General features: G+C 42.1%; 3 protein-coding genes across 8 annotated transcripts in view; 1 reads left to right on the top strand and 2 right to left on the bottom strand.

The window, feature by feature from the left end:
• The window catches only part of NKTR (natural killer cell triggering receptor), a 55,595-nt gene extending 43,601 nt beyond the window's left edge, over positions 1-11,994 (bottom strand). For 2 of the 3 annotated variants that reach the window (XM_053600666.1, XM_053600667.1), the window contains exons 1-2: positions 11,858-11,994; positions 11,595-11,675 (exon numbers count right to left, since the gene is read on the bottom strand). In XM_053600666.1, coding sequence (XP_053456641.1) covers positions 11,595-11,652 — 58 coding nt within the window. In that variant the 5' untranslated portion in view covers positions 11,653-11,675; positions 11,858-11,994. Of the gene's footprint in view, positions 1-3,820; positions 3,870-11,594; positions 11,676-11,857 lie in introns of those variants that run through there. The other variant, XM_053600668.1, reaches the window with a different exon arrangement.
• A 12,611-nt stretch (positions 11,995-24,605) lies between these two features.
• SS18L2 (SS18 like 2) lies at positions 24,606-29,486 on the bottom strand. Its single transcript, XM_053600678.1, has 3 exons — positions 29,318-29,486; positions 29,000-29,076; positions 24,606-25,149 (listed from the first exon to the last, which is right to left on the bottom strand). Exons 1-3 carry the CDS (start codon positions 29,384-29,386, stop codon positions 25,062-25,064), a joined length of 234 nt encoding a protein of 77 aa, XP_053456653.1. The 5' UTR covers positions 29,387-29,486; the 3' UTR covers positions 24,606-25,061.
• Positions 29,487-34,909: 5,423 nt separating this feature from the next.
• SEC22C (SEC22 homolog C, vesicle trafficking protein) lies at positions 34,910-67,721 on the top strand. 4 transcript variants are annotated; one of them, XM_053600673.1, is made up of 8 exons: positions 35,218-35,320; positions 37,121-37,167; positions 42,970-43,178; positions 57,630-57,793; positions 60,478-60,657; positions 63,127-63,245; positions 65,494-65,559; positions 67,170-67,721. In XM_053600673.1, exons 3-8 carry the CDS (start codon positions 42,997-42,999, stop codon positions 67,368-67,370), a joined length of 912 nt encoding a protein of 303 aa, XP_053456648.1. In that variant the 5' UTR covers positions 35,218-35,320; positions 37,121-37,167; positions 42,970-42,996; the 3' UTR covers positions 67,371-67,721. The 4 variants fall into 4 exon arrangements, with proteins under 4 accessions (XP_053456651.1, XP_053456649.1, XP_053456648.1 ...); XM_053600675.1 differs by having other exon boundaries at positions 35,229-35,320; positions 37,124-37,167; XM_053600676.1 differs by lacking the exons at positions 35,218-35,320; positions 37,121-37,167 and adding an exon at positions 34,910-35,001.
• The last annotated feature ends 3,331 nt before the right edge of the window (positions 67,722-71,052 follow it).

Below are 71,052 nucleotides of genomic sequence, written 5' to 3'. Positions count from 1 at the left end.
CCCTGGAATCATGAGACAACTGACCAATCCAGAAGCGCCCCCTTTGCTTCAAGCTGTGCACGCCCACCCGCTGCGTGGGACCATAAAAACCCCCTACTCCAGAGCCCGGGCTCCTGGCTTGGATCCTGTTGTAATGGAGACCCCAGGAGTCCAAGTTCGAACTTGCAATAAAACGGCTTTTTTGCAAAAGGCTTTTTTGCTTTTGCATCGGACTCGGCTGCCTGGTGGTCTTTGTGGGGGATTTCAAGATCTGGGCACAACAGCTGAGGCAAGAGAATCACTAAGCTCAAGAGTTGGAGGTTGCTGTGAGCTGTGACGCCATAGCACTGTATTGAGGGCAATAAAGTGAGACTCTATTCTAAAAAAAAGAAAAGAAAAAAAAAGACAACTACTGGCTCTGCTTTTATCATTTATTTTCAAACCCTGCATTTCCACTATTTAATAAAATTCACATAAAACCAAATTGGAGCCCTTGCTGCTTCCCTCCAACAAAATCTCTATCCTATCTCTACATTGTTTTTTTTTTTTTTTTGACACAGAGTCTCAAGCTGTCACCCTGGGTAGAGTGCCTTGGCATCACAGTTCACAGCAACCTCCAATTCCTGGGCTCAAGTGAGTCTCCTGCCTCCGCCTTCCAAGAAGCTGGGACTACAGGCGCCCGCCACAATGCCCGGATATTTTTTGGTTGCTGCCGTCATTGTTGTTTGGCCGGCCCGGATTGGATTCGAACCACCAGTTCAGGTGTATGTGACTGGCACCTTAGCTGCCTGAACCACAGGCTCTGAGCCTCTACATGAGTTTTTAAGACTGTTCAATTTCACCCTTTCCCTCTTAACAACCTTCAACTGGACTCTCAGGCAGAAATACGTCTACAACCCTAAGTCCACAGAAAGTAGTCATGTAAGAACTGACCATCATCTAAATACCCCAAGTCTGTGAATCTATAGATAAGGTAACAATTCTGACCAAAGGAAGGGGGGACTGAAAGGATAACACTGTTAGTAAACCATGGAACGAATACACACACACACACACACACACACACACCACTGCATACAATGCCCTTTGTTTGCTTAATCACCAGCAGCTTGTTTTAAGAACTTATTTCATAGCTTAAAAAGTACTGAGCAAGATAAGGGGCAGGTAGCCCTCCTCCACATCCGCCAGACCACATTCAGAGAAGATGAATGAGGCCAGCCTAGCAAAGGAAGAAAACACAATTGCCCCCATTATCATTTTCCAACAGTAACTATTCTACCCTCTAGAACACCAGTAAGAGACCAAGCCACTTATTCCTGGGCTGGCATGCCTTCTTTCTTTGCTCCCCTGAGAAGTAAACTTCTTCCTTCAAAATATACACTAATCTTTGCATCAAGAATTCTTTGACGGAGAGTATGAGCTCCCCTCCCTAACAATTACATAAGCTTAATTTACGTTTAATAGTAAACACTGCCAAATTAAGAATCAGGCTTTAGTCCAGCCACCTTATACTAAAGGTAGAAAAAGAGAAAAATTATTTACTATATAGAGGGTGCAAAAAAAAGGAAGGAAAAAACTATTACATTTGTAATACTCAAGTTAAATTTGACTTCTGCAATTACAAGAGATGCTCAACATGACTTGCATTCTTCTTTTGTTATGGGTATATACGGAATATTACAGTTTTAATATTTTTCATTCTTAAAATATGTATAATTTTTTTTGTACCCCCTGCATTTCACTTGGTGTCTTAGTGTTAGAGAAGCTAAGAGAAAAGAAGGTGCTAAGAAGTGAACCTTCTTCTCTCAAATTCTTCATAAAAAATCCATACGCCACATATATATTTGCCTTCAAGACTATATAGTGAAGTCTGGTACTATTATTGGTATTCTACAGACCAAATTCCTAAGAAAAGAAAAAAAAAATTCTCTTTTGTTTGCAGAAACCTGAAGCAAATGTGAAATGGAGGGAAAGGAATTTTATAAATTACTTTTTAGGGCAAATGACAAAAATGAATGTAGATGGTAGATTAAGTATTGCATCAATGTAAATTTATTAAGTTGATAATTGCATTGAGGTTATGTAAGAGAACATCTCTATTCTTAAGAAATATACGGCCAAGTATTTAGGGATAAAGAACCATGATAACGTAGGTTAACTGAAAGTCAAATGGTTCAGAAAAAGATATTTGTCTACAGAGACAATGAGAATAAAGCAAATGCATAAAATGTTAAAAGATGAATCTGGGTAAAGGATAGATGGGCATTTTTTTTCCTATTTTTATTTTTCAACTTCTTACAAATATGAAATTATATCTAGACAAAAACCTAAAAAGTCTGCAGATAAAGCCCAACATTTGAGTTTTGCAAAATCATTTGTCTACAAGAGCAATTCTCATGCTTTTGGTCTCAGGACCTTTATGCTTAAGAATTATTGAGCACTCAAAAGGGTTTCTCACATTGGTTATATTTCCTGCTATTTACCATATTAATATATTTTCAAAATAACAGCAATAAACTCATTACATGTTAACACAGTTATTTTTAATTTATATTTTCAAACTGAATAAAAAATTTAGTTAGATGAGTGGGATTATTTTAATTTTGCAAAATCTCACTAATGTCTGACTTAATAGAAGACAGATTTTCCTATCTGCTTCTGCACTGGATCACAGAGAAGAGGGAGCAAAAGAAAATAACCTTATAAAATTATATATGAACTCTTGGGCTCATCCATGAACTACGTGTGTGTGGATGTGACCCTAAACAGCAGAAAGTAGGTAGGAATTTGCAGGCTGAACTTAACTGGGCTTACTGCCTACTACAGTAAGATCAACAACAAAAGTGGACGTTCTCCACATGATTTAAACTAGACCCAAGGTAATATAACATAATATTAAAAATTTCAGGATACTATGTAACATTTATCAACATATAAACAACTAAGAAAATCTCAAATCTCATAAGGAAAGACAATTAAAGATCATAACATGAAATGGCACAGGTGTTGAAATTATCAGACAAAGCTATTATAGTCATACTCCATGATGTAAGGGTAAACACTCTTTTATATTTTTTCTTAAGGGATATAGTCTCACTTTATCACCCTTGGTAGAGTGCCATGGCATCACAGTTCACAGCCACCTCCAACTCCTGGGCTCAGGCAATTCTTTTGCCTCAGCCTCCCGAGTAGCTAGGACTAGAGGCTCCCACCACAATGTCCAGTTATTTTTGTTGCTGTTATTACAGCTGTCGTCGTTTTAGCTAGCCCTGGCCAGGTTGGAACCTACCAGCCTGGGTGTATGTGGCCAGCACTATAACCACTGCGCTACAGGCACCAAGGCCAAAAAGAAATTTTAAAATAGAAAAATATAATAATCAATGCTTTAAAAGTTACTGGATGGGATCAATAGCAGAATGAAAATGACAGGAAAAATATCAGCAAACTTGAAGACCAATGAACAGAAATTATCGTTTGCTCGCAAATGTTTATAGCAGCTAATTCACAGTAGTAAAGACAACCCAAGTGCCCATGAACACATGAATGGATTCATGAACCATGACATATGTATACCATGGAATACTAGTTAGACGTAAAAAAACACACTGTACTTACCTAGAGGATTTGGAGAACATTCTGCTAAGTATCTCAAGAATGGAAAATGAATACTATTCAAGTTGAAAACAGTAGATTAACTACTATAGGCCCACATGAGAGAAAAACACAATAAAATACAGGAAGGTGGGGAGGAAGTCTGACTAATTCCCATCTAACAGGTACAATGTATGGGATATATGGCATAATTCCTCAGTGAAGGACTCAACTACAACTTGAACTTTACCTTACAAATGCAAACAATGCAATCCAATCGTATGTACTCTCATATTAATCTGAAATTTAAAAAAAAAAGAAAAACATTTTTTAAAAACCCAGAAAGTGGTGGGAGAACTGGATAACCTCATGTAAAAGACTGGAATGGGACCCACACATTTCACCACTTACGAAAATTGACTCAAATGGATAAGAGAATTAAATCTAAGACATAAAATGATAAAAATCCTAGAAGAAAATATGGGAAAAACTCTTGAGGATTTAGGAGTAGGGACACGTTTTAAGAAGACGACTTCGGTGGCAATCACAACAACAACAAAAATAAACAAATGAGACTTAATTAAGCTGAAAAGCTTCTGCACAGCTAAGACCACAACAAACAAAGGAAATAGACAACTTCAGAATGGGAAAAGATATTTGCATGTTATGAATCTGACAAAAGGTTGATAACTACAATCTATAGAGAACTCAAATTAACAACAAAAAGGAGCAAATAATCCCATCTATCACTGGGCAATGGGCAAGAGACATGAACAGAATTTTTTCTGAGGAAGACAGACAAATGGCTAACAAACATACGGAAAAATGTTCACCATCCCTAATCATTAGAGAAATGCAAATCAAAACCACCCTGAGGCTTGGCACCTGTAGCTCAGTGGCTAGAGGCCAGCCACATACACGGGAGCTGGTGGGTTCAAACCCAGTCTGGGCTTGCCAAACAACAATGACAACTACAACCAAAAAATAGCCGGGCGTTGTGGCAGGGACCTGTACTCCCAGCTACTTGGGAGGCTGATGCAAGAGAATTGCTTCAGCCCAAGAGTTTGAGGTTGCTGTGAGCTATGACACCAAGGCACTACACCAAGGGTGACATAGTGAGACTCTGCCTCAAAAAAACAAACAAAAAAAAAAACGACCCTGAGATATCACCTAACCCCAGTGAGAATAGCCCACATCAAAGTCCCAAAGTTGCAGATGCTGGCACAGATGTGGAGAGAAGGGAACACTTTTACACTGTTGGTGGGATTGCAAACTAATAAAACTTCTTTGGAAAGAAATTTGGAGAATCCTCAAAGAACTCAAATTAGACCTCCCATTTGATTCTGCAATCCCATTACTAAGCATCTGCCCAGAAGGAAAAAAAAAAAATCACTTTATCATAAGGATATTTGCAGTAGATTGTTTATCGCAGCTCAATTTACAATTGCCAAGATGTGGAAACAACCTAAATGCTCATCAACCCAGGAATGGATTAATGATCTGTGGTATATGTATACCATGGAATACTATTCAGCCATAAAAAAGATGGAGACTACATTTTTTTCTATTAACCTGGATAGAGTTGAAACACATTCTTCTTAGTAAAATATCACACGAATGGAAAAGTATCCAATGTACTCAATACTAATATGAAGGCAGCAATCTAATACATGCCTACATAAGAGAAAAACTCTATTCAATTCACGTTGGGGTCAGGAGGAACGAGGGAGAAGGATGGTGTGCTCCTCTTAATGGGAACAATGTAAGGGCATATGCATACCTCCTGGTGCGGAGACACAACTACACAGGGTCCCTACCTAACAAAAGCCAACATTGTAACCTAGCTGTCTGTACCCTCACATTAATCTGAAATGAAAATTAAAAATAAATAAATGGGGCGGCACCTGTGGCTCAGTGGATAGGGCACCGGCCCCATATACTGAGGGTGGTGGGTTCAAACCCAGCCCTGGCCAAACTGCAACAAAAAAATAGCCAGATGTTGTGGCGGGAGCCTGTAGTCCCAGCTACTCAGGAGGCTGAGGCAAGAGAATCACCCTGAGCCTAGGAGTTGGAGGTAGCATGAGCTGTGATGCCGCAGTATCTTACTGAGGGCGACAAAGTGAGACTCTGTCTCTAAAAAAAATAATAATAATAAATAAATAAGCCCAGAAATTATGTCTGAAAAACAGAAAAAAAGATTTAAAGAAAATAATAAACAGAGCCTCAAAGACCTGGGGGGCAATACCAAAAGGTTTAATACTCATGTCACAAGTTCCAGAAGGACAGGAAAAATAAATGTTGGGCAGAAAACATCACATACACAGATTCAAGAAAATCAACAAACCTCACAGAGAAGAAACATGAAGAAATATATACCCAGACACATCACAATCAAACTGCTGAAAACTAAAGATAAAGCAAAAATTTTAAAACCAGACAGACAAGAACAACACATTACACATGGAGGAACAATTCAAATGACTATGGATTTCTTACAGGCCACAAGGCAGTGGAAGTGTAACGTTTTTCAAGTGCTAAAAGTAAATAACTGTGAACCTACCATAGAATTCTGTATCTAGTGAAAATATCCTTCAAGAATGAAGGCAAAATAAAATTCTCAGTTGAAGAAAAACTAAGAGAATTTGCTACCAGAAGATCTTTCCTAAAAGAAATGCTAAAGCAAATTCTCCAAATGTAAGGGAAATGATACCAGGAGAATGTGGAACTTCCTGAATGAATAGCAAGAGAAATGGTAAATATGTGGGTAAATACAATATTTTTGTCCTGTTAAGTTCTTTAAAGCATGTGTGACATTTGAAAGCAAGTTTTCAATGTCGGTAGATGCAATACATATAACAAATAGAATATAAGATAGAGGTAAAGAGATTTACTTGGTGGGATGGTGTCTAAATTTCATTTGAAGTAGTAAAAAATTTAATTAATTTGTTTTTGGAGACAGTCTCACTATGTCACCCTCCGTAGAGTGCAGTGGTATCACAGCTCACAGCAACCTCAAACTCTTTTTGGGCTTAAGTGATTCTCTTGCCTCAGCCTCCCAAGTAGCTGGGACTATAGGCGCTCACCACAATGCCTGGCTATTTTTTGGTTGTAGTTGTCATTGTTGTATGGCAGGCCCGGGCTGGATTCCAACCTGCCAGCTCCAATGTATTTGGCTGGTGCCCTAACCACTGAGCTAACCACAGGCACTAAGCCGTAAAATATTAATTTTAAATACATTGTGAAGCCGAGAATGTGTATTATAATCTATACAGCAACCACTAAACAAAAACCTTACAGACATCATCAAAAACGCAATAGAAAAATTAAAAAGAACATTAAAAAATATTCAAATAATCCAAAAGAGGGTAGGAAAGGGAAACAAAAACAAACAGTAAACAGGAGGAGTTCAAGACCTTCTATGGACAATGTCGGGAGATGCCAATTGTACAAAAAAAAAAAAAAAAAAATTAGCCAGGTGTAACAGCACACTTTTACAGTCCCAGCTACTCAGGACGATGACGCAGGCTGGGCTGAGGCTTGTGCCCAGGAGTTTGAAGGTGCAGTGAGCTACAACCATGTCACCGCACTCCAGCCTGGGCAACAGAGTAGGAGCCTGTCTCCAAACCAAAACGAAAACCAAAACAAAAAGAAATAATGAAGAGGGCGGCACCTGTGGCTCAGTCAGTAAGGCGCTGGCCCAATATACCGAGGGTGGCGGGTTCAAACCCAGCCCCGGCCAAACTGCAACCAAAAAATAGCCGGGCGTTGTGGCGGGCGCCTGTAGTCCCAGCTACTCGGGAGGCTGAGGCAAGAGAATCGCTTAAGCCCAGGAGTTGGAGGTTGCTGTGAGCTGTGTGAGGCCACGGCGCTCTACCGAGGGCCGTAAAGTGAGACTCTGCCTCTACAAAAAAAAAAAAAAAAAAGAAATAATGAAGAATAGAAATCAATCAAACTAAACTGAAAACATCAAAACAATAAGAAAACAAATTCAATGAGACTAAAATCTGATAAAGAAAATACTGATAAACTCCAGCCAGACTGAACAAGAAAAAAAAGACAAAAAGCATCAATTATCAGTATTAAGAATGAAAGAGGAGATACCACTATAGACCCCACAAATATTAAATTAAGGGACTATGGCAAACAACTCTATACATATAAATTCAACAACTTAGATAAAACGCACCGATTTCTTAAAAGCCACTACCAAAAATCACTCAAGAAGAAACAATGTGAATACTCTTATATCTATTAAAGAAATCAGTCTTAAATGCCTAAAAACTGGCTCGGCGCCTGTAGCTTAGGACCTAGGGTGCCAGCCACGTACACTGGAGCTGGTGGGTTACAATCCAACCCAGGCCTGCCAAACAACGACAACTACAACCAAAAAGTAGCTGGGCATTGTGTCGGGTGCCTGTAGCCCCAGCTACCTAGGAGGCTGAGACAAGAGACTCGCTTAACCCTAAGAGTTTTAGGTTGCTGTGAGCTGTGACACCATGGCAGGCTACCAAGGGTGACATAGTGAGACTCTGTCTCAAAAAAAAAAAAAAAAAAAAGAAAAGATGCTTAAGAATAATTTATGAGGAGCAGTCCTGGAATTACTTCACATAGAAAGCATCTCATTGGATTCACAGAGAAAAATGCATACAATCTAAAGATTTCTCTTTTAATTTATACCTGCATTCATTTGATGGCTTTATAATTCATAAATTCAGTTAACTTTTTTGCTATAAAATGTACACACTGCTTGTTTTTTTTTTGAGACAGAGTCTTACTTTGTTGCCCTAGGTTGAGTACCTATGGCATCATAGCTCATAGCAGCCTTGAATTGCTGGGCTCAAGCAATTCTCTTATCTCAGCCTCCCAAGTAGCTGGAACTTTTAGAGATGGGGTCTCACTCTGGCTCAGGCTGGTCTGGAACCTGTGAGCTCAGGCAATCCACCAGCCTCAGCCTCCGAGAGTGTTAGGATTATGGGCACAAGCCACTATGCCCCGCCAAAATGTACACATTTCTATCTAACCTTTGCAGAAGGTGGCTAAGCAAGACCTTGTCTCACAAAAAAAAATTTTTTAAAGTTGTGTAAAACTTCCCAACTATCTGCTACTCAGTTAAAATACTAAAAAATGCTAGAAAGGGTGGTGCCTGTGGCTCAGCGGGTAGGGCACTGGCCCCAGGCCTGCCAAACGACGACAGGGTGGTGGGTTCAAACCCAGGCGTTGTGGCGGGAGCCTGTAGTCCCAGCTATTCAGAAGGCTGAGGCAAGAGAATCACCTACGTCCAGGAGCTGGAGGTGACTGTGAACTGTATAACACCACGACACTCTACAGAGGGCAGTAAAGTGAGACTCTGTCTCTACAAAAAAAAAAAAAAAAAGGTGCTAGAAAAGTATTATATATGAGATTAAACCATATGAAATTGATAATTGTCAATTGGTTCAACTTAACAATAATGCAGGAAAAGCACTAGTCACTTCTATCAGAATGAATTATCTCCTAAGTTGAGAAATGAAATTCACTCAACATTTACCAAACATATTCTGGAGATTTTTCACAACACAGGTTATTTGCAAATCTGGCATTTCAACATATACTAGGGAAGGAATACTAAACATGGCTCCAGCTGGGTGTGGTGGCTCACACCTGTAATCCCAGCACTCTGGGAGGTCAAGACAGGTGGATCACCTGAGCTCAGGAGCAAGAGCACCAGCCAGAGCAAGAGCAAGAGCAAGACCAAGTCTCTATTGAAAAAAAAAAAAAAAATTGAAAGAACTAGCTGGGCATTATGGGGGGGGGGGGGGGTGCCTGTAGTCCCAACTACTTGAGAGGCTGAGGCAAGAGAATCGCTTAAGCCCAGGAGTTTGAGGTTGCTGTGAGGTATAACAGCACAGCACTCTACTGAGTGTGACAAAGTAACACTCTGTGCCAAAATAAACAAGTAAATTTTAAAAATAAACATGGCTACAGAACTTGTTTTACTCCTACTTTTCAGGAGTCTGCTATTTTTAATTCATAATTTTTAAAAAAGTTGTTATCTGAAGTGTGGATTCACTAAAGAATAAGGATTAAGATCTATCAAAGTTCGAAACATTAAAGAGAGAAGATGTCAAGAAAATTTCTGAGTTCATCTCATTCCTTTGCTCAAAACCTCTTAAATATCTTCCAGTCTCATTGAGTCAAAGTCCTACTGGTCACTCCCTACCACTCTCTTCTCTCCTCTACTCCAGCACACTGGGCTCCTTGCTATTCTTCAAACACACAAGTACAATCCTCTCTCACTTAACCATGAAAAGATGTTCTGAGAAATGTTTCTAGGCTATGGCCATTGCTCCTAAGCTACAAACCTGTACAGCATGTTTCTGTACTGAATACATCAGGCAGTTGTTAACACAATGGTAAGTATCTGTGTATCTAAATTATTAAAAAGGTACAGAAAAAATATAGCACTGTAATTTTGAGACCAAGTGGTAGACCTCAGACTACCCCTGATGGCCTGTGTTAACTGTTTCCATCAAGAATCCTCTTTGAAAATAAGGCTCACCTCCTCATCTTCAGGTTATCTGCTTAAATGTCATCTCAAAATGGCCTTGTCTGACCAACTTAATAAAATAGTACTCCTCCCCACAAGCCACTGTATTTTTTTTCCTTGTTTATTGTCTGTCCCAATAGACAATAAACTATAAAAGGAAGAGAAGCCTTTGTTTTATTCACAGCTATATCTCCACAGCCTAGAACAGTAGCAGGCTCTCATAAGAATCTGCACAAGGGGCTCGGTGCCTGTCGCTCAAGCAGCTAAGGCGCCAGCCACATACACCTGAGCTGGCGGGTTCGAATCCAGCCCCAGCCCGCCAAACAGCAACAGCTACAACCAAAAAATAGCTGGGCATTGTGGCGGGCACCTGTGGTCCCAGCTACTTGGGAGGCAGAGGCAGGAGAATCGCTTGAGCCCAGGAGTTGGAGGTTGCTGTGAGCTGTGATGCCACAGCACTCTACCCAGGGCGACAGCTTGAGGCTCTGTCTCAAAAAAAAAAGAAATCTGCACAACAGGATGTTGCACAAAGACAGGATACATGCCTCCAAATAAAACTTCTGTCAGATTAAAAAAAAAAAAAAAAACAGGCTAAGAAAACCGGTTGGAACTCTGCACATTCTGCTATGAGAAGAAATCAACTATTCTTCGTAACAAAATATTTCATTTGCGAAAAAACAGGTTAATGTATAGTTGGCTATGCTAAATCAAAACATTAATGCTAAGTGCATTCGTGCTGCAAGTCTGCTGGTACAGGACAGACTGCTTTATCGCACAAGACGTTCACTAACCCATTTTCCCAAGAACCAAGAAATTCTTGCTAGCTCGGCTCCTATAGTTCAGCGGCTAGGGCGCCAACCATATGCAACCGGGCTGGCGGGTTCGAAGCCGGCCCCGGCCTGCCAAACAACAATGACAACTACAACCAAAATAGCCAGGCGTTGTGGCGGGCACCTGTAGTCCCACAGGCAAGAGAATCAATTAAGCCCAAGAGTTGGAGGTTGCTGTGAGCTGTGACGCCACAGCACTCTACCGAGAGCGACACAGTGAGACTGTCTCAAAAAATAAATAAATAAAAGAAATTCTCACTAAAGATTCTTAAGAGAAAACAGAGGCGGAGTTAACCATTAATGACATATAATTATTGGGAAATAGACGAGTCCAAAACTTCCCAGGAAACACCAATGTTTGCCCCCTAAAGACAAAGGGAAAGAAAAACTAAAAGAATTGTACCCCCTTTTCTTAGCGCCAGGTTGGGTATGACGGCTCCGTCTGGAGGTGCAAGGGGGCGTTTGGAGTTTGGAAGAGGCTCGGACTCCGAGTAGAGTGGGGCGGGGGGTCACTCTCCTCTAAATTGATTTTCTTTCAGGAGCAAAGGAAAAGTTGACTGCGTCTATCGGCTCCCCAAAAGCCTTGGGGGAGGGCTGACGAAGGTAGACCCCTCCTCTCTGTCAAGGCTAACCCCGATCCCAGCCGCGCTCCCCAGTCTCCAGCTCACCCGGCTCTCGGTTGATCTCGATGTCGAAATGGCACTGCGGCCTGTCCTGCGCCCCCATCGCGACCGAGGTGGCAGCAAAAGCTGGGGGAGAGGGGGAGAAAAGCAATTAGGTCCGAGAGCAGGGCGGGGCTGAGGCGAATTCCGCGCCACCTTTGCCTGGTGCTGGCCTGCCGCCACAGCGCAGGAGGCCGAGCCAGGAACCCCTCCCGCCCAGAGCCTCCGGATTCCCACACGGCGCGCACACATGCGGGCGAGCTGTTCACCTGGCTGGCTTCCTGCCTGAGCGGCTGCGGGTGAGCACAAGAGAAGGCACTACCACCACAGCCAGAGCCCAACGCCACTAACGGAACGCCACCTCCTCCCCCAGGCACGGCCTCCCAGTGCCACGCTAAACCCCGCGACAGTCAGCACAAATACCGCGAGAGCACAGTCTAGAAGGGGGTGGTTAACGGAAGGCGGCAGCAGCAGCGGGCGTGCGCACACTTGGACGTGCCTGACTGCTCTCGAGGAGCCTCCAGCTGGCGCTCCTGTACCAGCAAGGTTTTTTTTGCCCTGCCCTCTGGAGTCAGTCGCCCAATCTGGGAGCCCTGGATGCGCCTGCGCTCTTTACTCCATCTAATCCTGCCGAGCTGTGCGCGAAAGCGTTTCAGGACATCGCGAGACTTTGCTTGTTTCCGAGCGTTGTGGACGCGATCTGCCCCTTGGGTATTTGAGGTTTAGTCAGCCTAAGTGGCCGTTTGAACTTTTTTTTTCGCGGAAGTGGTTGACCCTGTCTTACTATGAGCCGGATTGTCTTACTTTGGGACTTTAAAGGCCTTTTATGCTGAGGCGTGCGTTCGTTTTCGCTTTGGTGCAACGTTTTTGGTCTGTCCATGTTCTGACGGGCCATTCATTCTTTTGTGAAGTTTCAGTTCAGGTTTTTTTGCCCACTTCAGAAAACGGTTCTTCATGTGTAGACTTCTAGATACAAACGTTTTGCTACATGTATGATAACGAATATTATCTCTTAGTCTGGGCTTTGTCTTTTCTTTGTTTTGACTGTATCTTCTGCAAAGCAATTTTTTGACTTTTTTTTTGGAGACAGTTTCATTATGTCGCCCTGGGTAGAGTGCTGTGGCCTTATAGCTCACAGCAACCTCAAGCTCTTGGGCTCAAGCGATTCTCCTGCCTCAGCCTCCCAAGTAGTTGGGACTACAGGCTCCCGCTACAACGCCTGGCTACTTTTTGTTGCAGTTGTCATTGTGGTTTAGCACTCCCGGGCCGGGTTCGAACGCGCCAGCCTCAGTGTCTGTGGCTGGCACTGTAACCACAGGCGCCGGGCGCCGAGGATGCAAAGCCATTTTTTTTGGAGGGGTGGGCAATTAAGTTGATCAGTTTATTTGTTTTATGGTATGTGATTTTTCTATGCTAAGAAATCTGGGCTGACCCCAAGTTCGTGAAGATTTTCTCCTACGTTCTTACATGTAAGTTATAAAACTATAAAGTTTTACCTTTTTCATGTAAGTCTGTGATCTGTTAGAATTGACTTTGACCTATGGTACCAGGTAAGAATTGCAGTTCACATTTCTCTTTAAGAATATACAGTAGTTCCATCACCATGTGTTGAAAAAACTTTTATCCATTGATTTACTTTGGCTTTGTGACCATTAGTGGGTGGGTCTATTTCTGGAATCTTGTTCCATTGATCTGTATATCTTTATGTCAGTGCCACTCTTCTTTTAAATTATTTTTTTAATTGTGGTAAAATATACATTACATAGAACTTGCCATTTTAATCATTTTTAAGTGAATAGTTAAGTGTCATTAAGTACATTCACAGTATTGTGGAACTATCACTACCATCCGTCTACAGAATACTTGTCATGTTGCAAAAGATGTACCCAATTTATTGTACCACCTTAAATAGTAAGTCCCAATTCCTCTCTAGCCCAGTTCTTGGCAACCGGGCTTCTACTTTCTGTCAGTATTAATGTGACTATTCTAAGTACCTCATATACTGAATCATGGTTATTTGTCTTTTGTGACTGGCCGATTTCACGTAGCATAATGTCTTCAAATTTCATGCATGTTGTAGCGTTGTCTGAATTTAGTTCCTTTTTTGAGTCTGAATAATATTTCATTAATATTATACATTTTGTTTATCCATTAATCTATCAGTAGACACTTGGATTCCTTCTACCTTTTAGCTATTGTGAATAGTATTATTATGAACATGGGTGTAAAAGATCTCTGAGACCACACTTCCAATTTTTTTTTTGGATATATACCTAGAATTGGAATCCCTAGATTATAAACTAATTACATTTTTAGTTTTTTCAGGAACCACTATACTGTTTTCTATAGTGGCTGCATAATTTTATATTTCCATCAGCAGTACACAAAGGTTCTAATTTCTTCACACCTCCACCAACATTTGTTATTTTTTGAGGGTTTTTTTTTTATTAATAATGACCATCCTAATGGATGTGAAGTGGCACACTGTTCTAACTACAGTAACTTTATAGTAAATTTAAAAATCAGGTTTACTTATTTCTACACCTATGCCACCTACATAAATTGCAGTCAGACCTTTCCATACCATCACAATAATGCACGCCCTGTCAGAGTTACTTCCCTGAGAGTCCAGTGTCTCTTTCAGAATGAAATAAATAAGATGAAATAACTTCTGTTTAAGATCCTGCCATGCTCAAAGTTTCTTTTACTCTGTCCTGTGAGTTGAAATTATATTTTGGACGATTTTCAGGTAAAGTATGCCATTTGGTCTGTGGGTAAGGTGTAGAAACTGCTGGGACAAGGAGGCCTAGGACTATCGTCCACTGGAAGGACTGAAACCCTCTCTGTTATCCTGAAGAGTGGTAGAAAATTGGTATCTATGGAGTTTATAGACTCAGGCTTAATGGCCAATGATTTCCATGAAAAACCCTAGACAAATTTTTAAGAAATGACTGGGTAAGCTTAGTCTTTTAGAATGGGATAAGACCAGCAGTTGAAACTTCAGAGGCTAGAACGCTGACAAATTAATCAGGAATGCTACTGGGGAAACAGATGAAATAGATACTTTTTAGAAAATAGAAATGACCAAAATTAACTCGAAAGAAATAGGAGACTTGAATAAACCAGTAACCACTGAAGAAAGTGAATTAGTAATCCTAAATCTCCCTCTAAACAACTGTGAAAGATATTTTAAGACAACCAAATATTAAATTTGGTAATAGTCTAGATACTAGATGAGACCAAGGAGATATAATTCATTTTCTTAGATGTGATAATAAAATTTGGTTATGTAAGAAAATGTCATTGGTTTTTTAGAGATGCATACTGATATATGATGAAAACACATGATATCTTGGATTTGCCTCAGAATATTTCATAAAAGAAAAATAAAATAAATTTTAAAGTAGGTATAGAGTGAAATAATTCTTGTTAGCAAAACTCTTGTTAATTGTTGCCTCTAGGTGTGTGGGGGATTTTTTGAACTATGTTCTCTACTTTGTGTATCTTTGAAATTTTTCATAATGAAACTATTGAGAACAAACATAATGTTCTTTCCAAAGGACACAAGGTCCAGATTGTTTTGTAGACAGATTTTATCAGACCTTCAAGGCACAGTAATCCCTTTCTTAATCAAAATATTTCAGAAAATAGAAAAAAAAGAAAGAGCTACCTAACTTACCTTGTAGACAGTGCACAAAAGTTAGAGACCCATCTTATAAACATGGATTTCAAATTCAAATAAAATATTAGAAAATGGAGTTTAGCAGTATTTAACCAAAACATTCATGATCTAATTGGCTTAAACGCAGGAGTGCAAAGAAGATTTAACATCAGGAAATTGATTTGTATAATCCACCAGATTATACAATTGTCTCAGGATATAGTGTTATCAGTCATCAATTTATTTCCTGTTGCCTCTCAATGCATCCTTCAACATCTCCTTTGTAATACACATAATTCAGCCTCAAGCAGGGGTCCATCTACCCCACCACCCTTTTCCCTCACAAAGTAACTTTTACATTTTTATAACTTGAAGAAAAAAAAGAGGCAAATAGAAGGAAAGAAGGAATTCAAAGAGAATATATACAGTGTTTGTATTTATAACATAAAAAAGCTACATTATTTGTTTATACCATATCTTAATATCCTAGATCTTAAGTAGGAAGTTGCACAGAAAAGGGCTATTAATAGTCTTGGCTCAAGTCTGCTGTAGGTTTTAGAAAGGCCTATTTATAGGTTGGCCCTTGACTGGAGTGTGGGAACTTGAATGGTAAATAATTCACTACACTTACGTAAAGCTTTCCTGAAATGGTAAGAATGGTTTCCTATGCCTAAACTGTACAAACCGTATGGTTTAAGCTGAACAACTGCTTTTCTTTGGGAAGTCAAATTTTGCTAAGTGCTAGGCAGAGAATGCATATGTGACCATCTTTCAATAAAATCCTTGGTGTTGAGGTTCTAATGAACTTCTGTGATAGACATTTCACAGATATTGTCACAATTCGTTGCTGGAGGAATTAGGCATGTCCCATGTGACTGCATTGGGAGAGGACTCTTAAAAGCTTATGCCTGATTTCCTCTGGGCTTTTCCCCATGTACCTTTTCCCTGTTGTGGTTGTATTTTGCATCCCTTTGTAATAAATCATAGCTGTGATACTACACTAAGTTCTATGAGTCCTCCTAGTGAGAAAAATATATACTGTATATCTCTACTGAATTTGTCGTTTTTTGGTTTTTTTTTTTTCTTTTTGCAGTTTTTGGCTGGGGCTGTGTTTGAACCTGCCACCTCTGGCATATGGAGCTGGCACCCTACTCCGTTGAGCCAGAGGCGCCACCCATCTCTACTGAATTTGAAAACGTGTTTTGAAATTGTATATTTTTTGTGAAATGTAAAGAGTAGAATATTTAATAGGCTACAGAAAAATGTGTATTTTGAAAGAATAACATCCTCATAGTATTAGTCAAGATCAGATGGACTTTGTCTGTGGAGAGTGGAGACATGGCCATGGCAGTTTCAAGCATGCATCTTTATAGCCTAGCAGTCTGAGGGGCAAGTGTTTTTCCTGCCAAAGCCAGTGAGGAAAATCCTGATTGGCTTGAGGAGGTTCATACATCCATCCCTGGATCCATCTTGGTGGCCGGGACAATGGGCAGATACTATGTTTGATCAGCTTAGGGTGCAGTCATTAACCAGGAGAAAGGCATGGAGCTGTGCCAGCACACAGATGCCACTGAGGCAATGACTGTGAACTAAGAAGCCACCTCAATTGTGAATACTACACTCCTCTTTTGACCTTTTAGGTTAGTGGCTTTTTGCCAGTAACTTTTTTTAAAACATGGGCATTTTTTTTTTTCTTTTTTTGTAGAGACAGAGTCTCACTGTACCGCCCTCAGGTAGAGTGCCATGACATCACACGGCTCACAGCAACCTCTAACTCTTGGGCTTATGCCGATTCTCTTCCCTCAGCCTCCTGAGCAGCTGGGACTACAGGCGCCTGCCACAACGCCCGGCTATTTTTTTTTTTGTTGCAGTTTGGCCGGGGCTGGGTTTGAACCCGCCACCCTCAGCATATGGGGCCGGCGCCCTACTCACTGAGCCACAGGCGCCACCCAAACATGGGCATATTTTGACAAATGTCTGCCTCTCCTTTAAGAGAGGAGCTTGGACCCATCAAATTCACATGAAAAAACTACTGCAGAAACCTCTTGTCAGTTAGGGCCCTTACTCATTTTAATGTTGACCCTATTTGGTTACTGGTTTCCTCCCTTAAATTCCACTTTGTCCTTGACTCTTATATATTAAATTTCTGTTGTTTATAAGCCATCCACATTACGGTATTTTGTTTTAGCAGCTCAAACGGACTAAGATAGGTAATCATCCTAAGAAACTACGTTCAGCTGTGGCTCACACCTGTAATCCTAGCACTCTGGGAGGCCGAGGCAGATCGATAGCTTGAACTCATATGAGTTCAAGACCTGCCTGAGCAAGAGTGAAACCCCTGTCTCTACTAAAAATAGAAAAACTAAGGCAAGAGGATCACTTGAGTCCAAGATTTGGAGGTTGCTGTGAGCTATAATGCCACAGGACTCTTCCCAGGGTGACAGCAAAAAAAAAGAGAAACCACATTCAGGGAGTGGGGGAAGGTCATCAGCACAGTGTGATATTATGCCAGCCACCACAGTGGGTGTAATCCTGCTGGGAACTCCAGGACCACCGCAGAAGAAATACCTCAGAATTATCCGGGCTGAGGGCTAAAGGAGCTGAGACATTCATGTATCATCTCCCAAGAGTCCTTGGTTGAGAACTGCTCCCAGTGATGATAATCAGGTTCTTCTGGCCTGCTATGCTTGGGCAAAGCAGACTTCCGGTGTCAGGGAAAAGTCCTCAGGAGTAGAGATGTAGTGACTATTGGGAGTCAGTTGGAGCACAGTCAAAGGAATAAAGTCCAATGGAGGAAAGCAAGAGATGAGAGTGGGCTGCTGCTAGCTTCTACTACAACTGGCAGGTCAATTTTGTGTTTGCAGACAAGGAAATGCTCAGGAATTGAAAAATTACTTTCTGGGTGGCGCCTGTGGCTCAGTGAGTAGGGCGCCGGCCCCATATACCGAGGGTGGCGGGTTCAAACCCAGCCCCGGCTGAACTGCAACCAAAAAATAGCCAGGCGTTGTGGCGGGTGCCTGTAGTCCCAGCTGCTCGGGAGGCTGAGGCAGGAGAATCGCTGAAGCCCAAGAGCTAGAGGTTGCTTTGAGTCCTGTGACATCATGGCACTCTACTGAAGGCAGTAAAGTGAGACTCTGGCTCTACAAAAAAAAAAAAAAAGAAGAAAGAAAAATTACTTTCTGGGCGGCGCCTGTGGCTCAGTCGGTAAGGCGCTAGACCCATATACCGAGGGTGGCGGGTTCAGGCCCAGCCCTGGCCAAACTGCAACCAAAAAAATAGCTGGGCGTTGTGGCGGGCGCCTGTAGTCCCAGCTACTCGGGAGGCTGAGGCAAGAGAATCGCCTAAGCCCAGGAGTTGGAGGTTGCTGTGAGCTGTGTGAGGCCACGGCGCTCTACCGAGGGCCATAAAGTGAGACTCTGTCTCTACAAAAAAAAAAAAAAAAAGAAAAATTACTTTCTTTGACTTATGAGAAGCATACAATAATTTCCATTGGGCATTCCTGCAGCTTCTACATCTGGGCAGTTTTTCTCTTTTTTTTTTTTTTTTTTTAGTTTTTGCCTTGGCCAGATCTGAACCCACCACCTCCAGTATATGGGGCTGGCGCTCTACTCATTGAGCCACAGGCACCACCCACATCTGGGCAGTTTTTCATGCATCTCTAGACCTGAGTGGTGCCCTGGTCTGTGCCATCGTGTGAGTCTTTTTCCTCTTGGCAGGCATAGGAGCTCCCTGAAAGCAAGGCCAAGTGCCCCTCCTCCTCTACTTTCCTTACCCTAGAGCCAAGCACAAGGTCTAGTCAAGTAAGGACTCACATTATAATTGAAGTGATGACCACATAAGTGAATACTGCTCTATAAATGGATTCGAGAGAACACAGTTGAATGAAGAGTCTTTGCTTAGCTCTTGCCTCTGTCTACAGAGATAGTTCCCTTGATGGTCATGTGTGTTATTAACACCAGTTCCGTGTTATTAATACCTGTGCTGCAATCTTAGCTCATCAGGTCATGCCTTACTCATGTAACTCTGAAAAGCACTTATGACTATGTGAAGTTGTCCTTTATTTATATTCTGTTATCTGTCTCCCACCAACAAAAATAAAGCTTCCATGGGAGCAGGGGATATAGCCAACAATCCCATATATCAATGGGCAAGAGACATGAATAGAACTTTCTCTAAAGAAGACAGACGAATGGCTAACATATGAAAAAATGTTCATCATCCCTATATATTAGAGAAATGCAAATCAAAACCACCCTGAGATACCATCTAACCCCAGCGAGAATGGACCACATCACAAAATCTCAAAACTGCAGATGCTGGCGGATGTGGAGAGAAGGGAACACACTGCTGGTGGGACTGCAAACTAGTACAACCTTTCTGGAAGGAAGTATGGAGAAACCTCAAAGCACTCAAGCTAGACCTCCCATTTGATCCTGCAATCCCATTACTGGGCATCTACCCAGAAGGAAAAAAATCCTTTTATCATAAGGACACTTGTACTAGACTGTTTATTGCAGCTCAATTTACAATCGCCAAAATGTGGAAACAGCCTAAATGCCCACCAACTCAGGAATGGATTAACAAGCTGTGGTATATGTATACTATGGAATACTATTCCACCATTAAAAAAAAATGGAGACTTTACATCCTTCGTGTTAACCTGGATAGAAGTGGAAGACATTATTCTTAGTAAAGCATCACAAGAATGGAGAAGCATGAATCCTATGTACTCAATTTTGATATGAGGACAATTAATGACAATTAAGGTCACAGTGAGGGTGGAGGAAGGGGAGAGCAGAGAGAGAAAGGAGGGAGAGGTGGGGGAAGGAAGAGCAGAGAGAGGGAAGGAGGGCAGGGGTGGGGCCTTGGTGTGTGCCACACCTTTTGGGGGCAAGACAGGATTGCAAGAGGGACTCTACCTAACAAATGCAATCAGTTTAACCTGGCTTATTGTACCCTCAATGAATCCCCAACAATGAAAAAAAAAAAGAATGCTTCAGCTTAGTTCCCAACCGAGTGGGCTTCTCTGTGTGTTTCCCATTTCCTTCCCGCAGACAAAGCACAAACATGTCACAGATGAAGTAACGGCAGGGTTCATGGAGTAAAAAACGGGGATACGTACAGGGGGCAGTCACAATAATTTCACCCTGTGAAGAGGAGATGGAGCCCTGCCTATTACCTGTCTCAAGTCAGTCTCCAAGCACTCACACGCACACAATTCCAACTTTTTTTCCAACCTGTTTCCTAACCTGGACAGCCTCGGTTTCCCACTTGCCACTTAGCTGTACAAGGTGTCCTATGTGCTGCATAGAGCCAACACTCCCCTCAGCTGTGTGAGGGGAAGTCAGAACTCTGTCCTCAGTTTCCCTCAGTCACGTGACACCCACACTCTTTCATATACCTCCCACCAGTCCTGCTGGCGTTCTCATGCCCAGGGGTTGATCAGACCCCTCTTCCACTCGAATATAGTGGGCCTCAACTAGTCCTACCTTGCCTGCCAGTGCAGGTGCCAGTTTCTGTGTGCCATTCCTCCCAATGTTCAACTCCCCAAAGACTCGCTGAGGGGGTCCTTTCTCCACCCAGTCAAGGCATCCACACAGGGAGGCAAAGGTGCCATCCCTGGAGCACTCAGTGGTTCACATTGCCCAGGCTGTGGGTGTCCAGAGGGTTGGTAGCAACCACCAGGTGCATCTGAGCCTGTTCTCTCCTCGGGTGGTCTCACTTCCTGGTCAGGGAACCAGAAATGTTGCAGGAAGAAGAGGCCCAATGGAGAGAAAGAATACCCAAACATCTTGTTTAAAAGAGGAAGGGCTTTATTCCAGCTGGCAGAGCATCAGCTGACAAGAGTCCAAAATGGCCTGGCTCCCCAACCGGCTCAGTCTTCTTTTTTATCCCCAGTCAAAAAGTTTCAGCCCGCAGGTACCTTTGTCATTGGTCAGTTTGAATCAAGCTGGAGAAGCAGGCTTGGCTTTTATAGAACGCCAGGCTTTTACAGAAGCAGAAGCAAGTGTTAGTTTCCACATCTCAGGAAGTTAAGTTTCTACAAATTCCTAAGAGCTGAGTTGCCATGGGGAGGACCTTGTAGCTATGTCCTTGGACCCTCCTTCAGAAGATCCCTGTTTTCTTAAGTTTACTTTTTCTGGGTATCCTCTCTCAATTGGTGTGTGTTAGTCTTATGGTGTTTCTTGCGTTATGGTGTGCATTGTTCTGTGAGGGAGATCCCTATTTTTGTGTTATGGAAGGGATCATTTGTGAGCTAGAGATCAGGTGTCATAGGCTAGAAATTACATTTTGCAGGCACAACACATGCTTGGTTAACTAGGTCACATCCACCCAAAATTCCTCCTTTCACTTCACAGCCCTTTCCAACTTTCTTGTCCAGAAGGCTATAATTCTGTCCCACCTCCCTGTAGCCCCTTTAACTTTCCATCCCCAGTCCATCATGTGTGTGTCAACAGAAAAGAAGCCAAACTGCAAAATAATGAGGTTTATTCTGAACCAAATTTGAGAACCAGGGCCAAAGAGCTATGCCCAAGAAGCCTTGAGCAAGTGGACTCATTATGTTTGGGTTACAGTTTGGTTTTATATATTGCACAGAGACAGGAATTCTGTGTAAGGCTGGTGAAATACATGGAATGTAAACATTGATTTGGCCAGAAAAAAGTGGGCCATCTCAAAGTGGGCATGCTAGGTTTACAGTTTATAGGTGGGTTTAAAGACTCTGATTGTAATTGGATAAAGAAATGAAGCTTTGTCTAAAGGCTTGAAATGCTTTAAGTCTGTTCATCAGAAACAAGCACCACCCATATACCCAGACTCAAGTGATTTATTATGTAAATTGAGAACTTGCAGGTTTATTTGGCATAGCCTTAGTTCTGTTAATGAGTTACAATAGATATCTCCAAGAACAGAGGAGGGCCTAATGAGGCATGTCTGACCTCCCTTATCATGGCCAGCGACTCAGTTTAGTGCATCCTCCAGTTAGCTTAAGATTTTATTTTAGTTCACATTAACAATAAAATGAAGATACTATGTACCCAGCTTAAGAAATATACTCAGATTATCTTAGGTAACAAAGGTTTATTGCAAAGGATCAGAGCACAAGAAATAGCACTAAACATCATTTCTTTTCTTTCTCTTTTTTTTGAGACAGAGTCACACTTTGTTGCCCTCTGTACAGGGCCATGGAGTCACAGCTGATAGCAACCTCAAACTCTTGGGCTCAAGTGATTCTCTTGCCTCAGCCTCCTGAGTAGCTGGGACTACAGGTGCCCGCTACAATGCCCAGCTATTTTTAGAGACAAGGGCTTGCTTTGGCTCAGACTAGTCTCAAACCTGTGAGCTCAAGCAATCCATCCATCTCAGCCTCCCAGAGTGCTAGGATTACAGGCATGAGCCACCTTGCCCAGCCTAAACATCATTTCTTTGCTAGTCATATTGTTACTAGGAGACCCCTCAGGTCAAACTGGGATGTCAAGAGGCCTCATGAGAAAGTGGAAAAATAGCTTAATATTTTGTGAAATATAATCTGACCTCAGATTATCTGCTCTTTGTTTTAGCTGCTATATCCTCATCCCCAGGAGTATGATAATGACAAAAGAGTCACCACTGTTGCAACTCCTAAGAGGCAGACTTGGAAACCCAATGTAACAGAGGTAACAGCCTGAAAAAGTAAAATGTTTGCGTTGTCTCTTTAACCATCCCCCCCACCCCCCCACCACACACACACACTTTTCGGAATTAAAACTTGCATCACAGCCTGAGGCCAGAAATCAGAAGGGGAGGGGGAAATCCTTGTTTCTTTGTACCACAGGAAATGGCTTGATGTAACTGTCCAGGCCTTGTCCTTGCATGATCAAGAAATTGCTGGAGGGCGGCGCCTGTGGCTCAGTGAGTAGGGCGCCGGCCCCATATGCCGAGGGTGGCAGGTTCAAACCCAGCCCCGGCCAAACTGCAACAAAAAAATAGCCAGGCATTGTGGCGGGCGCCTGTAGTCCCAGCTGCTCGGGAGGCTGAGGCAAGAGAATCGCGTAAGCCCAAGAGTTCGAGGTTGCTGTGAACCGTGTGACGCCACAGCACTCTACCCGAGGGTAGTACAGTGAGACTCTGTCTCTACAAAAAAAAAGAAAGAAATTGCTGGAAAGGGAATGATCAGAACCATGAATTATAGTTAAACAGTGATAGCCTGAAACTGAAAACCTGTCCTTTAAAAGCTCTGTCTTTCTGCTTACAGATAGGATTGTGGTACTTTAAGAGGCCAGTCTGCCAATACTCTTCACTTTCTGAATAAATTCCTTCACCTTTCTTTCCCCTCAAACCTCTTGTCCTCATTCTTCTGAGGTGGCCTCTGGGACAAGTACCAAACTTTCCATAACACTAAGAGAACAAGCCGTTGGGAGATAGGTTTTACCCAAAAGGTTGGAAACAGACTCAGATAGCATGAGTGTAGGCTTAAAAAGCAGGAGCTCCTCTGAAGAATGTGAGTGGTTATTGTAATACACAGTCTGGTAAGGGTCACTGTTCAATGTTTTGTTTTTTTGTGGTTTTCTATTTTTAAACCATCTTTCATAACTATATCGATTTTGGGGTCTTCGAGAGAATTGACATATGCTTGTCTCTCTTTGAAGCAAATAGCAAATTTGGTAGCTGAGGGCAGACAGCTAGCTGAATCCCTTTGTCTTAACTTACAGATAAGTTTCAAAGAGTGAGTTTTTTTTTTTTTTTAACAGAACACAGCTAATAAAGGTAGAATGAATGGTAAAAATTAGAAAATCACCATTATGCAATCTAATTAATTACAAGATCAAAGCTAGGTAGATCATAATTTAAATTAAGGGCTGTTACAAACCCGAAAATAAATCCAATCACTTGCTAATGTGATGTAAAAGCAAGTACTCCTATGACATATTCTTGCTAAACATATTAGAAGCAGTGTTTGAATGAGCCTCTAGAGCAGTGGTTCTCAACCTTCCTAATGCCGCAACCCTTTATTACAGTTCCTCATGTTGTAGTGATCCCCAACCATAAAATTATTTTTGTTGCTACTTCATAACTGTAATTTTGCTGCTGTTATGAATCATAATGTAAATATGCCACAACACCCAGCTAATTTTAGAGGCTAGGTCTCCCTCTGGCTCAGGCTGGTCTCAAACCTATGAGCTCAGGCAATCCACCCACCTCCGGTCTCCCAGAGCTCTAGGACTATAGGCATGAGCCACAGCGCCCGGCCAAGAATCACTATGATAAAGTTATTGTTGTTACACACCTTATAGCTAAGTCCTCAGTTTTTCTGGAAAACCAAATGGAACAAATTATACAAAAACTTTTATGCTTCCTTACCTTATCAGTCTTTTGTGGAAAAGTAAGCTTTATTTCAGAACAACCTGAAAAAAGCAGTTGGGGGACCATATTTACAAACAGGTAGGAGAGAATACACAGTTACACGTCCATATAGTAAGGTCTCATTCAGTAGTCTCACCAGTTCCTGCCCAGTGCCTACTCAGTTTCCTCTTCAGGTTGAAACTAAAAAGTAGGCTTGAAGATGCCAGGAATGTCTGTTCATCCAGATATGCTCCAAGTTCAGGAAAGAGGACACCTGGGGCCAAATTCTTGAGGGATCTGCTTAATTATTAAAATAAATATTTACATCAAAAATACAGTTAAGTTGGTAGCTTTCTTCATGTTTTCACATTTTTAAAAGATCCACAGAAGTTTCATCCATGATTTAAGCAGTTGAGTTGGTAAAGACCCTATGTCCATTTCTTAGGAGATGGGTTACATTCAATTACTCTTCACAACAGCCAACTGGAAGACTATTCCATTGCTTTTGAAGAACTGGTAGGGCTAGCATCTGCAATGGTAGCCAAATAAATAAGATTTCTATGTAACACATGCTGGTACCTATGCAGAAAAAATAGGCAAAAATTAGAGGCTTATTTTTACTGACATGAACAAACACTGAAAAACAATGTACCCATAAGTGAATGGGTTATCCACTGATTAGATAATACAGTGCTATCAAGTTGCTTGCTTAACATATTCAAGGAAAACATATCCAAAATCTCACCCATTCTCAGCGATCTCACAGCTACCTCTCCAGGGTAAGCCACCATAATTTCTTGCTTGGACTATTGCAATAATGTAACTAGTCTCCCTGATCTACCTTTGTACACATACTTTATTCTCCACACTGAAGCCTGTGTAAATTTAAGTCAAGATCATGTCATATCTCTGGTTTTCTTTTTGTTTGTTTTTTGAGACAGTGTCTCACTTTGTCGCCCTGGGTTGAGTGCCCTGGCTCATAGCAACCTTAGTTTGGGCTCAAGTGATCTTCTTGCCTCAAGTTTTCTATTTTTAGTACAGACAGGGTCTCAATCTCACTCAGGCTAGCCTTGAACTCCTGAGCTCAAGCAATCTACCTGCCTCAGCCTCCCAGAGTGCTAGGATTACAGCTGTGAGCCTGGCTTATCTCTTACCTTTCAAAGGCTCCCATCTCAGAGTTAAGTTGAGCCTTTCCATACCGATAAGGGGCCTACAGTTACCCCTCTGATCTAATCCCCTACAGTTTTCCCTTTGTTCACTGGGTTCTGGTACAATGGCCTCCTTGCTGTCACTTGATGATGTTCACAACACTCCTGCCAGGGGGCTTTTCCACCTGATGCTCTCTCTGCCTTACCCATTTCACTATGTCTTATTGCTGCATGGCTGGTTCTCTGACCTCAGCTCTCTACTCAAATGCCACTTTATTAGTGATATCCTGTATAAAACAGCACCCTCTCCCACTTATTCTGCTCAATTCTTATTCAAAGCACTTATTATATGCCTAACTGTATTTTCCCCCTAGATACTAGAATGTCAGCTCCATGAGTGTAGAGCTGGTATGTTTTGCTGCTGATTCCCTAGTGCCTGAAACAGTGTCTAGTACTAGTAGTAGAGTTGTCCCTCAGTATCTGCAGGGGATTGTTTCCAGGATCCCTTCATCTCTGCTCCCCCACATAGATACCAAAATCCAGAGAGACTCAAGCTCAAGTCCATTATATAAAATGGCATAGTATTTGCATATAACCTATGCACAACCTCCCATATACTTTAAATCATCTCTAGATTACTTATAATACCTAATGCAATAGAAATGTTATGTAAATAGTTGTTATACTGTACTGTATGTTTTTTTCTTTTTCTTTCTTCCTTTTTTTTTAGGCAGAGTTTCACTTCGTCATTCTTGGCAGAGTGCCTTGGCATCACAGCTCACAGCAACCTCAAAATCCTGGGCTCAAGTGATCTTGCCTCAGCCTCCCAAGCTCTATTTTTTATTTTTACTTATTTTATTTTTTTATTATTATTATTAAATCATAGCTGTGTACATTAATGCAGTCATGGGGCACCATACACTGGTTTTATAGACCATTTGACATATTTTCATCACACTGGTTATCGTAGCCCTTCCTGGCATTTTCTTAGTTATTGTGTTAAGACATTTATACTCTACATTTAGTAAGTTTTACGTATACCCTCGTAAGATGCACGGTAGGTGTGATCCCACCAATCACCCTCCCTCCGCCCATCCCCCACCTCCCCTCCTCTCCCTCTCCTCCATCCCCATATTCTTAGGTTATAACTGGGTTATAGCTTTCATATGAAAGCCATAAATTAGTTTCATAGTAGGGCTGAGTTCATCGGATACTTTTGCTTCCATTCTTAAGATACTTTACTAAGAAGAATATGTTCCAGCTCCATCCATATAAACATGAAAGAGGTAAAGTCTCCATCTTTCTTTAAGGCTGCATAATATTCCATGGTGTACATATACCACAATTTATTAATCCATTTGTGGATCGATGGGCACTTGGGCTTTTTCCATGACTTAGCAATTATGAATTGGGCTGCAATAAACATTCTGGTACAAATATCTTTGTTATAATGTGATTTTTTTTTTTGTAGAGACAGAGTCTCACTTTATGGCCCTCGGTAGAGCGCCGTGGCCTCACACAGCTCACAGCAACCTCCAACTCCCAGGCTTAAGCGATTCTCTTGCCTCAGCCTCCCGAGTAGCTGGGACTACAGGTGCCCGCCACAACACCCGACTATTTTTCGGTTGCAGTTTGGCCGGGGCTGGGTTTGAACCCGTCACCCTCGGTATATGGGGCCGGCGCCTTACCGACTGAGCCACAGGCGCCACCCATAATGTGATTTTTGGTGCTCTATTTTTTAGAGGTTGGGTCTCACTCTACCTCAGGCTGGTCCTGAAGGCCTCAGCTCAAGTGACTCAATGCTTTGGCCTCCCAGAGTGCTATGATACAGGTGTGAACCAATGCTCCCAGCCCATTGTTTCATTTGTATTAGCTTTTATGGTTGTACCATTATTTTTTATTGTTTTTTCCCCAAAATATGTTTTTTTTTGAGACAGAGCCTCAAGCTGTCATCCTGGGTAGAGAGCTGTGGCATCAAGCTCACAGCAACCTCCAACTCCTGGGCTCAAGCTTGTCTCCTGCCTCCGCGTCCCAAGTAGCTGGGACTACAGGCACCCGCCTCAATGCCCTGCTATGTTTTTGGTTGCAGCCGTCATTGTTGTTTGGTGTGCCCGGGCTGGATTCCAACCCGTCAGCAGGTGTATGTGGCTGGCCCCTTACCCGCTTGAGCCACAGGTGCCGAGCCCCCCCCAAATATTTTTTACTTGCTGTTGATTAAATCTGTGCAGACAGAACCTACAGTTATAGAGGGCCAACTGTACTTATAAAATACCTTGTGAACAAACTTCAAAGAAGGGACAAGATACTTCCTGATCAATGTATGAGCTTTCTACAGCCGTGATTCTCAATCAAGGAGTAGTGCTCCCCACCCATGAAGACAAAGCAGACCAGTGGCCAGGAAACATGATACACATAATGTGAAAAAGCAGACTAAGAGCTTTTAGTAACTATCTTATCCCTGGGTTGAGAATCATTACACCAAACAGAAAATTTTGCAACCATTTTTCATATGGAAAAATCAGAAAGTTTTTGCTGTAAAAAAGCAAATTAACCAAATGTTAGAGTCAAATGTAAAGACTTTTAGCGAAATGGGTATCTCTACTATTCCACTGGGGTAATCAGTGAGGGACTGTAGCTGATTTTTCTATGGGGTAGGAGTTCTTAAACATTTCTTCAGGAACAATGAAATGTGTATTTTTCTGTAAGAAATGGGGCATAATTTCTGGACTGGATTTGGAAAAGATGCTCAGACTCTATTTTCTTTCATGTTGGTATGTGATTAGAGAGCACATTAAATTATTACACAGAATTTACCTTTGCTGCACTTGGAAATCTATTCATCTTTGTGTCATTCTCACTGACAGCAAGTTAGAAATGGAAAGGTGCTTAGCAGTCAAATGATCCCCCCTCACTTAACAGAAAAAGGATGAGGTAGGGACCCACAATGAGGAAAGGGCCATGGCTCTGATCTCCTGAGCTTAATTTTCCGTGCACTCTTCTCACCGTCTCTGTTGTCATCAGCTGGCATGGCTTCACATAAAGGAGGTTTTGCAGTGAAAATAAGTCAAGTTTTGAAAGGAAACCACGTCTGACTCTAGGCTTTGCAATGTACTGACTGTATAGTCTTGGGCAGGTAAGTAACCCCTTTGAGCCTCCCTCTCCTCAACTGTATAGTAAGAGTCAATTGCAATCCATGCAAGACCACCAGTTCAGGACAGCTGCTGCATTGGCACACTGGCTTCCCCTCCACTCAAGAGGCAGGCGCAGAAAGGGGCACTTACTGGACGCACTCGTTCGCCCGGCCCTTGTTCTGATACTCCACAATACAGCGGATCAGCTGGTCATTCTCCTCCAAGAGCTGAAAAATCAAAGAAAAGGTCAATGCAGTACGGCGGGCAGGGCTGCATGCCCCACGCCGGACTGTCCCGCCCCAGTTCTTTGGCTGACTTCGTTTCCATCTCACTCCATACCAGCCGGTCAACACCCTTCGCAGACTACAAGTCTCGGCAGGGATGCTGCTCACTCCAGGAAGCTTGCTCACTCCAGGAAGCTTACGCACTCCGCAGCTCATCAAGATCTCTGCCCGCGTTGGCGCTTACCCGCTGGATAGTCTCCTGATTGACTTCCGCCTTGCCCCTCAGCCAGTCCGGTACGAAGGCCACAGACATCTCGGGGAGCCCAATCGAAAACCTGCTTCAGAAACCGTAGACCACCTACCACTCGCCTAAAACCGAGCCAGAAACAGGATCAATACACAACACTGCCACAGCAGGCTCCCACAGTAGGTAGGGCCTATGCTCTCGACGTTGATTGGATTTTCCTGCCTACAGGGCGGGGAACGGGAGGGAACGTCTCTTGTGATTGGACCCACAAGAACGGCGCTCGGCAACTTCCTCGAGTCCGGCCCCCAGGGCGCCGGGGCAGTGTACAAACCCTTTGCGCCTGCGCAGTCTGGAAAGCTAGACTGCGGAGTCGGGACCGGGTCTACCGCTTACCTTGTCCAGCGTCACCTCCTTGAATTTTAGAATGTGTATACTGCTGCACGGGGAGCTTGCCCAGGGTCCCGTAGGAATCATGCCTGGAACCACATATATGGCTCCAAGTCCACAGCTCTTTTGACATCACTCTGGTGCCACTAGGCCAGCGTCTGGAGGTTGAACCCTGAGCATTGCCTTCTGAAGTGCTAGGAAAACAGTGCTTTACACTTTGCTGAGGGAGAAACTTGCATCTGTGGCTAGATTTCCTTTGGGCAATAATAATCTTATTAGGTTTGCAATCCTAAAAAGCACTAGTATTTTGCCCATTTTACAGATGAGAAGACAGGTTAAGTAACTTGCCCAAGGTCCACAGCTACCAAGAGCAAAGCCAGTATCTGAACACAGTCTAGCTTTAGAAACTTCACTCTTCACGAGTACCCCATACTGCCTATGCATTATACTGCAAGGGTGGTTGTCTGCAAAATGCAAGGGGGAAGCTGGCCACATCCTCCTGGGTCACATAGTAACTCCTGGCAACTGTTAAAACTCCGAAGTGGTTGTAGGCTTCTAGCCCATCTGTGGTTGATGTGGTAATAAAGCTTGTTTTCCCTAAAGCACAGAGTGGGCAGCAGCCACTTAGTTTAGGAGGGAGATTTGGGGAGCCTCCTAGAGATTAATTTCCCCAGCTGGTACCTCTGGTTCAGACCAAGCTTGTCAGGGCTTTCTCTCCACAATCCCTTTATTCAACCCTGTGAAGGGCACTTTTCATCCCCTTGCACAGAAGGGTAAACCTACTGTGAGAAGTGGGGGTAGTTACGCCTAAGCTGGGGCAGGACTTAGGGCTTTCTGGTTTCCAAGCCTGCACTGTTAACCCCACATTGGGCTCCTTCCCCAGGAAAATTCCATTGAAAACAGGATGAACAGAAAAGGAAACCTCAGGAGCAGGATGTGGGTCTTGCTTAGTCTTATATCTGGCCTCATTCCTGTTTAGACAAATGAGGAAGGGCAATGAAATGGTGTTAAGATGGGACAGGTGCAAGGGACCAAACTGGTCCCACATACAAAGTAAACCATTTAGGAGAAGAGATATCTCCATATAGAGAAGAAATGGAGGCTAAGCAGGTGACAGGTGTCCAGATTCTGGACTCACTCCTAAGAGCAATGGGAGCCATGGATGGTTTTAAGCAGCATGAAATCATATGCATTTTAGAGTTTTCCTGGCTGTAAAATGGTGAAAGAGAAGGTAGCCAGATGAAAAGGGAAATGAACAGTGAGAAAGCTACTATAGGCATGCAGGCTAGATACAGTGGGAGCAGTGAAAAAAAAGTGTGTGTATTTTAAAAACATTAGAAATAGATTTGCCTTTTTGGAAGGAAGTATGGAGAATCCTCGAAGAACTCAAATTAGATTTCCTATTAGTTCCTGCAATCCCATTACTAGGCATCTACCCAGAAAAAAAAAAAATCATTTTATCATAAGGACATTTGCACTAGACTGGTTATTGCAGCTCAATTTACAATCACCAAAATGTGGAAACAGGAATGGATTAACAAGCTGTGGTGTATGTATACCATGGAATACTATTCAGCCACTAAAAAGGATGGAAACTTTACATCTTTTGTATTAACCTGGATGGAGATAAACACATTCTTCTTAGTAAAGCATCACAAGAATGGAGAAGCAAGAATCCAATGTACTCAATTCTAATATGAAGGCAGTAGATGAGCTAATACAAGTGGGGGGTAGGGGAATGAGCAAGTGGGAAGAGGAGAGGAAGAAGATTGGGGGGGGTCGCAGTGTATGGCACACCTCTTGGGGGTGGGACACAATTATAAGAAGAACTTTATCTAACAATTGCAATCAGTGTAAACTAATTCTTTTTACCCTCAATGAATCCCAAACAATAAAAATAAAATAAAATAAAATTTAAAAAAAAGATTATGCTTTAAAAAAAAAAGTAGATTTGACAGGCCATAGTGATTGAATGGGTAGGGAAGCTGGCCTGGACATGAGGGTGATACGTTCAGTCATGGAAATGCACAGTTTGAGGTGATGACAAATGGAGATGTTAAAGTTCATTGATGGCTATTTAGGTCTGAAACTCAGGGACAAGGGATAGGCTAGAGGTACAGCTTTGAGAAACATCACTGTGGCAACTGATTGGAACCATGTAGTGGATAAGTCTGCCTAAGGAGAGTGTGATGGCTTTCTCTCATGGTTGAGAAAAGAAGCTGCAAAGGAGACTGAGGGGCGAAAGAGACAAGAGATACAGGAAGAGGAAAACTAGGAGAGTTGGGGTCATGGAAATTTTTTTTAAAGTAACTGAGAAACCAGGACAGCAATGACAAATGCTGTTAAAAGGTCAAAAAAGATGAAGACTAGGTCTTTGATGTTCTTGGTGAGGGCAGTTTCAGTGATGTAGTGAAACAGAAATCAGAATTTTAGTGGACTGAGAAATGGTGGAAAAGATGAAGCAACAGAGTGTTCAAACAAACTATTTTTTCCATGATGTTAGGTTGTAAAGAGGAAAAGAGAAAGAAATGATAGCTGGAGGGACAGGAGTGAGAGGATTTGTCAGAAGCTGAGGGCATCATTTTGATGGTGGTTTTTTCTTCAGTGAAGGAGTCACTTGGGAGAGCAAGGGGGTTGAAGAGTGGGAGATCTGGGGAGAAGACAAGAAATTTGGAAGTTGGGGCGGTGCCTGTGGCTCAGTTGGTAAGGTGCCGGCCCCATATACCGAGGGTGGCAGGTTCAAACCTGGCCCCGGTTGAACTGCAACCAAAAAATAGCTGGGCATTGTGGCGGGCGCCTGTGGTCCCAGCTACTCAGGAGGCTGAGGCAAGAGAATCACTGAAGCCCAGGAGTTGGAGATTGCTGTGAGCTGTGTGATGCCACAGCACTCTACCGAGGGCTATAAAGTGAGACTCTGTCTCTACAAAAAACAAAAAAAAAAAAGAAATTTGGAAGTTGATTTTGGGGGAGAACTGGAGAGATCTTGGCAAACAGGGCTGCTGAATGGTGTTGACCTAGTTGAGGTTGGCAGTGTACATATCATGATCTATGTGGTTGTGAGATTTCATCCAGTAGCCTTTACAGCCTAGGAGGAGATTCAGAGAAGACAGAAGCTTGGATTATTCCAGTTTTGGAGTGCTGCCAGTCATGTGACAGATGGATAACAGTGCACTGGATGTAAGCATATCGGGAAGATTGTAATGGAAGTGATGAACCCTGGACTCTCACATGATGGGGAAGGAAATGAAGACTAGAGGGAGCTGATAAATAGAGCAAAGTATAGGGACAAGTGAACTGGAAGTTTCTGAAGGGCCAAGAACAGTGACAGGAATTCAAAGAATAGCAGAAGGACTTGTGAGGAGAAAGATATCCCAGCTTCAGCTCCGGGTGGAGAGGTGGGGGAGGGGAGAGAGAGAGAGAGAGAGAGATATCAAGATCCTCTTCCCCTTATCTGTGCATCCTTCCCCCACTCATCCATTCATCTAAGGCTGAAGGATAGCAGCTTCCTTGAAGCTACTTCATCATCCCGTTCACATCCAATTCATCACTATATTCTGTTGATCTTGTTCCTACTTTTCTCTGCAGCCTGCTCAATGCTCTTCCTCTTCAGCCTCATCCTAGTTCATGCTGCAATTCCATTCTCTCTTGCCCAGATGACTGCATTGGCTTCCCATCCAGTCCCACTGTGGCTTCTTTAAGCCTTATCCGTTTTGATCTTAATTTTAGCAAAGTGATTTTTTACAAGGTGCAAATGTGATCAATTTTCATTGTCTTAAACTTTCCACTATGGCTCATAAGATCCTACATGGTCTGGTGGCTCTCACTCAACTCATTTACTCTCTACACTCTATGTTTCTTTCCTTTTTATGGTAAATACATATAAGGTAAAATATATCTTTTTTGTTTGTTTGTTTTGAGGAAGAGTCTCACTGTTGCGGTAGGTAGAGTGCCTTGGCATCATAGCTCGCAACAACCTTAAACTCTTGGGCTCAAGAGATTCTCCTGTCTTAGCTTCCCGAGTAGCTGGAACAATCATTTTTTGTTTGTTTTTTAGAGACACAGTATCAGTTTGTCGCCCTCGGTAGAGTGCACTAGCATCACAGCTCACAGCAACCTCTCCAGCTCTTGGGCTTAAGCGATTCTCTTACCTCAGCCTCCCGAGTAGCTGGAACTACAGGCACCTGCCACTACGCCAGCTAGTTTTTTCCTGTTTTTAGTGGAGACGGGGGTCTCACTCTTTTTCAGGCTGGTTTGGAACTTCTGAGGTGAAGCGATCCACCTGCCTCGGCTTCCCAGAGTGCTAGGATTACAGGTGTGAGCCACTGCACCTGCCTTTCAATCATTTTTTTGTTTGTTTGTTTTTTAGAGACACAGTCTCACTTTGTCGCCCTCGATATAGAGTACGCTGGCGTCACAGCTCACAGCAACCTCCAGGTAAGAGGCGATTCTCTTACCTCAGCCTCCCAAGTAGCTGGGACTACAAGCGCCGGCCACAATGCCCGGCTACATTTTTGTTTGCAGTTTTGGCCAGGGCAGGGTTTGAAACTGCCACGCTCCTTATGTGGGGCCGGCGCCCTACTCACTGAGCCACAGGCGCCACCCAATCATTTTTAAATGTACGGTTTTATGGTATTTGGTACATTCACATTGTTGTGCAACCATCACTACCATCCATTCCGATAATTTTTTCATCTTCCCAACTGAAATTCTGTATGCGTTGAACATTAACTCTCCTAGAAAGTGGGCTTTCTAGGTTTCTTTCCATCCCAAAATACTTTGCTCTTCTCTGAAGAGCAGTTTGTATTATACATGTGTTTAATTGCTTGCTGGATTCTCTCACCCTGCCTTCTTTCCTGACATAGTCATTAGTATAAGGAATTCCTCGCTTTGTCCATAGTGCCTGGCACTCAGCAGATGCTCAGTGCTTAATACCTGTTGAATGAATACATAGACCAATTCTGCTACCTAATCTACCTCCAGCCAGCTATCCACCTGCGGGCGGCTCTGCTCCCAGTCTGGGGTATGTCCCGCCGGGGTCGGACTTTGGCACCCTATTCAGGCTGGCAGTAGGCCGTGCTCTTTGGTTTGCCTATCTCGGGCCTCCAGCCCTGCGACGCGGACCGAGGAACCCACGCCCCGGGTGTGTCCCTGTGTCCCGCGGAGCCTCCCGGCCTCCAGAAGTCAGTCCTTTCGATACCCTGGCAGGACTCGAGCTTAGACCACATAGCCTCCTCGTATCTCCGGACTTCAGGGTTACCGGCTCGGACCTCAAACCACGCAGGGAGACAGAGGAGGTAAGAAGACCTGAGGCGTGCGCCCCAGCCACGCCCCCTGTACTTTTGGGTCTCAGCCCTTTAAGAACCGCTCCTTTCGCGACGTGGTCGCCATCCGGCTGCAAAGGCGCTCCAGGATTGGTCAGTTGGGGGTGATGTCTCTTGGCAGCAGCGAATGGGGTTTAAAAGGCTCGCGCACGCGCACCACCATCTACCTGCGTCTGGGCTGCCTATGACCTGGGGCGGGTCCGCCTAGGTAGCGGAAGAGGCGGCAGGTGCCGTGGTGGTGTGGCGGCACGGCGGGTTGTCCCCGACTTGCGGAGGCTGCGGTCGGGGCAAGGTGAGGACTCGGGGCGGAGGCAGATGCTGCCGCCCGTTAGCTGAGAGTAGGCGGAGTCGGGTGTGGCGTAGGGCGGGCCCCGAGGTGGAGGCGGCCCGAGCCCTCCCTTGTCCTGCCCTCGGGCCGAGTCTAGACCCTCTGGGCTTCTGGGACTGGGCAGTTTCCCGGATTCCCGGGCCACCCAAGGCGCGCGCTGGCTGGAATCCTCTGCTGACAGAGGGCGCAGAGGGCTACCCTCAGTGGGAAGAGATGGAGGGTGTCCAACATGAAAGAAGGGGCGGTAGTTTCCTTAACTATCCACTAAGTTCAAGTCAGAATATTGTTTAGTTTTAACGGCAAACTTCCCTTAGTATGCCAATAGTTTAAGATTTCTAATACTGGATACACTGGACAAACTTTTCTGAACACCAGCTGTGAGATGTTCATTACAAGTTTTATGTCCGTTATAGGTTTACACATAGATCTCTAGAGCCAGAAGCATAAAAGGACTTGGGGATATTTTTGATTTGTAGAAATCAAAGTTACAAAAGAATATTTCTGTTGGTGGAAAGTAAAGGTGAAATTTGTGACACCTCAAAACCAAAGGATAGGGTAAACATTCACTAAATTTTGCAGAGAAAATACGTAGTTGATCCCGATAAATTTTAGTAAAATGAAAACGGAAACAATTGAAGGGGTTTAACGTTGCTAGATAGAATTAAATTGATACAGAGTTTTCTCTCGAAAATACATTTTAAACACCGTTGTTATAGCTCTGATTTAAGTGTTTGTGTTTACAACACAACGCCTACATTCAAAAGGTGACCAATGGTCACAGAGGAAAACTGACTTCAAGTTAATGAAGTGGGTTAGGAGCAGTTGTAACAAGTGTGACATCAGGCTCCTTCCTCTAGCAACAGGTCTTTGATTAGTTTTTAGTATTACAAGGAATTATTTTACGGAAATAGAGTAGCCGTAATCCCAAAGATTGAATTTAGAGAAGCAGGATAGGGTTGAAAGATTGTAACTTTAGAATATTTCAAGTAAGGAAGCCTGGATTTGAATCCTGGCTTTACCTTTGAGCTATGGAGCTACAGTTTTTCCACCTGTCCAGTGTGGATTATGCCTACCTCATAGATATTTATGAACATTTAATAACATTATCTATATAAAAGTTTCTAGGACAGTGCCTGACATACAGTATTAGTTCCTATCAAGTTTCTATACTCGTCTCAGTTCCTAACAAATGCCAGAGTGGACCCTCCTTTCCACTCCTTCCCCAAGCATCTCTGATCTACAATTTAGGCAACCAGTTGTTAAGTCCTGTTGCTGAAGATGAACTCAGTAAGGGCAACATAACTCGATTTTGACTTCCATATTGTGTGTTTGAGCATATGCCTTATGGTGAACCCTTGTGTTTGAATATTTGTGTGCCAAATGAAATTTGTTTTGCTTGTTTAAATTCCTATTTTTTGAGGACTGGTCATCTCTCTCTGTCTCCTTTTGTCTTTCTCCTTCTTTCTGTCCCTTTTTCTCATTGTGTGTGGTAGGGATTTGAGGGTTAAGAATAAAAGGGGAGAAAAAAACAACGGAAACAAGGGTAGCCTCCAGCATAGTCACAGAGTCTTTCCTGATAAAATAGGGGTAATCTATAACATGAGCAGTTTATAAACAGATGCTGCTAGGAAGATTTAGGAAATGGGGGAGGCAGATTAAAATATATTTTTATAAAACCTAGTAACATGGATGCTGTGTATTGATTACTACTTTGTGTTCTACTTAAAAAATGTTTGTATAAACCTTTCTCTTTTTCTCTCTTAGTAGAGACTTATTGTGGAAAAGTGTTCAAAATATAGATCAGAATTACGGTAAGGGATCTACAAACCTACATCTCTTATTTCCAGTGAACAATAATGAGACAGCCCTCAGGTCCTTCATTCATTTGCTTAGCAGTCTTTTATTTATTTATTTATTTATTTATTTATTTATTTATTTATTTATTTATTTTTGTAGAGACAGAGTCTCACTTTATCGCCCTCAGTAGAGTGCCATGGCATCACACAGCTCATAGCAACCTCCAACTCCTGGGCTTAGGCGATTCTCTTGCCTCAGATTCCCAAGTACCTGGGACTTCAGGCGCCCACCACAATGCCCGGCTATTTTTTTTTGTTGTTGCAGTTTGGCCAGGGCCAGATTTGTACCCGCCACCCTCGGTATATGGGGCCAGCGCCGTACCCACTGAGCCACAGGCACCACCCTGCTCAACAGTTTTTATTGAGTAATTTCTTGGTTTTGTTTCTTTTATTATTAGTACTTTTTTGAGACAGAGTCTCACTGTTGCCCAGGCTAGAGCGCCATGGTGTCATAGCTCACAGCAACGTCAAGCTCTGGGCTCAAGTGATCCTTTTGCTTCAGCTTCCCAAGCAGCTGGGACTATAGGTGTGGGCCACCACACCTGGCTATTTTTCCCTTTTTTGTAGAGTTGGTGTCTCATTCTTGCTCAGGCTGGTCTCAAACTTCAGAGCTCAACTGATCCACCTGCCTAGGCCTCCTAGAGTGCTAGTATTACAGGTGTGAGCCAATGCACCCAGGCTATTGAGTACTTTCTTTTTTTTTTCTTCTTTTTTTTTTTGTAGAGACAGAGTCTCACTTTACCGCCTTTGGTAGAGTGCCATGATGTCACAGGACTCACAGCAACCTTTAGTTCTTGGGCTTCCGCGATTCTCCTGCCTCAGCCTCCCGAGCAGCTGGGACTACAGGCGCCTGCCACAACGCCCGGCTATTTTTTGCTTACAGTTCAGCTGGGGCTGGGTTTGAACCCGCCACCCTTGGTATATGGGGCTGGCGCCCTACTCACTGAGCCACAGGCACCACCCTATTGAGTACTTTCTAATAGTGTGCCAGGCAGGGTGGCAATTTCCAAAGTCCACTGGCCTGTAAAAGGAGTTGGTAAGACCTGGAAGACAGACCAGTGTCTCTTCGTGGGAGCATTCTGAGGTTGCCTTTGTCCTTATGGAATTGATAAATATTTTTTTCTATAATTGTGGCATGGTTTTCCAGATGCGTACCACTGCTTTCCTATTTGAAATTGAATACAAGTTATCTTTGAGCAGTTTTATTTTAACGAATCTTTAGATTATAGTACCTTCTAGTTGGAAATATGTAATATGGAATTATTCACTATAAAACATGCTTTTCAATATTTGTGCATAAATTATCAGAACTATAGTTAGCAGATAGGATTATTGTTCTGCTAGTGGATGTAGCAGCCCATATAGCTTACGGCAAGGAGGAGTGAGAGTTATAAGAAACACCTGTATAGCTCGGTAATGTAACACCCTGGTGAAAAGGGCATGGGGAGGGATTTGGCTCTCCTAACAAATATGAGAGCTCACCAGGAGAGCATCAGTGATTGGCAGTCTCTACACCTGTGGTGTTAAGAGCCATGGGAGTGTGTCCCTAAGAAGCTGGAGGAGAAGGCTGTTGGGAGCGCGCATTCTATCACTGGTCCACTCACTCTGACTCTGTCGCTGCTTCTGCCTGCAGAATGCCTGCAACTGCTAAAGCCTGCTAAGATGTATTCTTCTTACTAAGACTGCTTTACTCCCTCAAATACTGTCTTTCTCTCTCTCTCCCTTCTGCTAAAGCAAATAGCCCTCAGGCACCTAAGAGCAATTGTTTCCAACCAAGGTAGCCTAGCTATTTTAAAATGACATTTATTTATTTATTTTAAATGACATTTAAACAAAAAAAGAAGTATGAGTATAATTTAAGTGAGTGGTACATGATGACCTTAAGTTAAATTTTTATTTTTTCAATTTTTATTTTAAAATAATTATCACAGAAGTTGCAAAGATAATACAGAGAGGTCACATGTACTATTCCCTTAGTTTTCCCCATTGGTTACATTTCTTTATTTTTATTTTATTATTTATTTATTTATTGTTTATTTTTTTTTTGAGACAGAGCCTCACTTTGTCATCCTCGGTAGAGTGCTGTGGTGTCATAGCTCATAGCAACCTCAAACTCTTGGGCTCAAACAATTCTTTTGCCTCAGCTGCCGGAGTAGTTGGAACTACAGGCCCCCGCCACAGCACCCAGCTATTTTTAGAGATAAGGTCTCACTCTGGCTCAGGTTGGTCTCACACCTGTGAGCTCAGGCAATCCACTGCCTCAGCCTTCCAGTGTGTTTTTTTTGGGGGGGTGGGGGCGAAGACAGAGTCTTACTCTGTCACCCTGGGTAGAGTGCCATGGCATCATAAATCACAGCAACCTCAAACTCTTGGGCTCAAGTGATCCTCTTGTCTCAGACTCCTGAGTAGCTTGGGACTATAGGTGTCCACCACAAGGCCTGGTTAGTTTTTCTATTTTTAGTAGAGAAGAGGTCTCACTCTTGTTTAGGCTGGTCTTGAACACCTGAGCTCAGGCTATCCACCCATCTTGGCCTCCCAAGAGTGCTAGGATTACAGGCTTGAGCCACCATACCTGGTTGGTTATATCTTATATAACTATAGTACAATATCAGCTCCAGGAAACTGACATTGGTATAAAACATATAAACATCCTAGCACTCTGGGGGCAGAGGTGGGTGGATTGCTTGAGCTCAGGAGTTTGAGACCAGTCTGAGCAAGAAAGAGATCCCACCTCTAAAAAAAACTAGCTGAGCGTTGTGGTAGGCACCTATAGTCCCAGCTACTTGGGAGGCTGAAGCAAGAGAATTGCTTGAGCCCAAGAGTTTGAGATTTCTGTGAGCTATGACAGCATGGTACTCTATCGAGGGTGACAAAGTGAGACTGTCTCAAAAAAAAAAAAATGTATAAACACATGTAAATTTCTGTAACCTCTGCCACAGTCAAGATTTAGAATTAATCCATTACCATGCAGCTCTCTCTTTTGCTCTTCTTTCATAGTCACACTCATTCTCCTCCTTCTCAGTTTCCTAAACTCTGACAACAGTTTTTTAGTTCTCCATCCCTATAATTTTGTCATTTTGAGACTGTTACATAAAAGGATTCATACAGCATGTAAGATTTTGATATTGAGTTTTTTTTTTTTTTTGAGATGAAGTCTCACTCTGTTGCCCAGGGTGGAGTGCTATAGAGTCATCAAGGCTCACAGCAGCCTCAAACTCCTAGGCTCAGGTGATCCTCAGCCTTTGCCTCAGCCTTCCTGGTAACAAGGCCTACAGGTACCTGCCACAATAACTGGTTAGTTTTTTCTATTTTTAGTAGAGATGGGGTCTCACTGTTACTCAGGCTGGTCACAAACTCCTGAGCTCAAGCGATCCTCATGCCTTGGCCTCCTAGAGTGCTAGGATTACAGGTATGAGCCACTGCACCTAGCCTTGATATGGCTTTTTGCAATTAGAATAATACTTTTGAAATCCATCCAAGTTGTTCTGTGTGTCAGTCTGATAGTTTATTCCTCATTATTCCTGAATAGTATTACATTGGATGAATATACTGTGGTTTGTTTAACTCTTCATTATTTGTAGGATATTTTGGTTTTTTCCAGTTTTTGGTTGTTTTAAATGTGCAATGAGCAATTGTACAAAGGTTTTTGTGTGAAAGTAAGTTTTTATTTCTGTGGGATAAATGCAAGGAGTGTGATTGATAGATTGTACATTAAAAGGGAACTGCCAGAATGTTTTCTAGAGTGTCCCATGTTACAGTCCTTCTAGCAAAGCATAAGAGAGTCAGTTTCTCTGCATGCTTGCATTTGATACTTTCACTGTTTTTTTCATTTTATCTACTCCGATAGGTGTACAGTAGCAGTATGGCTTTAAGTTGCATTTTCTTAATGGCCAGTGATGTTGAACATCTTTTCATGAGCTTATTTGCCATCTGTATATCCTCTTTGGCAAAATGCCTGCTTGTGTATTTTGCCCATTTTGTAATTGGATTGTTTGGTTTTTCTTACTGTTGACCAGTTTTGATACTGGTCCCTTATCAGATACGTGGTTTACACATTTTTTTCTCCTAATCTCTAACTTGTGTTTTCAACCTTTTAAAATGGGCTTTTCCAGAGAAAAGTTTTCAATTGTGATGATGACTCCCAAAGTGCTAGGTTTACAGGTGTGGGTGCCGGGCTCATGTGCAATTTCCTAGGAATTTAAAAGAGGAAGAAAAGTACTTCTAGCTGGGCAAGTCCGGGTCAGTTTCATGTTGTAAGAGAATATGAGACTGGTTTTGATTTGGATTTGGGTATAGGGAGATGAGAGGTGTGACATTGAGACACAGGTGAAGAAGGCGTGGAGGCACAGTGGTGAAGAGTAGTGTGCATCCTGGGCGCTCCTGTTTGGGGAATGAAGAAGAATTGAAATACTGAATAAGGTTGCATCCCTAGGGTTCTTTGGAAGAAAGGTCCGTTGTTATACCTATGAACACCCTGTCAACTAGAGGACCTGTCAAACAGGATCTGTGAAACAGGACATGTAAACGCGTGGAAAGACCCATTTGAGCTGTAATGGCTATGCCACTAATCCCTAGTTTCAGGGCTGCCACACACAGATGTGCAGAATATACTCTGGACAAGTACCTTGAGATATTAACAGATGGAGCTAAAACCTATCAGGCTCAGTTAGCAGAACTGGTGCAGGTCTGTTTCCATACAGAGGCACCTTTTTTTCTAATTTCTTAAAGGCACTACGAGGACTCAGATCTTTTTCTTTTTGTTTCTTTTTTTATATTAAAAAAATTATGTATTTATTTAGAGACAGAGGCTCACTATGTTGCCCAGATGAGAGTGCCACCTCAAACTCCTGGGTTCAAGCGATTCTTCTGCCTCAGCCTCTGGAGTAGCTGGGCTTACGGGTCCCCAGCATGACATCTGGCTAATTCATCCTTAGGGTGGTCTTGAACTCCTGGGCTCAAGGGATCCCCATGCTTTAGCCTCCCAGACTACTAGGTTTAGAGGCATAAGGTACCATGCCTGGCCTGTTCCTTTTTGTTTCTTAATAGTGCTCACATATCATGGCCAAATATTTAGTATCTTACTGTAATATAATTTGCTAAATGATTTCCTTTAGCCATCTGTAGGGACTCTCATTATTTTGAAGATTGGCTCTGTCTGAAACATTTGCAGAAATTGAGGAGGACATGCTAAGTTCCATTTTTGCCTTCTGTTCTCCTTGTCATGAGCATTAGGTTCGATGCTGAGAATCCCTCTGCCCTCCTCTATTTCCCTGCACATGAGGATAAGGCAACTAAACCGCGTAGTGCCTGCCTTCCAGGGCGAGCTGAAATGCATGGTTCTCTGGATCCCAGTCCTTCTCTGCTGCTTCAGTGGCAGGTGCTTTGTACCCTGTTAGGGTTGTCTTGCTCTGTGTCCTGCTACCTGCTGTTACTGCTGAAGTTCCCGAGGCCTTCTGATCCTGTTTCCTTACCTCTCTATTCCTTTTTTCCTCATCCTAGTTGGCTTTATTCTGGAAAGGGAGAGATTATTGAGAGAAAGAAAACGGGTATTACTAATCAGCAGAGACAGGGAGGATAATGAAGGGAGGAGAATTGGGAATGATGTAGCAGTAGAGGGCAGGGAAAAATAATAAAAGCTACATTGCAGTTATAGCTGGGGTGAGGGTGAAACAACCTGGAGTTGACATTCCAAGGATGGGGGTGTTTCTAGCACTATTATATAGCCCTCAGTAACAAGGTAAACCTTCCTTTCCTCAGGTGTCCTCATGACTCCTCTTGTGGACCATGTCCATGATCTTTTTTGCCTGTGTGGTACGGGTGAGGGATGGACTGCCCCTCTCAGCCTCTACTGACTTTTACCACACCCAGGACTTTTTGGAATGCAGGAGACGGCTCAAGACATTAGGCTTGCGACTGGCACAGTATCCAGGTCGAGGTTCTGCAGAAGGCCGTGATTTCAGTATACAGTAAGTGAGCATATTCACCTTTATAGAACATCAGCAAAGTTGGGGTTACTTTTAACTATATGTAACAGTATCGTTATGCTAATCACATTGTGTAGTAAAAGTGGATCTGGCATCTGGCAGTGGTCTGAGGTTGTGTGTGTATATAGCAACAGAAAAATGGAAGAGTGGATTTCCTTAGAGCCTCAAGCATTGCTGCTCCAGCTTCTAAGTTCTGTTGATGGAGTACTCATGAGCGCAATCGGTTTTTGTGCCTTTAGTTTCATAGTTTTTTTGCACTTAGATGTGAGGGGAAAAGGATGAGAGAGGGAGGAGATAGAGGATTAAGATATTGGGGAGGGAAAAGGATGAGAGTGAGAAAGCCAAGAAAATAAGGAAAAAAGGCTTCATTTGTGGCTCTTGCCTTCAGTTTTTGCTTTTAAATTTTTAACTTTTTAAAAAACTTTTTTTACTTTTTAATTTTTATTATGTGACAAGAGCAGGGGATTGAAAAATTAATGACAGCAGGTCTGTCTTTTCAAGGGACTTATTTTTCACAGAAAAAAGAAGTCTAAGACTTCAGAATTAAGTCTTGGAGATTCAGTAGTTTTTTGAAAAAGAAATATGAAATGTTCTCATTTGTAATTTGAATTAAATATGTACCATTATTTTCATAGAGGAGTCTGAGTTTCCAAATATGTACCATTATTTTCTTTTCTTATAGTTGAGCAGTACCATAGCTTTTTATAGTTAAGGAGCTGTATTAGTTTCCTAGGACTTACAAGTTTCTACAAACTGGCTTCAAACAACAGAAGTTCATTCTCTTACAGTTCTGAAGGGCAGAAGTCTGAAATCTGGGCAGGGCCATGCTCCCTCGGCAAGCTTTAAGGAAGAATCCTTCCTATACTTCTACTACCCTGTTTCTCTGAAAATAAGACAGTGTCTTTTTTTTTTTTTTTCTCTTTTTTTCATTGTTGGGGATTCATTGAGGGTACAATAAGCCAGGTTACACTGATTGCAGTTGTTAGGTAAAGTCCCTCTTGCAATCCTGTCTTGCCCCCAGAAGGTGTGGCACACCTCTCTCCCGCCTTCCCTCTCTCTACTTTTCCTCTCCCCCATGACCTTAACTGTCATTAATTGTCCTAATATCAAAATTGAGTACATAGGATTCATGCTTCTCCATTCTTGTGATGCTTTACTAAGAATAATGTCTTCCACGTCCATCCAGGTTAATACGAAGGATGTAAAGTCTGCATTTTTTTTAATGGCTGAATAGTATTCCATGGTATACATATACCACAGCTTGTTAATCCATTCCTGAGTTGGTGGGCATTTAGGCTGTTTCCACATTTTGATGATTGTAAATTGAGCTGCAATAAACAGTCTAGTACAAGTGTCCTTATGATAAAAGGATTTTTTTCCTTCTGGGTAGATGCCCAGTAATGGGATTGCAGGATCAAATGGGAGGTCTAGCTTGAGTGCTTTGAGGTTTCTCCATACTTCCTTCCAGAAAGTTTGTACTGAATTTTCCTCTCAAAACTGCTTTTGCAGTATCCCATAGGTTTTGGTAGCTTGTGTCTTCATTGTTGTTATGCTCAAGGAAGTTAATGATTTCCTGTTTTATTTCTTCCTGCGCCCATCTGTTATTCAACAGAAGATTGTTTAATTTCCATGTCTTTGTGAGGGGTTGAATGTTTTTGTTAGAGTTGAGTTCCACCCTTAGTGCCTTATGGTCTGAGAAGATACAAGGTAAAATTTCAATTCTTTTGATTCTGTTGATATTTGTTTTGTGACCCAGGATATGATCAATTTTGGAGAATGTTCCATGGGGTGATGAGAAGAATATGTATTCTTTATCTTTGGGATGGAGTGTTCTGTATGCGTCTATCAAGCACAGTTGTTCTAGGGTCTCATTTAAATCTCTTATATCTTTGTTTAATTTCTGTTTAGAGGATCTGTCCAGCTTTGTAAGAGGAGTGTTAAAGTCCTCTGTTATTATGGTATTATCAGATATAATATTGCTCAGACTGAGTAAGGTCTGCTTCAAGAATCTGGGAGCATTTAAATTGGGTGCATAAATATTTAGAATGGAAATGTCTTCTTGTTGTAGTTTTCCCTTGACCAATATAAAGTGACCATCTTTGTCTTTTTTGACTTTAGTTGCTTTAAATCCACATGTATCTGAAAATAAGATCGCAACTCCTCTTTTCTTCTGAATACCATTTGCCTGAAAAATTGTCTTCCAACCCTTGACTCGGAGCTTTAATTTGTCTTTTGAAGCCAGGTGTGTTTCTTGCAGACAGCAAATGGATGGCTTGTGTTTTTTAATCCAGTCAGCCAATCTATGTCTCTTCAGTGGGGAATTCAAGCCATTAACATTTATTGAGATAATTGATAACTGTGGTAGTGTTCTATTCATCTTATTTTGTGAGAGTCCACTGCTTAGTTTTATCTTTTGCATCAGTGTGGAGTTGAGGTTCTGTCCTTTAATTTCTGAGTTTTTACTTTGCTGCTGATCCATTGTGATGGTCAGTGTGTAGAACAGGTTGAAGTATTTCCTATAGAGCTGGTCTCGTTGTGGTGAATTTCCTCAATGTTTGTATATCAGTAAATGATTTGATTTCTCTGTCAATTTTAAAGCTTAGCTTACAAAATTCTGGGCTGGAAATTGTTCTGTTTAAATAGATTAAAGGTAGATGACCATTGTCTTCTTGCTTGGAAAGTTTCATTAGAGAAGTCTGCAATCACTCAGATTTGCCCCTGTAGTGCCTACTTCTGGCAGCTTGCAGAATCTTTTCTTTTGTCTTGACTTTGGACAGGTTCATCACAATGTGTCTTGGAGAAGCTCAGTTAGAGTTGAGGCGACTGGAGTCCGATATCCCTCTGAAAGCAGAGTGTCAGAATCTTTGGTGATATTTGGGAAATTTTCTTTTATAATATTCTCTAGTATGGCTTCCATTCCTCTGGGGCATTCTTCTTCCCCTTCTGGGATTCCTATAACTTGTATGTTGGAACGCTTCATAAGGTCCCATAATTCTGACAGTGAACGTTCTGCTCTCTATTCTTTTCTGCCTCTTTTACTATCTGAGTTATCTCAAGAACTTTGTCTTCTACCTCTGAAATTCTTTCTTCTGCATGGTCTAACCTGTTGCTGATACTTTCCATTGCATCTTTAAGTTCCCTAATTGACTGCTTCAGTTCCTTCAGCTCTGCTATATCCTTTCTATATTCTTCATATCGTTCATCTCTTATTTGATTCTGTTTTTGGATTTCCTTTTGGTTATTTTCCACTTTATTAGCAGTTTCCTTCATTGTTTCCATCATTTCCTTCATTGTTTTCATCATGTGTATCTAAATTCCCTTTCTGTCATTCCTAACATTTCTTTATTGGTGGAATCCTCTGCAGTAGCTACCTCATGGTCCCTTGGAGGGGTTGTTCTGGACTGATTCTTCATGTTGCCTGGAGTTTTCTGCTGATTCTTCCTCAGGAGTGATTTCTTTTATCTGTTTCCTTGCCCTAATTTTCCTTTCACTTTCTCTTGCTCTTTAAGTTCCCGTGCCTGTGGACTAAGGTTTCGATGAGTCCTTTTGGTATAGGACCAGAAGGATGAAAAGGTTGAAAAGCAAGAGGGGATGAAAGAAAGAAGGAAAGAACAAAAAGAAAATAGAGAAAGGAGAGGGGGTGGGTAAAAGGAATATTGACAAAAAGAAGAGAGGCACAGAAAGAGGGAGACAGAGCAATATAAGTGTACAGTAGGGTACTTTGACACAACCTTAAAAAATCCCAACCTCTGGGGGTGCCCGGTTGGGTGGTTCCCTTGAGGTCAGCAACTCTTTGCTAACCTGATCAGACACAGTACCCCACCTCCACCAAGTTGAGAGGAAAGACAAAAATGCTATTAATGAAACCAAAACAAGCAAACAGAAAACTTTACAGGATAAAATTGGGTAAAAAAACAAATAATAGAGGTAGAAACACTAGCAAAAATGAAGTTCTAGTTATTGAAAAAGGCAGCAATGGGAAATTGTATTTATACTAGAAAACAGGAGAAAGAAAAGAAAAAATCTGTATGGAAAAGGTTGAAATTAAAAAACAAAACAACAACAACATCAAAATAACCAAAAAACAAACAAACAACAAAACAAAACAAAAAAGAACCAAAAACAAAGCAGTATATACATCTTGTTGAATATTGTCTGGGCAACAGGTGGTCTTCTAGGGTATGAGATGTTAATTACAGTGCTGATACGACTGGAGTCCTCTGTGATTTCTCAAACCCCACAGGGTAGACACCCTAAGTCTCTCTACAGCCTTCTTAAAAGGTACCTTAAGGTTCTAAACTTGCTAAGCGGAAGCTTTCCCAGGAAAGTGCTTGTCGCTGGAATCACTGGTAAAGCGGCTATCCACTTACCCAGTGTGCCAAAATCGGTCTCACTCTGCCCCTGAGGGTTCGGGCTGTAAGGCGGCTCAGACCCCGCCTTTAGGCTGCTCAGTCACTAGGTTACAACGTACCACCTGATCCTTGCTCTGCAACCCCTAGGGCGGACCCTGTTGGGGCAGTTCTCTCTCAATGGCTCCCTGCGGCCCACAGCCAAACACTATTAGCTCCGTCTGTCTGGTTCAGCAGCTCAGTCTGGGGTCCCAGACAACGCCCAAAGTTCTCCGCACTCCCACTCAAGGTCTCCCCAAGGCAGTTCAACTTAGTGCCAAGTCCAAAAACACCAAAACAGTTCACAGGTAAGGCCTTTCCGGTTTGCAGTCTCGCTGCTACTGCACTTACAGCTGTCAGCGGGATTAGACCCATTGAACACACGTGATTACTTGACAGTTTTCCACAGTTTTTGTCCTCCTCTTGGGGTCCAGAAGTCTCTTGTTGACTCCCTGTATCCTCAAAGGGATGATTATAGGCAGATCCCACCAGCCAGAGATGCTGGTGCCCAGATGCAAAGAAGCTGTTACTCGGCCACCATCTTGCTCTCCACCATCAATGTCTTATTTTAAGGTGTGCTCCCAAAGATGCGCTAGGTCTTATTTTCAGGGGACATCTTATCTTTCCTGTAAGTAGTTCTTATTTTCAGAGGATGTCTTATTTTCGGGGAAACAGGGTACTTCTAGTGGTGGTTGGTTCATAGACAAATTACTCCAGTCTCTGCCTCCGTGGTCACATGACCACCTCTCTGCCTCTTTGTCCAAATTTCCCTATTATAAGGATGCCAGTCATTAGATGAGGGCCCACCCTAATACAGTATTTCATTTTATACAGTATTTAGAGTATTTCTCATTTATCTTGGTTATATCTGCATTCTGTTTCCAAACAAGGTCACATTTACAGGTACTGAGAGTTAGGACTTCATTAAATCTTTCTTTGGGTACTCATTCAGCCCACAACATGGGTTCTTTTTCTTTTCTTTTTTTTTTTTTTTTTTTTTTTTGTAGAGACAGAGTCTCACTTTATGGCCCATGGTAGAGTGCCATGGCATCACACAGCTCACAGCAACCTCCAACTCCTGGGATTAAGCGATTCTCTTGCCTCAACCTCCCGAGTAGCTGGGACTACAGGCGCCCGCCACAACGCCCAGCTATTTTTTTGTTGCAGTTCAGCTGGGGCCGGGTTTGAACCCGCCACCCTCGGTATATGGGGCCGGCGCCTTACCGACTGAGCCACAGGCACCACCCCATGGGTTCTTTTTCATATATAAACACTTCCATTGTAGAGTGGGCTAGGTTCTTCTGAAGGATTCCTTTCATAAGGAGGACAGTGATCCTTTTTATACATTGAAAAAGTTTTTATAGAGAGAGTTCAAGTTACAAAAAGATGGTCAAATACAACCTAAAAACCCTGCTTCCAGAAGCACTCAAAAATGAGCGTAAGGGTGGTGCCTGTGGCTCAGTGAGTGAGGCGCCAGCCCCATATACTGAGGGTGGCGGGTTCAAACCCAGCCCCGGCTGAACTGCAACCAAAAAATAGCCGGGCGTTGTGGCGGGCGCCTGTAGTCCCAGCTGCTTGGGAGGCTGAGGCAGGAGAATCACAGAAGCCCAAGAGCTAGAGGTTGCTGTGAGTCCTGTGTACATCATGGCACTCTACTGAAGAAAAAAGAAATGACCGTAAGTGTATACCAAAAATTACTTCAGATATGTAGTTGAGCTTGAAAGAAAGAAATCCCAAGCTGAATAACATGCAAGATGGCAGCCGAGTAACAGCTTCCTTGCATCTGGGCACCGTGAGTCTGGGGATATAGGACTCCGGGCATCTCTGACTGGTGGGATCTGCCTATCATCACCCCTGAGAGGATACAGGGAGTCAGCGAGAGACTTCTGGACCCCAAGAGGAGGACTAAAACAGTGGAAAACCGGCAAGTGGTCGCATGTGTTCAATCCGTCTTAACCCGCCCGCAACTGGAAGTTCAGTAGCAGCGAGACTGCAAACCAGAAAGGCCTTACCGGTGAACTGTTTTGGTGTCTTTGGACTTGGCACTCAGCTGAACTGCCTTGGGGAGAGCCTGAGCGGGAGTGCAGAGAACTTTGGCCTTTGTCTAGGGCCCCAGTCTGAGCCGCTGAGCCAGACGGAGCTAATAGTGTTTGGCTCTGGGTCACAGGCAGACATTGTGAACGATCTGCCCGGCAAGCTCCGCCCTCAGGGTAGCAGAGCTGGAATTGGGTGGGAGCTGGTAACCCAGCGACCAAGTAGCCTAAGGGCAGGGTCTGAGCTGCCTTGCAGCCCTAACCCCCGGGGGCAGAGGGAGACCAGTTTTGACACACAGGGTAAGTGGATACCCACTTCAGCAGTGATTCCAGCGACAAGCACTTCCCTGAGAAAGCTTCTGCTCAGTAAGTGAACAAGTTCAAAGTGCCTTTTAAATGGGCTGAAGAGAGATTTAGGGTGTCTACCTGCTGGGGTTTGAGAAACTAGCAGCCTCCAGTCGTATCAGAACTGTGATTAACATCTCATACCCCAGAAGACCACGTGTTGCCCAGACAATATTCAATAACATATACATACTGCTTTGTTTTTGGTTGAGTTTTGTTTTTTTTTTTTTTGGTTTGGTTGTTTTTTTTGTTTATTTTGATGTTGTGGATTGTTGTTTTGTTTTTTAAGTTCAACCTCTTCCATACAGATCCTTTTTCTTTCTCAATTTTTCTAGTTTAATTATAATTTCCCATTGCTGCCTATTTCAATAATTAGAACTTCATTTTTGTTAGTGTTTCTACCGCTATTATTTGTTTTTTCCAGCCAATTATATCCCGTAAAGTTTTCTGTTTGCTTGTTTTGGTTTGATTTATAGCATTTTTGTCTTTCCTCTCTACTTGGTGGAGGTGGGGTACTGTGTCTGATCAGGTTAGCAAAGAGCTGGTGACCTCAAGGGAACCACCCAACTGGGCACCCCTAGAAGGTGGGTTTTTTTTTAAGGTTGTATCAAAGTACCCTACTGTACACCTATATTGCTCTGTCTCCCTCTTTCTGTGCCTCTCTTCTTTTTGTCAATATTCCTTTTACCCACCCCCTCTCCTTTCTCTATTTTTCTTTTTTTTTCCTTATCACTCAGTCCTCCTTTCTTTCAACCCTTTTTTGCTCTTCAACCTTCTCACCCTTCTGGTCCTGTAACCCTTAGTCCACAGGCACGAGAACTTAAAGAGCAAGAGGAAGTGAAAGGAAAATTAGGGCAAGGAAACAGATAAAAGAAATCACCCATGAGGAAGAATCAGCAGAAAACTCCAGGCAACATGAAGAACCAGTCCAGAACAACCCCGCCAAGGGACCATGAGGTAGCTACTGCAGAGGATTCCACCTATACAGAAATGTTAGGAATGACAGAAAGGGAATTTAGAATACACATGTTGAAAACAATGAAAGAAATGATGGAAACAATGAAGGAAACTGCTAATAAAGTGGAAAATAACCAAAAGGAAATCCAAAAACAGAATCAAATCAGAGATGAACGATATGAAGAATATAAAAAGGATATAGCAGAGCTGAAGGAAATGAAACAGTCAATCAGGGAACTTAAAAATGCAATGGAAAGTATCAGCAACAGGTTAGACCATGCAGAAGAAAGAATTTCACAGGTAGAAGACAAAGTTTTTGAGATAACTCAGATAGTAAAACAGACAGAAAAGAAGAGAGAGAAAGCAGAACGTTCACTGTCAGAATTATGGGACTTTATGAAGCGTTCCAACATACGAGTTATAGGAATTCCAGAAGGGGAAGAAGAATGCCCCAGAGGAATGGAAGCCATACTAGAGAATATTATAAAAGAAAATTTCCCAAATATCACCAAAGATTCTGACACATTGCTTTCAGAGGGCTATTGGACCCCAGGTCGCCTCAACTCTAACCGAGCTTCTCCAAGACACATTGTGATGAACCTGTCCAAAGTCAAGACAAAAGAAAAGATTCTGCAAACTGCCAGGAGTAAGTGCCAGTTGACCTACAGGGGCAAATCCATCAGAGTGACCACAGACTTCTCTAATGAAACTTTTCAAGCAAGAAGACAATGGTCATCTACCTTTAATCTACTTAAATAGAACAATTTCCAGCCCAGAATTCTGTACCCTCCTAAGCTAAGCTTCAAAATTGACGGAGAAATCAAATCATTTACAGATATACAAACATTGAGGAAATTCACCACAACAAGACCAGCTCTACAGGAAATACTTCAACCTGTTCTGCACACTGACCACCACAATGGATCAGCAGCAAAGTAAGAACTCAGAAATTAAAGGACAGAACCAAACCTCCACACTGATGCAAAAGATAAAACTAAGCAATGGACTCTCACAAAATAAGACGAATAGAATACTACCACACTTATCAATTATCTCAATAAATGTTAATGGCTTGAATTCCCCACTGAAGAGACATAGATTGGTTGACTGGATTAAAAAACACAAGCCATCCATTTGCTGTCTGCAAGAAACACACCTGGCTTCAAAAGACAAATTAAAGCTCCGAGTCAAGGGTTGGAAGACAATTTTTCAGGCAAATGGAATTCAGATGAAAAGAGGAGTTGCCATCTTATTTTCAGATACATGTGGTTTTAAAACAACTAAAGTCAAAAAAGACAAAGATGGTCACTTTATATTGGTCAAGGGAAAAATACAACAAGAAGATGTTTCAATTCTAAATATCTATGCACCCAATTTAAATGCTCCCAGATTCTTGAAACAGACCTTACTCAGTCTGAGCAATATGATATCTGATAATACCATAATAACAGGGGACCTTAACACTCCTCTTACAGAGCTGGACAGATCCTCTAAACAGAAATTAAACAAGGATATAAGAGACTTAAATGAGACCCTAGAGCAACTGTGCTTGATAGACGCATATAGAACAGTCCATCCCAAAGATAAAGAATATACATTCTTCTCATCACCCCATGGAACATTCTCCAAAATTGATGATATCCTGGGACACAAAACAAATATCAACAGAATCAAAAGAACTGAAATTTTACCTTGTATCTTCTCAGACCATAAGGCACTAAAGGTGGAACTCAACTCTAACAAAAATGCTCGACCTCACCCGAAGGCATGGAAACTAAACAATCTTCTGTTGAATAACAGATGGGTGCAGGAAGAAATAAAACAGGAAATCATTAACTTCCTTGAGCATAACAACAATGAAGACACAAGCTACCAAAACCTGTGGGATACTGCAAAAGCAGTTTTGAGAGGAAAATTCATCACTTTAGATGCCTACATTCGAAAAACAGAAAGAGAGCACATCAACAATCTCACAAGAGATCTTATGGAATTGGAAAAAGAAGAACAATCTAAGCCTAAACTCAGTAGAAGAAAAGAAATATCCAAAATCAAATCAGAGATCAATGAAATTGAAAACAAAAGAATCATTCAGAAAATTAATGAAACAAGGAGTTGGTTTTTGGAAAAAATAAATAAAATAGATAAACCATTGGCCAGACTAACGAGGAATAGAAAAGTAAAATCTCTAGTAACCTCAATCAGAAATAATAAAGGGGAAATAACAACTGATCCCACAGAGATACAAGAGATCATCTCTGAATGCTACCAGAAACTCTATGCCCAGAAATTTGACAATGTGAAAGAAATGGATCAATATTTGGAATCACACCCTCTCCCTAGACTCAGCCAGGAAGAAATAGAGCTCCTGAACAGACCAATTTCAAGCACTGAGATCAAAGAAACAATAAAAAAATCTTCCAACCAAAAAATGCCCTGGTCTAGATGGCTTCACTCCAGAATTCTATCAAACCTTCAAGGAAGAGCTTATTTCTGTACTGCAGAAATTATTCCAAAAAATTGAGGAAGAAGGAATCTTCCCCAACACATTCTATGAAGCAAACATCACCCTGATACCAAAACCAGGAAAAGACCCAAACAAAAAGGAGAATTTCAGACCAATCTCACTCATGAATATAGACGCAAAAATTCTCAACAAAATCCTAGCCAATAGATTACAGCTTATCATCAAAAAAGTCATTCATCATGACCAAGTAGGCTTCATCCCAGGGATGCAAGGCTGGTTTAACATACGCAAGTCTATAAACGTTATCCACCATATTAACAGAGGCAAAAATAAAGATCACATGATCCTCTCAATAGATGCAGAAAAAGCATTTGATAAAATCCAGCATCCTTTTCTAATTAGAACACTGAAGAGTGTAGGCATAGGTGGCACATTTCTAAAACTGATTGAAGCTATCTATGACAAACCCACAGCCAATATTTTACTGAATGGAGTAAAACTGAAAGCTTTTCCTCTTAGAACTGGAACCAGACAGGGTTGTCTTCTGTCACCTTTACTATTCAATGTAGTGCTGGAAGTTCTAGCCAATACAATTAGGCAAGACAAGGAAATAAAGGGAATCCAAATGGGAGCAGAGGAGGTCAAACTCTCCCTCTTTGCTGACGACATGATCTTATACTTAGAGAACCCCAAAAACTCAACCACAAGACTCCTAGAAGTCATCAAAAAATACAGTAATGTTTCAGGATATAAAATCAATGTCCACAAGTCAGTAGCCTTTGTGTACACCAATAACAGTCAAGATGAGAAGCTAATTAAGGACACAACTCCCTTCACCATAGTCTCAAAGAAAATGAAATACCTAGGAATATACCTAACGAAGGAGGTGAAGGACCTCTATAAAGAAAACTATGAAATCCTCAGAAAGGAAATAGCAGAGGATATTAACAAATGGAAGAACATACCATGCTCATGCATGGGAAGAATCAACATTGTTAAAATGTCTATACTTCCCAAAGCAATCTACCTGTTCAATGCCATTCCTATCAAAATACCAACATTGTACTTTCAAGATTTGGAAAAAATGATTCTGCGTTTTGTATGGAACCGGAAAAAACCCCGTATAGCTAAGGCAGTTCTCTGTAACAAAAATAAAGCTGGGGGCATCAGCATACCAGATTTTAGTCTGTACTACAAAGCCATAGTGCTCAAGACAGCATGGTACTGGCACAAAAACAGAGACATAGACACTTGGAATCGAATTGAAAACCAAGAAATGAAACTAACATTTTACAACCACCTAATGTTTGATAAACCAAACAAGAACATACCTTGGGGGAAAGACTCCCTATTCAATAAATGGTGTTGGGAGAACTGGATGTCTACATGTAAAAGACTGAAACTGGACCCACACCTTTCCCCACTCACAAAAATTGATTCAAGATGGATAAAGGACTTAAACTTAAGGCATGAAACAATAAAAATCCTCCAAGAAAGCATAGGAAAAACACTGGAAGATATTGGCCTGGGGAAAGACTTCATGAGGAAGACTGCCATGGCAATTGCAACAACAACAAAAATAAACAAATGGGACTTCATTAAACTGAAAAGCTTCTGTACAGCTAAGGAGACAATAACCAAAGCAAAGAGACAACCTACACAATGAGAAAGGATATTTGCATATTTTCAATCAGACAAAAGCTTGATAACTAGGATCTATAGAGAACTCAAATTAATCCACATGAAAAAAGCCAACAATCCCTTATATCAATGGGCAAGAGACATGAATAGAACTTTCTCTAAAGACGACAGACGAATGGTTAACAAACACATGAAAAAATGTTCATCATCTCTATATATTAGAGAAATGCAAATCAAAACAACCCTGAGATATCATCTAACCCCAGTGAGAATGGCCCACATCACAAAATCTCAAAACTGCAGAACCTGGCATGGATGTGGAGAGAAGGGAACACTTTTACACTGCTGGTGGGACTGCAAACTAGTGCAACCTTTCTGGAAGGAAGTATGGAGAAACCTCAAAGCACTCAAGCTAGACCTCCCATTTGATCCTGCAATCCCATTACTGGGCATCTACCCAGAAGGAAAGAAATCCTTTTATCATAAGGACACTTGTACTAGACTGTTTATTGCAGCTCAATTTACAATCACCAAAATGTGGAAACGGCCTAAATGCCCACCAACTCAGGAATGGATTAACAAGCTGTGGTATATGTATACCATGGAATACTATTCAGCCATTAAAAAAAATGGAGACTTTACATCCTTCGTATTAACCTGGATGGACGTGGAAGACATTATTCTTAGTAAAGCATCAGAAGAATGGAGAAGCATGAATCCTATGTACTCAATTTTGATATGAGGACAATTAATGACAATTATGGTTATGGGGGGGAACGGAAGGAGGGAGGTGGGTGGGGCCTTGGTGTGTGTCACACTATATGGGGGCAAGATATGATTGCAAGAGGGACTTTACCTAACAATTGCAATCAGTGTAACCTGGCTTATTGTACCCTCAATAAATCCCCAGCAATAAAAAAAAAAAAAGAAAGAAATTAATATTACAAAACAAACAAACAAAAAAAAGAAATCCCAAGCTGCCAGAAATGAAGAGGGAGCAGAATATAAAGGTAGTAAGTGTGTGAGCTGACACCAAGGCTTCTAGGGCATCACTCATAGTCAGGGTTTGAGGCTTGGTTTGAACTTTTATGGGTGGAGTATTAGAATGAGACCCTTGCATGATGGAAAGAATCTTGTCAGGCCATACCCCCAATAAAATGATGATCCCTGAGAGGTAGTTTGTCTACCAATACAGGACAGACTACCCCCTCATCTCTACTTAGCTCTTGACAGGAATGAAAATAAAATTTCACTAAAGAAATTGAGACACCATTTTGGTACCTTGTGAGTTTATATTCCCCAAGGTCTAGGAATTCCTAAGTCAAGGTTCAAACAGCAATATTGGTTCCAGACCGATAGCACTGCTGGGGTAGCTGGCCAGTGTGGATGCAGAACCACTCTGGAAGAAGTGTGCCACAACTCTGGCTCGAGAGATTCTTTTAAAAAAAGTCCCACAGGGCGACGCCTGTGGCTCAGTGAGTAGGGCGCCGGCCCCATTTGCCGAGGGTGGCGGGTTCAAACCCAGCCCCGGCCAAACTGCAACAAAAAAATAGCCAGGCATTGTGCGCCTGTAGTCCCAGCTACTTGGGAGGCTGAGGCAAGAGAATCGCGTAAGCCCAAGAGTTAGAGGTTGGTGTGAGCCGTGTGACGCCACGTCACTCTACCGGAGGACGAGGGCGGTACAGTGAGACTCTGTCTCTACAAAAAAAAAAAAAAAAAAAAAGTCCCACAGTGACGAGCTTAGCAAAAAAATGCTGAAACGTGAGAGGAGATATTCCACAGTGAGTAGAATTGATAGGCACCACTGACAGGTGAACTAGAGTAGAAAGGAAAGAAAAGCCCTGCATTTATTTAATGAGATCAGAATAACCTTAACAGCACAACCAGATGAAGATAGTATAAGAAAGGAAAATTATACACCAGTCTTATTTTGCATAAACACAAAAGTCCTAAGTAAAACATTAATAAACTAAATGCAACAGTTATGTGTATGTGAACATACCCCACAGGGGTGAAATCCAATAAGGTTTTATTTTAAGATGCCATGATGGGCTCAGTGCCTGTGGCTCAAGCAGCTAAGGCGCCAGCCATATACTCCTGAGCTGGTGGGTTCGAATCCAGCCTGGGCCTGCCAAACAACAATGATGGCTTCAACCAAAAAAAAAAATAGCCGGGTGTTGTGGTGGGTGCCTGTAGTCCCAGCTACTTGGGAGGTGAAGGCAGGAGAATCGCTTGAGCTCAGGAGTTGGAGGTTGATATGAGCTGTGATGCCATGGCACTCTACCCAGGGCGACAGCTTGAGGCTCTGTCTCAAAAAAAAAAAAGAAAAACATGTTTCTCAATAGGTAGAGAGAAGCCTGAGGCTAATTCCTCCTAGTAGAACATGCATCCATCAGTGACTAATACTACTAGACATTTTAAAGGAAGTATAGGAAAGACACAGTCTCAGGAATAGGTCTAGCAAGAGACAATATATGTGCAACAAACAGCTACAGGACTATTAAAGCCAACCAAGTGCAGAATTGAGGCAAAGTTGTATCTGAGCGTGGGATGGGAATCCATGGGTCTGTTTCTTGGTAATGGAGATGTCATCTTTTTGTTTCAGTTTTTCTTCTTCGGGGGATGTGGCCTGCATGGCTATCTGCTCCCACCAGTGTCCAGCAGCCATGGCCTTCTGCTTCCTGGAGACCCTGTGGTGGGAATTCACAGCTTCTTATGACACCACCTGCATTGGCCTAGCCTGCAGGCCATATGCTTTTCTTGAGTTTGGTTTGTAACCTTCTTTCATATTTATTGTTCTCTCCTATGGTGGTGTATATGTAGAACTTGCAGCTTATGTTTGGGTTTGACCATCAGGAAAATCATTGGAGTTGCGTTATGTCAGTGAAGAATAGCCTTGTACCATGAGATTTCACAGCAGTTGAAGTGGCCTGAAAGCACCGAGGTTTAAAGCTTAGGCTTTTCATCTTTTCATCTCTCCAGAGCCTGGGGGCAGGGTGGAAAAAGGGTGCCTCTGAAGCGGGGCTTAGCAAACCGTGGCTCAAAGGCCAGCTACCTGGTTTGGAAATAAAATGGAACACAGCCGTGCTCATTCTTCTACATGTTGTCTGTGGCTACTTTTGCTCTGTGACAGCAGAGTTGAGTTGTTATAGCAGAGACCATGTAGCCTACCAGCCTAAAATATCTACTATCTGGCACTTTAAGGAAAGTTTGCTGACCCCTGCTCTACCTAATAGAGCAGTACTATTTAAAGGATGTTCTTTCATCATGAGGTAAGTACTGAAAGTGAGAAACAGTGTTTAGAAATTCTTATCATAGGGCCAGATGTGGTGGCTCACGCCTGTAATCCTAGCACTTGGGGGGCCAAGGTGCGTGGATTGCCTGAGCTCATGGGTTTGAGATCAGCCTGAGCCAGAGTGAGACCTCATCTCTAAAAATACTCAGGCATAGTGGCAGGCACCTGTAGTCCAAGCTACTTGGGAGGCTGAGGCAAGAGATTCTCTTGAGCCCAGGAGTGTGAGGTTGCTGTGAGCTATGATGTCATGGCACTCTACCAAAGGTGACAAAGTGAGACTGTCTAAAAAAAAAAAATTCTTATCATAATCTGACATTACTATAATTTTATTGTATTTTACCAAAGTATCAGTCTGCAGGCTGGTCAAGGTGACTCACATTTGTTAGTTATTCTACCACTCTGGAAGGCCAAGGTGGGTGGATAGCTTGAGCTCAGGAATTTGAGACCAGCCTGAACAAGAGTGAGACCCCATCTCTACTAAAAATAGAAAAAAGTAGGTGTCAGGGTGGATGCCTGTAGTCCCAGCTATTCAAGAGGCAAAGAGGAGGGCTTGAGCCCAGGAGATTGAGGTTGCTGTGAGCTATGATGATGTCACAGCACTCTACCCAGAACAAAGGAGTAAGACTCTGTCTCAAAAGAAAAAAAAAATGGAAAAAAAAGTATCAGCCTGTAGTGATTTGGAAATAAGAAAAGACTGGTCCTTCACTCAGAGATCTACTCTGGAAGAGGATACATCTTTTTTAGGTTCTGCTAGATAGGCTTCAGAGAAGCTCAGGGGCTTTGGAATACCACATGATAATCATAGTGTCTGCTTTGTTTTTGTCAGGTGTGTTCATTTTGAGCTTTTGGGCAAATGGCAGTAGAGGTGGGAATTGGAAAGCATTCTGTGGTCTCTGCATAAACAGCTGCTGTCTCTGTGATGTTCTTGAACAAGGGTCTTGCAGCATTGGGTACAAAGAGTCAGGTGCAGGACCAGCCACTGAAAGTGTTTCCATGTAGGCTTTCTGGCTACTTCTACCTTAGCCCTCAGATTCCCCCAAGTGGTCTACTGTCTGGCCCATCAGGAGTGGGGACAGCACCCTCTTTCACTGTCACCTGAAGGTGCTGGGGAACTCCCTGTAGGGCCCTGCCTGGTAGATGTGTCATGGACTGAGAGTTCTGGCCCTGGATCTCCAGGTGAGGCCTTAGTCAGACTGGTACTGTATTAAGAGGGCATTCTAGTTCAAAGCAGACCATGGCTGCAGCATCCTTTGGCTGAAAATCAGTTTGGGGCTGGGTGGACCTGTGTTATTCTCCCCGTCACCTCTGCATGTATTCCTTCTAAAGCAGCATGCTTGATCTGACAGGAGACCCTTCCCGAGCATCGTGTTTGCTCATCACTGAGTAGTAGTAGAATGAGTCAAAGTACACTGATATTAGAATTATATGATTTTGCTTTGCCAATATTTATAAAACTTCAAAAGCTTGTTAAAATTTGGTAATGGAGGCTGGGCGTGGTGGCTCACGCCTGCAATTCCAGCACTCTGAGAGGCTGAAGTGGGTGGATTGCTTGAGCTCAGGAGTTCAAGACCAGCCTGAGCAAGAGCAAGACTCCTTCTCTACTAAAAATGGAAAAATTAGCTGGGCATTGTGGGGGCCTATAGTCCCAGATACTTGAGAGGCTGAGGCAAGAGAATTACTTGAGCCCAAGAGTTGGAGGTTGCTGTGAGCTATGATACTACAGCACTCTACTGAGGGCGACAAAGTGAGACTCTGTCTCAAAACCAAAAAAAAAGAAAGAAAGAAATGTGGACTTGAACAGGGTGCAGTGGCTCACACCTTAATCCCAGCACTTTGGGAGGCTAAAACGGGAGGATCACTTTAGATTTGGAGTTCAAGGCCAGCCTGGGCATCATATGTGAGATCTCATCTTTATGAAAAATGAAATAAATCAGCTAGGTGTGGTGGTGTGTGCCTGTAATCCCAGCTACTCTGGAGATCCAGGCATCAATTTGAGATTGCAATATGCTGTAATCATATCGCTGCACTCCAGCCTGGGCAACGGTGCAAGCTTCTGTCTCTTAAAAAAAAAAAGCTTCTATCTCTTAATTTTGCACATATTGTCTTACAGCATCCTTGCTAATGAAAATGCTCAACTTGGGTTGCTTTCTCTTTCCAGACAGTATCATCCAAAAAATAAAGTGGCATTTTAACTATGTAAGTTCTTCTCAGATGAAGAGCAGCTTGGAACAAATTCAAGAGGAGCTGCAGTTCCAGCCTCCAGTGGTTCTCACTCTGGAGGACACAGATGTGGCAAATGGGATGATGAACGGTCACACACTGATGCCCTTAGAGCCTGGTAAGTGGCTTGTTATTCTCTGATGTTGATGTATACGAGATGATGTTATATATTTCAAGTGGAAGTTGATTTTTTTACTAGAGAAATTGTTTTGGGGGAAGGGTATAAAATATGTTGGAAAAAATATGGACTGATGATGTTTCCAGGTGGCTGTTATAAAAAACTTCATTTTATGACGTCCATTGGTTTGAGGGGAGGCTGTTTTTTTTTTTGTTGTTGTTGTTGTTGTTTTGAGACAGAGTCTCAAGCTGTCACCTGGGTGACAGCAGCCTCCAATTCTTGGGCTCAAGTGATCCTCTTGCCTCAGTTTTTCTAGTTTTAGTAGGGACAGTGTCTCGCTTTTGCTCAGACTGGTCTTGAACTCATGAGCTCAAGCGGTCCACCTGCCTTGGCCTCTGAGAGTGCTAGGTTTACAGGTGTGAGCCAGTGTGCCCAGCCTATGATGAAATTCAGGAGTTGAAGAGCGACTGACTTGGCAGGTTGTTTTCATAACCCAGTGTGAAGTTTACAAGATTAAATGAACATTTCAGGAGGTTCATTCTTTTTTATTGGAAGTCACTTACTGAATTATACATATTTGTATATCTTACAGATGGATATTTTTGACAATGAATCCTTATTTCATTGTATCACTTAGTGAAACATTTCACATCTCCACTGAGAAACCCCTGCCTGGTGGTCTGGGAGGATGAGAGTATTTGGGCAGGGCCAGAGCCAGAGCCAGGCCTATTACTCCCATTATCTGAGCTCTCCATGAGAACTCAGAGATCCCTCTGTCCCTGTATTTCAGAGTCTTCATCTGAAGAAAGAGGTGTTAATGGGGTGATCACAGTGTCCTAGCATTCCATGACTTTGTCAGACATTAACAAGCACTGTTAGCCACTCAAAGCTTAGTACCTAATGAAGCATGGAGTTTTGCATTTCTTGTTTATAAGTATTTACAGTTAAACTAATATTTAATCAAGGGGGATATTTACAATCTAATAATTCTGTAATAGCATATGAGCTGCCTCTGAAATGTAGAGCTGTCTATATTGTAACAGTCTCATTATTTTGCTTTTAACCATTTTTGTTAAACTAAACTCATTACTTGAATTTTATAAAAATAGTATGTTTAAAGTGTTCATGTTTTTGGCTTAATTTGTGTTTCATTTTAATATGTTTCAACCAATAAATTCCTGGTTTGACTATCATGTCAGTAAGTTCTAATTTATATTGAGAGCAAACTCAATTTTGTAGAAGAAAGACTGGGTAATTGAGCCACAAGCTTCTCCCTTGGCATATATGAAATACAGGCATAACTTTGTAATACACATCTATGTTTTGTTTTTTAAACACTTAGACAAGAGGAACAAATCCAGAAAAGTGTCAACTTGCCCGTCTTTCTAGGACATTTTACTGTGGTTTGACCCACCCTCTTGTCCTGAGGCTAGAATCTTTACAGGTAGCATATTCTGTTGTAATAGGAACTTTGAATTGCTCAGTGGAAGTAACGCACTAACAATAGGCATAACTTGGATTAGTGGCTAGGTGTTTGTGTGTGCACGTGTGTACGTGTTTGTGCGTGAAATGTTAAGGGCAAGAAAGGATAATTTACAGAGAATAGTGAGAAAATGGGTGGGACACCATTTAAGTTTGTGAGCCAGAATCAATTTTAGCAATTATCTTTAAAGAGAGAATGGATATTTGTTTGAATTGTAGTTCTAGAAACAGCTTATAGCCTAAATAATCAATATTGTCCTCCTCTTCCCAACTATTTTAGGATTTAAAAAATTGCATTTGCTGTGAATTTCTCTAGAAGTGCATACGACATTGCGCATTGTGTTTGTTAGAAAAAGTGTGGATCATTTTACAAGCTGAGGCTTGAGGTGTATAATTAAAATGCTTTCAGAGTTTGATAGTGAATTTGCAAATAAACCCCTGGTCCTCTCTGGTAGCATAAGAAATTGTCTTAAATCAGGATTTCTCAACCTAAGCCCTATTGATATTTTGCAATGAGTAATTCTTTATTATGGGGGCTCTCCTAAGCATTTTAAGACATTTAGAAGCATCCCTGGCCTTCACCCACTGGATGCCAGTAGCATCTTGTCTTTAGTTGTAACTACCAAAAATGTTTCAGGACATTGCCATCTATCCACAGGGATTGGATGGGGAAGTTGGAAATTGCCCCTGATTGAGCACACCTGCTTTAGATAGAATGGAAATTAAGGGCTGAAAAACAGTTGCTTGCTCAGAGAAGGGCCTCTTTCTGGAAGAAACTCACCTCAGATCCCCAGATTCAGTCTGTCTTTCATTTTTTTTGCTTTTTTTTCTCTCTAACTTCTGCTGCTTTTAAAATTAACATGTTTTGTAATTCTATGTTTAATATAATGAACATATCGTTAGTGGAGGTCTAGTTAATGTCTTTGTTTATTTTTCTTTCATATAGAAATTATTTTCACTAGACACTTATTTTTTTTAATTGTGAAGCTCCTAATTTCCGAATGGAACCAGTGACAGCCCTGGGTATCCTGTCCCTCATTCTCAATATCATGTGTGCTGCTCTGAATCTCATTCGTGGAGTTCACCTTGCAGAACATTCTTTACAGGTAACTTTTTTTTTTTTTTTTTAACAGTTTAAAGGACATATGGAGCCTTGGCACCTGTGGCTCAAGTGGCTAAGGCGCCAACCACATACACTTGAGCTGGTGGGTTCGAATCCAGCCCGGATCCAGCTTGCCAAACAACAATGACAGCTGCAACCAAAAAATAGCCGGGTGTTGCGGCAGGCACTTGTAGTCCCAGCTACTTGAGAGGTGGAGGCAGGAGAATCACTTAAGCCCAAGCGCTGGAGGTTGCTGTAAGCTGTGATGCCACAGCACTCTACCCAGGGCAACAGCTTGAGGCTCTGTCTTAAAAAAAAGAAAAAGAAAGGACATATGGAAAAAATTGATGTGGATACATTTTATTTATAAGGTTATTATGTACTGAGGTTTTGAAATTTTTTATTTATTTATTTATTTTTATTTTTTTATTTTTTTGGATTTTTGGCCGGGGCTAGGTTTGAACCCGCCACCTCTGGCATATGGGACTGGCGCCCTACTCCTTGAGCCACAGGCGCCACCTAAATTTTTTATTTTTTTTAATTCGTTTTATTTTTTCGAGACAGAGTCACACTCTGTCACCCTGGGTAAAGTGCTGTGGTGTCGTAGCTCACAGCAACCTCAAACTCTTGGGTTTGAAAGATCCTTTTGCCTTAGCCTTCCAAGTAGCTGGGACTACAGATACCTGCAAAACATCCAGCTGTTTTTTTTGTTATTTTTCTATTTTTAGTTGAGATAGGGTCTTACTCTTGCTCAGGCTGGCATCAAACTCCTGAGCTCAAGCATTCCAGCTGTCTTGGCCTCCGAGAATGCTGGGATTACAGGTGTGAGCCACTGTACCTGACCTAAAATTTTATTCTTTGTAGTAAATTGAACAAATATGAAAGTTGTTCTTTTGTGTCTGTTATCCTAAGAAGCCAGAAGAGCCTGTGGGTTACTGGTAAGAAATGGACAGTTTGCTGCAAGGACATTAGACTGCCCTGTGCGTTTTGACCCCAGGAGTCACTCCAGGGGCTGGATTATTTACCCTAGGGCAAAAGTTTGATTCTCAGACTTTAAAGTTCAGACTCTTTGTCCCTGGGAGAAATGTGGCTCATAGTCTGATTTGTGTAATGCAGATGTCACCTTCCTGTTCAGGTGCCACCTTTTTTCAGTAGGAATTTCCTTTGTTGGCCAGCTCATCTCAAAGCAACTTTCTCTTTCAATGCTTTTTCTTTTTCTTTTCTTTTCTTTCTTTTTTTTTTTTTTTAAGGCAGAGTCTCACTATGTTGCCCTTAGTAGAGCGCTATGGCGTCACAGCTCACAGCAACCTCAAACTCTTGGGCTTAAGTGATTCTCTTGCCTCAGCCTCCCAAGTAGCTGGGACTACAGGTATCTGCCACAATGCCTGGCTATTTTTTTTTGGTTGCAGTTGTCATTGTTGTTCAGCATGCCCAGGCTGGGCTCGAACCTGCCAGCCTTGGTGTATGTGGCCAGTGTCCTACTCACTGAGCTATGGGTGTCACCCTAATGCTTTCCCTTAAAATAGTGTTTTTAATTTTGTAGTACTTCAAATACTTTAAAAAGGTATAGGACCATTATTAGCATAGACAGGTAGATATTACTCATGCTCATATCCATGCACCTGGTGGCTAAAGTCTGAAACTTGACTGATGTTGAACCCTAGGAGACTGATGTAGAGTGACCTCTTTGGAGAATGGCAGCAGATGTGTGTTGTAAGAGTGGTAACTGCCCTGTTACCACACATTGTGTCTTTGACCAACGTGTCGTGTGGTCTCTACTCTTACTGTTTATGGTTACTCGTAACCTGATCTGTGTATTTATGAACTGTCTGTACATACTAGAATAGGTGCCTGGCCAACAAGATGGTTAAGACAGGATCCTTGCCTTGAGGACTTTCTGGCACAAATTATGGTAGCAGCACTAAGGAGGCAGCAGTGCCTGGGTGTGAGAGGAATTAAAGAAAGCTTGGTATTGGAGGCTGAGTTGTATTTTGAGTGGTTGGGGGCTGATTCCAGGTGATGACTTAGCACAGACACATGGGGACAGGAGGGTGCATGGTGTGTCCAAGCCATTGACAATGGTTGCATGCTAACCCTTACCTGATACATAAACAGGGACTTGTGTCTCACCCAGTCAGAAATTTGTATTGTCAGTCATACCAAACTGAGTAGGAGTAAAGTGCTTCATATTATCATGTTTCCTTTTCTCTCTGAATATTCCTTTCCTTGTGTTCTTCGTGTATTTGTCTTAGGTTGCCCACGAAGAAATTGGAAACATTCTGGCTTTTCTTATTCCTTTTGTAGCCTGCATTTTCCAGGTAGGTGAAACATTGATATTTTGGTAATGGGTTAAAGCCATGACCTTATTTTGTCCTTCTGTTGAAACGGTCAGCAAATTTTAAATCCCATTCTTGTTCCACTGAAGTCTTGGTTCAAATAAGGGACAGTACCAAGCCCTTAGTGGAAAGATCTTATGTTCATCCTTTCCAGTCCTCTCATTTTATAGAGGAAGAACTTTGGGCTCAGAAAGGGAAAGCCACAGGGTCACTGACAGCAGCAGAACAGGAACCGGGAGTTTGGATTTGACTCCCCCAAAAGGAAGGATGAGATTGCAGTGGGGACTGGATTGGGCCTGACTAACGTGAGTTAGGATGTTGCCTTATGCTTATTGTTAGAAGTGCAGAAGTGTCCTTTTCTGCACTTGGACTAGCCTAACAATAACAGAAGTAACATCTGTGTGTATATGATCTTTAAAATAGAGAAGTAGGTCAAAAAACTTGAGTTTTTATGGTAATACTTCTATTAAAATATGCCCCTTAGGAATTAAAATAACTATTAGAATGTTAATTAGAGAGCTTTGATTATTATTTAGCTATTTTCAAATACACTGTGTACTAATGGGGAGCATAAAGAGGTGCTTTTGAGTTCCTCATAGATAGAGTTAATTTTAATAAGAATCTCATCCTAGTGAGATTGTCTTCCACATGGGTTAGGATTTTAGTACTTTCTCTGCATGCATAAGCTTATTTCTCTCTTTTTTAAAATTAAAATTTCTTCTCTCTCTCTCTCCTACATACTTCCTAGAATGGTTTCTTTTTAAGAATTACCTGATTATAGAAAAAGAGATTTTCAACCCAAGATTGAAAATGTACTCAATTTTTTAGAAAAGGAGTCTCCAAAACTTTGAACATGGCAGTAGCAGTTTCCTAGAGCTGTGTTTCAGGGATGCAGGGATCTTGTAGTCCTACCTCCTTCCCTGCTTGGATAGCTCCCTCCCACTGTAGCTCGAGCTGTTGTTCAATTGCTCTGCGTTCTAAGATTGCACTTTTTTTTTAAACATTGAACCCAAGTGCTGTTTCCACTTTTTGCACAAGAATGACCTCTTTTCTTTGTGATAGCCCTGCACAAAGTACCAGTTTGTGAGACCTTTCCCTGACTAAGAGATGCTTTCAAAGAAGTGATTAGAGTACCCAAGGGAACAATGGGACTCAATGTACTTGTGACTCAGGAGAAAGCAAAATAGTGAAACCACAGCTTTCTTTCACTGGCTTGCTTTTCTGTCATGGCTTCCTGAAGGAGAATTTCACTGAGAGGCCAGTCAGTCTTGTTAGCGTCTCCTGGCCTAGCTGTCTGCCCCAAACCCTGTATCTCCTCTTTTTCTACAGTCCGCAGTGTGGGAAGTTCTGTCTATATTTCTTAAACTTTCAAACGTGCTACACACTAATTCTTCTTGTGACACCTATTGTCATCCAATAATTAACAGCAGCCTAACCAATAGGCCCAATTTTCATCGTAATGAAGTCAATTTAATAAGCTAATAATGAGGGAGATGATGCTGTTTGTGGCAGCTCTGGGAGGTGACTCTTGCTCTGACCTTGTGATCACTTTGTTGTCTCTGATTGGACATCCTCTTGTGGTCTCATTGCAGTGTTATTTGTACCTGTTCTACAGTCCAGCCAGGACTGTGAAGGTGGTGCTGATGCTGCTCTTTATTTGCCTGGGCAACATGTACCTGCATGGGCTGAGGAACCTCTGGCAAATCCTTTTCCACATAGGAGTGGCTTTTCTGTCTTCACATCAGATACTGACAAGGCAGCTTCAGGAGAAGCAGTCTGACTGTGGAGTGTGAAGATGACTCTGTGTGATGAATGGATTTTTTGGTTTTCTTTTGAGGATTCATGTAGGTTTCCATTTCTGCTTCTCAACTTTACCTCAAGTTTCCATCCTTGAAGTTTTTTTCAACAAAACTGGACGGACAAACCAAGAATTGGGAATTTTTGACAGTTGCAGTGGAAGTCATGAGGTCACCAGACACTTAGTCCTGGTTTTGTGTCAAGTGTTACTGCGGAATCTCCAGTTCAGCTCATTTAGGGTGGCAGAATCTAGGGGCTTATCCAGAAAGAGCTTTATTAGAAGATCAAATGGAAATATTTTGGTATTTTAAATTGAATCATGCAATAAACCACTAGATTCAGTAACACTGGTTTTAGTAATTGGCCCTTGTCTCTGAGGAACCACTTTAAAATCCAAATCAGCTTTTCAGTCTAAATATGACTTTTTTTTTTAAGAAGGTCAGTATAGGGTGAATTAAAAAAAAAAAAAAACTAAAAATATGGCACATAAAATAAGCTAGATAAATTTTATTTACTTTTTTTTATATACTTTTGGAATACTTAAATATATTTTGGATATAAAGTGAATTTTATTTAAGGTGAGGGAAAATTTAAGCTGAAAAATTTGTTAAGAGATCTGAGTGTATTTAATTTATATATACAACATTTTTATGGTGGCGGTACTGTGTAGATACAGAAATGTTTTTTATTTATTCAGGGTATATCTGAAGTTTTAAAAAATTAATTGAATAACCAGTGCTCCTGTATTGTAAGCTTATAAACATGAGCAGTAATAAGAATTTTAGGATTCCTTGCAGTCAGCCACAAACTGGAGTAGGTTGATGACACGGATTCAGTGGCTTATCACAGACTTGCTTGGGAGAGGTGTTAGCAGCCTTTTCAACATGGCTGAATGTCATTATAAGGATGATGAGTACTTTGTCCCATGTACCTGTTCCCAGAGGGCCTCCCTGTTTAATTACTCTTGTACCTCTTTTCCAATAATTTTAATTAGCTTAAGGGACTAATTTTATGAACAAGAGTTAAGTAGACGTTAACTTTTTAAAGCTTTATAAAGACATAATTAACGTGCTCTGGAAAGTTACTTTCTTTCATTGTCAAAAAATTGATTAATCATAGTTGTCCAAAATATGGTTCTGAATAAGATCCCTCAGGTCTCCAGAATATTCAGCCTGGTTGTCTGGTACCTCTCAGAAAGCCATTTTGGAAGTTTGCCCTTTGGATTGTTTTTGGTAGAAGTCTGGAATCTGATTAACGCAACTACAGTTGCATGGAGTACTTTGAGTTGAGTTATGTGGTCTTGGTAAATTAAAGTGGAAAACCATTGCAAAAGTTATTGAGTAGGTGGGAAAAGCATGAATATAGTTTTAGAATATTGAGTTTTTATTTGGTTACCATAGGTATTGTATTGTTATTGAGCAACTTTGGTGTCATTTTAAGAAAAATAAGTTTATATGACTGGAAACTATGTTGGGAAGATAGTTGCCATAGTAACTTTATTTTCTTATAATAGAATTTTCTATTTTTAACTAAATATCTGGAGATGAAAATGGCATTATCCTCAGATATAAACTCCAAAGTTGTCTTTCCATTGATTTCTCAGTTGCATAATTTTTTGCACACCTGGCAGGTGAATTTTTAGTCTTTCTGGAAGACAGTTTTAGAGAGATGGTAGAGTAGAATGGGAAGCTAAAGAGGGGAGAAAAATCCTTTTAAACTAGAGACACAAAAAGCTCTAAAAGTTGATAAGAACAGTTTAAAAATGTATTGTTTTCTTTTTAAGCCTGTGTTTTATTGATGTCCTGTTCTCCAGATTCTGGAGGTCTGAGCCCATGATCCACACTCAGAAAGAAGTAAAGAAATAATCCCTGAAGATGAGTTCTTTGTGGTAAATGTTTCTTGCCCACTGAGGCCTTAGCGGAGATATTATTTACATTTGGTTAAATGTGATCTGAATGAGTAAACATCTACATGGGGTTTGAGATTAACTTTTGCACACAAATGAAAAAGGCGTACTAGAAGAGTAGAGCAAATAATGCCTACAAAAACAGAGCAAATAATGCCTCAACTTACTAGAGGAAGAGATTGATGATAGGAAAGAAGTTCTGGGATGGCGCCTGTGGCTCAAGGAATAGGGCACCATCCCCATATACTGGGGGTAGTAGTGGCGGGTTCAAGCCTGGCCCTGGCCAAAATTGCCAAAAAAAAAAAAAAAAAAAAAAGTTCTGGTGATTTCATCAATGGGAAATCCCAGACTGGGATTAATCCCAGGCCTGGGATTAATTTGGTTCAGGGTTGGAAGTTTATAGGCTGTTTTGTGATCCTTGATGTCAGAAAACTGGTTCCAAATCCCAAGAGTCATCTTTACTCCATCATAGAGTCACTGTTCTAGCACCTTTGTTTTCTCAGTGGTTAAATGCTTTGTGCCGAACTGACCCCACAATGCTAGATCTGGAAATGGATGAAATAATATTGAAAACAAAACTTTAAAGGTAGGGTACCTGCTGGTTATCAGATGCTGCAAGATGTTGGGCATCGGAATGTGTTAAGTCCCATCTGCTATATTAGGGGGAGAACGCAGCTCAGTTCACTTAGGCAGGGTTTCCCAACCAAGGAACCAAAGCCCAAAATGTTTCTCCTTCCCTAAGTATTCTACTGAAGGAACATGGAAATTCTGGCATTCTTTTCCCTAGGTTAGCCTTATTGTGACGAGGACTACACCTGGCCTTCCTTTTCTGGGTGAGGACAGCTGGGGGCACCTTCTCCGTCAGTGCCAGATGCTCCACTGCCCACAGCAGAAGGAATGTTACCAGTTTTGTATCCCTGCTTTCTGTGAACTCTTTGAAATGCATTGTGAACCAAAGCCCAACATTTTAAAGTTCTTTAAGGGGTGCTGAAAAGAGTATCAGGAGGAGACATTAAAACATTTAGTCATTTTGATCAAACCTCATCTTGAGCTCCTCTCTCTTTCTTAGGTGCTCCCGTTCTACAACTCTCCTACCTCTTTCCACCTCCGCCCTACACATTCCAGCCCTGGGGACAGAGGCTGAAACTGGAGTCTCTGGAGGAATGGGGAAGCTACCTTTAGTTCTCATTAGGGTGGGTACAGGAGCTTCAGAATGGGACTGATTGCATTGAGGCCCAAACCCACCCTGGAATTAGGTCTCAGCACTATTCAAAGTCAAAGATGACAGTAGCAAGGCCACTATTTGGAGTATGGGAAGCAGAGGACCTGTAGGGAGCAAAGCTAGGGGATCTCTCTGCTAGACAACAGCAGCTGTCCTTAGCATGCAGGGGCTGCATGCTGCAGATTCATCCAGGGCTGCCATTGGCTGGTCCTTGATGGAATTGACCACTTGTTGTAATGTGCAGGACAGTGGCCCTCAGAGAACCTGCTGTCTGCTTGCACAGTGCAGCACAAGTGAGGACAGGCAGGGTCGGGAGTGCTTATGGCTATCAGATATGCTTGGCAAATCCCTCGTGTTCAGACATTGCTCACCTTCCAAATGTTCCTGCAGGAATCCTGCACAGGTCTGGGGAAGCACCACTGTATGCTATGAGTTAATGGGGGAAGAAGAGAAAGTAGATGTGCCCTTGAGAGATGAGGTGGGGGAAGGTGGCCAGCCGACGTGGAGATTGGCTTGGCGCTTCTACTCAGTCCTGGAGAACAATGGACCT

Source organism: Nycticebus coucang, chromosome 8 (genome assembly GCF_027406575.1).
Source record: "Nycticebus coucang isolate mNycCou1 chromosome 8, mNycCou1.pri, whole genome shotgun sequence".
In the NCBI taxonomy this organism is placed as follows: Eukaryota; Metazoa; Chordata; class Mammalia; order Primates; family Lorisidae; genus Nycticebus; species Nycticebus coucang.
The sequence above is the reverse complement of the archived record's forward strand: the minus strand, read 5'-3'. Positions and strand labels throughout refer to the sequence as shown.

Bases quoted from the DNA above. Each gene is read 5' to 3' on its own strand.
- SS18L2 (XM_053600678.1), bottom strand. From the start codon at position 29,386: ATGTCTGTGGCCTTCGTACCGGACTGGCTGAGGGGCAAGGCGGAAGTC. The intron at 29,077-29,317 runs GTAAGCGCCAAC...TTGATTTTTCAG, and splicing joins ATCAGGAGACTATCCAGCGG to CTCTTGGAGGAGAATGACCA. The intron at 25,150-28,999 runs GTAAGTGCCCCT...TTTTCTGCATAG, and splicing joins CGGGCGAACGAGTGCGTCCA to GTACCAGCATGTGTTACATA.
- SEC22C (XM_053600676.1), top strand. From the start codon at position 42,997: ATGTCCATGATCTTTTTTGCCTGTGTGGTACGGGTGAGGGATGGACTG. The intron at 57,794-60,477 runs GTTTGTAACCTT...TTCTCTTTCCAG, and splicing joins ATATGCTTTTCTTGAGTTTG to ACAGTATCATCCAAAAAATA. The intron at 63,246-65,493 runs GTAACTTTTTTT...TATTTGTCTTAG, and splicing joins TTGCAGAACATTCTTTACAG to GTTGCCCACGAAGAAATTGG.